The sequence below is a fragment of the Onychostoma macrolepis genome, chromosome 19, assembly GCF_012432095.1.
Source record: "Onychostoma macrolepis isolate SWU-2019 chromosome 19, ASM1243209v1, whole genome shotgun sequence".
NCBI lineage: Eukaryota > Metazoa > Chordata > Actinopteri > Cypriniformes > Cyprinidae > Onychostoma > Onychostoma macrolepis.
The window spans coordinates 318,182-390,270 of record NC_081173.1 but is presented as its reverse complement, the minus strand read 5'-3'; the positions used below and the strand labels follow the sequence as shown (position 1 = coordinate 390,270).

Here is a 72,089-nt window from a genome sequence, read left to right as displayed (position 1 = left end):
TGAGTGTGTGTGAGAGAGTGTGTGTGAGACAGTGTGAGAGTGTGTGTGCGAGAGAGTGTGTGAGTGTGTGTGTGAGAGTGTGAGAGTGTGTGTGTGAGAGAGTGTGAGAGTGTGTGAGTGAGAGTGTGTGAGTGAGAGAGTGTGAGTGTGTGTGAGAGTGTGTGTGAGTGTGTGCGAGAGAGTGTGTGTGTGTGTGTGTGTGTGTGCGAGAGAGTGAGTGTGTGAGTGAGTGAGTGAGAGTGTGTGAGTGTGTGTGAGAGTGTGTGTGAGTGTGTGCGAGAGAGTGTGTGTGTGTGAGAGAGAGAGTGTGAGTGTGTGAGTGAGAGAGTGTGTGAGTGAGAGAGTGTGTGTGTGAGAGTGTGTGTGTGAGAGAGTGTGAGTGTGTGAGTGAGTGAGAGTGTGTGTGAGAGTGTGTGAGAGTGAGTGTGTGAGTGAGAGAGTGTGAGAGTGTGAGAGTGTGAGAGTGTGTGTGAGTGAGAGTGTGTGAGTGAGAGAGTGTGTGAGTGAGAGAGTGTGTGAGTGAGAGTGTGTGAGTGTGAGAGAGTGTGTGAGTGAGAGAGTGTGTGAGTGAGAGAGTGTGTGAGTGAGAGAGTGTGTGAGTGAGAGAGTGTGAGTGAGAGAGTGTGTGTGTGCGAGAGAGTGAGTGTGTGTGTGAGTGAGAGAGTGTGTGAGTGAGTGAGAGAGTGTGTGAGTGAGAGAGAGAGTGTGAGTGAGAGAGTGTGTGAGTGAGAGAGTGTGTGAGTGAGAGAGTGTGAGTGAGAGAGTGTGAGTGTGTGCGTGTGTGAGAGTGAGTGTGTGTGTGAGTGTGTGTGAGAGTGTGTGTGTGTGACACACTTGCCTCTTCTTATGTGTATGTGCACACATCTTTGTACCTCACCGCTCATAACTTGGACCGAAAGATGAATGTGTAGAAAGTGAGCATATCTCCAAAAACCTTGTTGAGCTGCAGGTTTAATGACTGCATTTTTTATTTTTTTATAGAAATTATGTTCTGATTATTGTTGAGCTGCAGGTTTAGGCTCACTAGTGACTGCACTTAATTTAATTAACAAGAATTCAATTATTTATTTTAATTATTTAGCCTGACATGTTTACTGTTCCAAAATGTTGTCTGTCTCCCCTGAGTGAACAGTAAACGAAACGCGTCTGTGCCATTCAAAGACACGCAGGATTCATATTTAAATGGTATTTTTGCAGCTTAATATTTACAGATACTGGTCCATATCACAATTTGATTCAAGTGTAATGACCTAATTTTGATTTATTCATCCAAACTTTGACAAATTCCGTGACATTCCACGTTATACAGTTCTGTTTTTACGGTTTTCTTGGAAATCATAAAGCCCTGATTATAATGGGTTATTTTGTCGCGTCCGGTGTAGACACGTGTTTTTTTTAATGGTTTATGTTATAGCCCTGCTTGTTTTTAATGTTTTTATGAAATATCTTTATTGATCTATTACTGCCGTGCGAGCAGTTAAAGCTTGGTGAGCCGCACAACGAGTAACGCTGCTTTAAACACAGGTGTTGACTGAAACACAGCAGACTTTGATTATACGCATTTATGGTGTAATTAATTTACATGTCAATCCATGTTCACTTTTTTCAGCTTATATTTATATGAACTTACATGCTTCACTACTTGAAGTAGTCCAGGCTCAGGTAACATGAATGCACCAATTCATCAAAATGCAATTATTGGTGTAATCGCAGAAATCCTACCTTGACGGACATGTTGTGTATATCCAGACAGAAGGAGATGCGCTGGTGGAAGGCCAGCTGAGGCTCTCGAGTGCTGTAGATGTCCATGGTCTCTTTAGACTGGACGTAACCTTTCTCGTGGTTTATACTGGCCTCAATCACACCGTCACGGATGGCCTGGACAGACAGAGACGGTCACATGCTTGACCTCATTACTGATGAAGCCCATCAGATGACCGAGCGAGCCTCACCTTGGCCACGATGAACTCTGCGTCTTCAGGGCTGTCCAGCTGCAGCTTCTGTGCGATGTCGGCCAGAGAGATGCGCGAGTACGACAGGCTGATCATCCTCACCCCTGCGCGGGACACACATACTCGTTAAAATCATTATAACGCTTGCAGTGAGATTCATTCATATGCACTGAACAGCTTGTGAGTGAAATTAAGCCATTCATATTCCTTCTCACCACTATTTATTTATTTTCTATATTACTACTAAACGTCCTGTTCAACATCAGGGATCCAGACTAACACCGTCCTAACTACACGCGACGCAACAAGCAAGTTGTGCATCCACACCACTGATCTATATAATAATAATATATATAATTCTCTATTATAGATCAGGGGTCCACAGCAGACGTGACAGAATCAATCAAATATCACAGCCAATCAGAGGCGTGTGTGGGCGGAGCCTCTCTGGAAGCACTCTGCACTCACAACGAAAGACATATAATCTACTTTATAAATATTAAACCTTTTTAACATTATTAAAACTGCCTGATAACATCTCTGTTATAGAATACACTCGTTGGATCGCAGTGAGTTCACAGCTTCAGGACCAGTGAGGATGGGGCCGGGGCCGGTAAAAGATAAAGACCTAAGCTAATAACAGAGCTTAATTTGGCCTGATAACACTGAAGTAACATCTGCAGAGTTCACACCGGTGTTAATCAGCTAAATTAAAACATTCTGCAATATTTGGTGAGACTGAGTTGAGACTCGTCGTCTCTTGGGATTTTCTGAGGGCAACCAAGCCAGTGACTGAGTATTACAGCAGAACAGAGTCATTTCTTTATCCCAGAACACACATTTGAAGACCGATTATACCGTCTGTACTTTAAGGTAAGAGTCAGATTTATTCATTTATTTGGACTACACTCTTAGTAAAATATTTTACTTCAGTAAACACTTTAACGATCACACGCACTAGACTTTGAACATGCAAAAGCGTCCGAGTCGAGTCTGCACTACAGCAGAAGGATTCAGCTTATTGTTCAGCTGCTTATTGTCAGTAAGACGCCATGAATGAAGGTGAAGAGGAGCAGAACTCACCGGTTTTGATGACGTTGTGTCTCAGACGGATGATCAGCGTGTAGGTGCCGTCTGCCTGGAACTTCTCGCCAAACTGATCCAGCGCCTGGTTAAACTTGGCCAGATTTCCAGTTCTCACCGCTAGACAGAGCAGAGACCACAGTTACTACGAGGACGGAGTTAAGAGTAACGTCACACTGCACTGAACTCAGAGCAAACACCAACAGCACGTTCAGAATTGGAAATATAACTACTTTTAAGACAAACGGGAAATAGTTTTCTTGTATGTAAAATGTAGCTCCAACATGTTTCTAGCGAGTCTTGATTAGCAGCTTCAGGTGTGTTTAATTAGGGCTGGAGCTAAACTCTGCAGGACAGGACCTTCTCAACACAGACGTCTTTGGCTGCTGCGTCCGGCACGTTTTCCCACTGTAACAACGACTCATAAAGACGATCGATCCGACATGACCTGAACTACAGCCGCTCCTCCCGCACCACTGAACCAACACACAAACCACTGCAGAGGACGCCTTCGGCTGAGCTGCTTTACAGCAGAAATGGATTTTCTCACGGCGTGTGTGAGTGCGGAGGTGTTTGTGGGGCGGAGTTACCCTGGGTCAGCAGGAAGTAGGGCATGAGGGACCTCTTGAGAGACGGCTGGCGGAACTGCAGGCGGTCAGGGATCTCCCCCAGCAGCAGCTCCACCACGATCAGCAGCTTATGCACCTGACGGACACAGACGACACTCAGACACAGCCCGACACCAGCAGCCAGCGCACACAGAGCCTCACTCACCGTCTGCTTGAAGCCCACGGCCGTGTGCTGAGGAGCCTTACGCAGGGCGTTCGTCAGAGTCCTCCTCGCCTCCGAATACTCCAGCTGGATGGCCTTGATCCGCCCTGACCATGAGAAAATCACATCGTGATAGCAAAGCACAGTGTGAGCTGGGATACGATCGTTAGTGTTAAACTAATGTATTCTAAACTCAATCGCGTCGTAACAATAGTTACTAGTTATGTTACATCATTCCTGCAAATTTGCATCTGTCCAGACCACGTGACACAGCTACAATACGCCACACAATCAATCACAGCCAATCAGAAGAGCGCTCCGGTGAAGACCTTTACACATTCAGGACGCGAGCGACGTCACAGAAGCAGAACTGTGTCTTCAGGACACGGAGCAATACAATACACATGATGAAATTAATATTATAACATTTATTATTAATATATATATATTTGACATTCCTGCCAAATTCAAGCGCTGTACAGACTAACATCTGAGAGCAGACCAGGAGAAGATCAGTTAATCAGAACATTACTATTGTTTTGCATAAATAAGTGCAGTTAATAATATTATGTTCATTTCTTGTTTATTTCATGTTTATACAGATTTGACAGTAAAGCTCTGAGCTTGAGATGGGAAACTTACAAAAAGCTCACTTTTATTAACAACAGTAACGTGCAAAATCTAATAATAATATTAAAATCTAATAACATAATATTTGATATAGAAAAAGTATATATTCTATTCTTATTAAATGCACTATTATTCTTCTGTATGAAACTGACTAACAACTTCAGTGATTATGTGAAATTTAGTCACAAATTGAAGAAAGGTTTGTTTTTCATACTTCATGCACACAAGAAAAAAAAAAGTGTACAACTCTGACAAAATCTGATTTCTTGATTTGATATTTTATCATTTCAAAATAATAAGGAAAAGCTAGAAATGAATGACGAGTATAGTCTACATGCACATGTGGCACATGACTATAATAAGTGCTCCTCTGCTGCCTTCTACAGGGTATAATTGTGATTTGATATATTTTTTGATTGTACATAACTGTTTAGCACAAAATATATTTTGGTCATCCTATTAAAAATAACATTCAAATTGGATCATTTTAGAGCTTTAAAGTGCTGGAAATAGTTGTGTGAAATACTTGTAAGTCATTGGAAAGTGCTTGAATTTCTCTCTCAAAAGGTTGCACAAACCCTGAAAGGAATAACGTAACGCCTTCGGCTCTTTCTGCCTCAACACTACGGGTGCGGTTAGTATTAATACCTCTGCGTTTCTGACGTACGTTCTGCTCATAACACCGAATTCTGCAGCATTTGAAAGCACCTCAGTAGCACTGACGAGTTGAACGACGCGGTCTGGAGCCAAATGCCAGTTCATTTGAAGCCAGATGTGCCGGAAGTACCGACTCGGTAGCATTAGACAGCACCGCCGAGTCTGTCCCGCTCACGCAGGGCTCGTCACTCACCGGTGTAGTACAGATAGCGCGCCCACTCGTTGTTGTTGGCCAGCTCAGGGAAGACGGACTTGGACACCAGTTTCTCGGCCTGGTCGTACAGGTTGTACTGCAGGTAGTTGCGCAGCAGCAGGTTGAGCAGCGTGGCCTGGCCGTCGGCGTCGTGGCGGAGCGTAGCCGTCCTCAGACGCGTGTGCAGGAAGCTGGGGTCGTGAGAGAGGAGAGGACAGGAGCGTGAGCAGCGCCGCGCAGCCGAACCGACAGGCAACCTACCGTCACAGCCTCACCTGCGCACCACGTCCAGCTGGCTCAGGAACTCGTACACGCGCGAGTGGTAGTAATAACACTTGGCAGCCACTAGGTCCAGAGCCCGGCGGTTCTGAGAGCCGATCTTCTGCAGCAGATCATCAGACACTTTCTGGGCCTGAGCAGGACACAGGGTTACAGCTGAAAACACTGCTTGGACAATCACTTCATCGGTCAAGTATTAATCTCACTGAATGTTATTATCTGTGCTGGACTACAGTGAAATGAGCTGGATTTTTATTTGATTAATATTTCCTATTCATTTTATGTACACATGCATGGTTAAGAATAACTAATAAAGCAAAGACAAAGCCCTCATTATCATTGACCAGAGGAGCGGTAAGCGCAGTCTGCTGACCTCGGTGTAGCGTTTGTTGTTGGTGAGGTAGACCACCATCAGCAGCTGCAGGTAGGCCTCCACCTCCGGGATGAGCGGCGCGGCCGCAGCTTTCCCGATGCGAGGCCTGAACAGCACGTCTCCTTCACTCTCCACCGGCTGAAGCACAAACACACGAGTTACTGTAACGCACTGGGACTCGGGTTAGGGCTGCGACACACAGAGGAACTGGTAGAGCAGCATCTCTAACAAGACTCGCCCGCACCGGCAGGAATATTTACAGTCTATAGCACTCTATTTGATTTGCGTGTACAGCCCAACTTCTGATTTCAAAACCAGTCGGAAACTGCAGACATGTACGCTGCGGAGCAGAAAGGTGTGTGTCTGGTACCTCGTCCAGGAAGCCGAGCAGGAACTCTTTGCTGGCAGCGTTGGACGTGTAGTATCCGGACACGGCTTTGTGCAGCACATTGGGATTGAGCCGGCGGCTGGTGGAGGGCAGAGCTCGCAGGGCGCGGAGGACGAAGCGCGGCTCCTTCCCCTGCACGGCCTTCTCGATCTGCTTCACGTGCTCCTTGATATCTGCATCAAAACATCCACACGCCAAGATCAGGAGGAAGCATGAGTGCTCGGATTATCACACTGGACTCTCTCTCACATTCAGAGCAAATAATGTGTGTTTCACTCCTTGCCAGCTAATATTCTATCAGTTAGATTTCCCAGAACAGTATCTGCACAACGCCCCGTCAGCTGATGCAGGACACGTGACGGCACCCAGCCTCGGCACGCAGAACAAACCTCTCTCTCCAGCGCGTCTGGAGTCTGTATGTCATCTACGTCAACTCATTTTAAAGGGATCATCTGATACAAAATTCACTTTTACGTGGTTTTTGAGCATAAATGTGACCCTGGAGCACAAAACCAGTCTTAAGTCGCTGGGGTATATTTGTAGCAATAGCCAAAACTACACTATATGGGTCAAAATTATCCATTTTTCTTTTATCCCAAAAAAAAAAAAAAAAAAGGATATTAAGTAAAGATCATGTTTCATGAAGATATTTTGTAAATTTCCTACCAGAAATATATCAAAACTTCATTTCTGATTAGTAATATGCATTGCTAAGAACTTCATTTGAACAACTTTAAAGGTGATTTTCTCAATATTTTTTATTTTTTGCACCCTCAGATTTTCAATAATAATCCGATCCTAAGAAACCATACATCAATGGAAAGATTATTTGTTCCACTGATGTATAAATCTCAATTTTGAAAAATTTCATCACAAATACAAGTTTAATTCTAAATGGTGGCAAATATAATTCCGTTAGTTTTCATTCTGTCCGTGCATTATGACTCTCCACGTGGATTTCTTCACTACTATTATTATTATTAAAGTAATATTGTATTTTCTACTTGCTTTCCATTGCATTATTAACGTGACGGCTTAAATGTACGTTGTATAATGTGTCCTGGGAAATAAATATTAAACAAGAGATGACTGTGATTCATGACTTTATTCCTATTATATCAGGTTACGTGGAGTTTAATACGCTTCAACCGGACTCAGTTAGAGTTGTTTGATGTATTCCTGGATAGAATGCTGTCATTCTGAAGTAATTTATCATGACGTGGTGATTCGAGGGAAATGACTGAGTAAACGGAGATAATACGCTCAAATGTACCGGAGATCGAAGACTATATCAAACCCAGCTATGTTGAGTGTATTATCTCACGAGCCAGCGGTCTGAGAGGCACATGACCGACAAACAAGTACAATGTGACTTCTTTGTAGATTATATAACAACAATTATAAACAGAAAACAGACAACACAGAAAGGTAAGAAGCATTATTTGAGAAAAGAGCACAGTAACATAACAGGCGCAGGCCTGTAACAGAGCTAACTGTACCCTGCGCTGACGTAATGTCTGATTTCAGTGAAGGAGGCTAATTGTTTGGACGCCGGAGCAGATGTAGATAAGAATGTCTCCTACGCGATTGAGGTGTTTTGTTGTTGGATGTAATAATGAACATAGCAGTCGTCATTTACTCCCGTCATCTGAGCCGCTGAAGACGCAGAGGATTAGGTTTGTTTTTAAAGGGATCTGCCTCAATGCGTTTATGTTCACGCGAATCATTCGTGATCCAGCTTCACCTCCAGAAGAAGTGAGTATCAGGTTTTTTTTTATGAATCTTCGCAAATCGCCTTTCCTAATAATGTGCTAGATAGCAAGTTCAGCGGCTAAAGTAAGCAATATCATGAGAACTGCGTCACCCAACGGAAGAGAGGGGCGGGGTCAGCAGAGCTCATTAGCATTTAAAGGGCCATGCACCGAAAGGGCTTGCTGCCAACAGAGCTGTTTTTGACAGGGTAAAAGGGTGTTGTTTTACACTACCATTGAGAAACTTTAACCAAAGTATGTTATAGACTTCTCATTAAGACCCTAAAGAATCATATCAACTTGTGGAAAACGGGCATCCGATGACCCCTTTAACAGCATTTCTGACCTGCCGTCCACTGCCAGGCTAAATGTGTAACTGCTCTGTACTACACTAGCGATTACTGTAACTAGCTCTGAACCAGGTCAGTTCACCTTCTGGATCTGGACGCTTCAGGACAGCAACGGTCCGGTAATAAACGGGCAGACTACAGAGAGGTCAGAGCGGTTTGACCGGTAAACACCGGCGCTGCGTCTGCTCGTGTCGTGACTGATATATATGATGATATATATGTGTGTATGTGAGTGTTGTCCAGACCGTCGAGCGTCAGCTGGTCCAGCTCTCGCGGCGCGCGCTGGTCCTCCTCCTTCATCTCCACATCCTGCGGCTCCGCGCCGCTCTTCTCTTTCTCCGCGCGGGGCTTCTCGCGTCTCTTAGCCGTCGCTTCTTTCATGGCGCCGCTCAGATGCTGGAGCTCGATCCCGTCACGCCACAATCACGCATGTAAATAAGAAGTTGCTGGAGCTCTTGAATTCACGCCGAAGATGACTGGCAATTCTGACGGGCCGCAGTGCATTCTGGGACGCTGGCGTTCTTCCTCGCGCGGTTTCCGTGTGGAGCTGAGGCGCGCGAGGAGAGTGCTGCCACCTAGCGCTCAGCGTCACTACAGCGCGCCGCTTCAGTCTGAGCTGAACAGCACGCCTTTATCTCCGTTTAACACACACACACACACACACACACTCCTCTCTGCCGCGCTGTCAAAGCATGTAACGAACACGTGCATGTGGTGATGTACTGGATACTAAATATTAAGTTCTTCATTTAAAGCTTCAGAGCTCCTATCGTCCACATCAGTGTTCAAATGTCCATGACTTTTCTTTTCTTTTTCTTTTGTTTTATTTCAGTTTTTAAAACAAAGAACATACAAGGCCAATAACATATAAATTACACCAAAACAAATACAATAATAAACGAACACAATAAAAAAATAAAATAAGCAATAAGAAAATCACATGGCCATAAACAAGTACAAATAATGACAAATTATTCAAAGAGTAGATTTAAGGCTTTAAAATACATTTACATTTACATTTAGTCATGTTGCAGACGCTTTTATCCAAAGCAACTTACAATTGGGGAACACATAAAGCGATTCATCTTGAAGAGGCAGTCAGACAGACGAAGTGCTCGTAACACCGAGTCTCAGGCATTGTTTAAATAAGTACAAGCTAGCAAGGGAAGGAATAAATAAAGAGAAAGAGATGAGTTTTCAGCTGTTGCTTGAAGATTGGCAGGGATCCCGCGCTCCGGATCGGGTGGGAAGATCATTCCAGCAGCCAGGAGCGGTGAAGGAGAATGTTCTGGAGAGTGATTGTGAGCCTCTCTGTGATGGTACCACGAGGTGTCGCTCACTAGCAGATCTCAGACTTCTGGAGGGGATGTAGATTCTTAATAGTGAGTGCATGTAGGCGGGTGCTGAGCCTGTGGTTGTTCTATGAGCAAGCATCAGTGTCTTGAACTTGATGCGAGCTGCGACCGGGAGCCAGTGCAGGAGATAAAGAGAGGTGTAACATGGGCTCTTTTGGGTTCCTTGAAGACCAGTCGTGCCGCCGCATTCTGAATCATTTGTAGAGGTTTGACTGTGTTTGATGGAAGTCCAGCCAGAAGAGCATTGCAGTAGTCCAGCCTAGAAATGACAAGGGCCTGGACAAGAAGTTGTGCAGCATGCTCCGTCAGAAAGGGCCTGATCTTTCTGATGTTGTGTAGTGCAAACCTGCAAGATCGAGCAGTCTTTGCAATGTGCTCTTTGAAGGTCAGCTGGTCATCAAAGATTACACCAAGATTTCTGACCGAAGTTGATGGGGTAATTGTTGATGAACCTAACTGGATCGTGATGTCATGCTGTAGAGTTGGAGCGGCAGGAAAGACAAGAAGCTCAGTCTTTGCCAGGTTGAGCTGCAGGTGATGTTCTTTCATCCATGCCGAGATGTCCGCCAGGCAACCTGAGATCTTCGCAGCTACCGTTGGATCATCTGGTTGAAAGGAGAGATAGAGCTGTGTGTCATCAGCGTAGCAATGGTATGAGAATCCATGTGCCTGTATGATGGGACCCAGTGATGTAGTGTATGTGGAGAAGAGGAGGGTCCAAGAACCGATCCCTGAGGAACCCCAGTGACCAGTGTATGTGCTTTGGATACCTCCCTCCCAGGCCACCCTGAAAGACCTACCAGTGAGATAGGATTCAAACCAGCGAAGTGGAATGCCAGTGATGCCCAGTGATGAGAGAGTGGAGAGGAGTATCTGATGATTGACAGTGTCAAACGCGGCAGATAGATCCAGCAGAATGAGGACTGATGATTTGGAAAGGGCTTTTGCAATTCGCAGGGCTTCAGTGACCGAGAGAAGCGCAGTCTCAGTTGAATGGCCACTCCTGAAACCTGACTGTTTAGCGTCCGGTTTGTTGTTCTGTGAAAGAAACAATGAGACCTGGTTGAAGACAACTCGTTCAAGTGTTTTTGCTATGAATGGAAGGAGAGAGACAGGTCTATAGTTTTCTATAAGAGAAGTGTTTAATGTAGGTTTTTTGAGCAGTGGGGTTACCCGAGCCTGCTTGAACGCAGTGGGGAAGATGCCTGTGAGGAGCGATGTGTTGATGATGTCTGGAGCGCTGTTGATCTTGTTGTGGAAATGTGAGGATTTGGCAGTGTGGACATCAGCAGAGACTGATACCTACTCAGGTCCGACGGATCGTTTGATTTGAAAATAATGAAAATAATACTTTTTTTTTCCAGCTTTGTTATTTCTTGTTTCTTTTAACGTATACAGGTAGTGACCTATTTCTATTTTAAAATGAGTAAAATTAGTTTTGTTCACTGCACATTTACATTTGTGAACAAAGAATATCTCATATATAATGAGTCAACAATATACTCATAAAAAAACAAAAGATCCCGTTCATTGAGTTGCAATTCAATATTCCTACTTCGTTGAACAAAAAATACCAAATCACACAAAAATGATTTTGCATAAATACAATCATAAAATAAATGGATAGAAAACACACTTCAAGTCAATGTCTTCACAGAATTTTGCAACGGCCTGTTTTACAGGATAAATACGATGATCAATCTTAAATGATACGTCTCTAATTTTATTTGTGATGCAAAAACGTTTCAGGATCTTAAAGGTGATCTCCAGAAACCAGCGGCTAAAGCAACTCTGGAAACCTGGCAAATCATTCTAATACAGTTATTATTACATTTTTTTCTTTTATATTTATACCTTCCAATTTAAATCTACATTTGTTTTTTTGTCTGTATCATTTCCTAATAATTTCCTAAACTCTGAGGATTAATTACCATCATATACTCATCGACAGGTATATTACAACTTTTCTAAAACCTTTAAATAAGTAATCACATGACTATTACTATTTAATCATTACTATTATGAAACCAACAAAACATTGTTTATAAACCAATTAACTAAAAAAAGAGATTTATTTTGGTTTGTAATAGTTATTTATTATTAAAATTAAGCATTTGTGAGGGGAAAAATTGTGTTGCATTAAGTTGCATCAAAACATTTTACACAAATATATATATAATACACATCATTTACATTTACATTTACATTTATGCATTTGGCAGACGCTTTTATCCAAAGCGACTTACATTGCATTCAAGTTACAGTTTTTACATTTTATCAGCTCTTGTTTAACCGTCTCATCATGTTTAACCGCATGTAATAATAATAAGATAATCCGATGTTCATCTTTAAGAATAGCTCTGAGAGGGTCTAATTTCAGTTTCCATGCTGTGGATGCTATTTCTGCTTCTACAAGAGGCTTTTAATCAGTTTGTAAAACGGATGGATGAAGTTAAACTGAACATCACATTCAGGCGGCGCTGCGGCAGAGCGCGCGTCCTCCGGGACAGCAGGCGGCGCTGCGGCAGAGCGCGCGTCCTCCGGGACAGCAGGCGGCGCTGCGGCAGAGCGCGCGTCCTCCGGGACAGCAGGCGGCGCTGCGGCAGAGCGCGCGTCCTCCGGGACAGCAGGCGGCGCTGCAGCGGCGGGCCGCAGCGGAACACGGCGAATGGAGGGAAATTTATTTTGGATGACAACGGAGTGCCGTGATAAACAGCGTTGTTCAGGATGAGCAATAATAATAAATAATGAGCATCGGCGCGGGTTTGGAGGCTTCGCTGCTGGACGCGCTCAGTGACGCAGACGCCAGGTAACTCACCTCAGTTATGTTTCTGAGCATTAATATGATCTCTGCTGTCTGTCGGATATCATCTGCGGAGATGAACTCTGACAAACTACTGCTGCTGTTGATTCAGGTACTGCAGCTAAAGTACGACGTTCAACACAATCACTTCAGCCAAGATTTACAATGTGTTCTGTCCGTTTTTATACATTTTAAATAATAAGTTATAAATATGAAAGCTTAATATACGACCCTGCAGCACAGAAGCAGTCATAAGCAGCACAGGTATATTTATAGCAATAGCCAACAATACATTGTATGGGTCAAAATTATACATTTCTCTTTTATGCCAAAAATATTAAGTAAAGATCACGTTCCATGAAGATATTTTGTAAATTTCCTACCGTAAATATATCAAAACTTGATATAGTAATATGCATTGCTAAGAACCTCATTTGAACAACTTTAAAGGAGATTTTCTCAATATTTAGATTTTTTTGCTCCCTCAGATTCCAGATTTTCAAATAGTTGTATCTCAGACAAATATTGTCCAACAAACCATACATCAATGAAAGATTATTTATTCAGCTTTCATGTACGCAAACTGAATAGATTTATTCAGTATTTCATGTATAAATGTCAATTTTAAAACATTGACCCTTATGACTGGTTTTGTGGTCCGTGTATGTATGATACGAGGATAATCTGTCGTTGTTCTGCAGGTGTGTGGAGTCTCTGCTGCGCCGCGGTGCGAAGCCCAACAGGATCGTGCGGGACGGAGTGGCAGCGGTGCATTTAGCTGCAGGTAAAGAGTCTGAGAAAGGACTGCGCTGCCTCAAACTCATCCTGCAGCACGGAGCGGATCCCAACCTCAGGTCAGTGACACCACTGCCTCACGGACATCACCTGGTTGGTCATTCAGATGTTTACTGGGACAGTGTCTCCTAGGGCTGCACAGTAAATCGCATGCAAATGTGACGTGCATGTCGTCAGTGAAGCCGGTTCTGTGATCAGCAGTGAATCTCCATCAGCTGCTTTCAGACGGAGCAGCGTTCACCGACAAGCTGCGCAAAACATCCGTCATGATCGATTTATCCTGCAGCCCTAGTGCTTCCTACACACACGTGCTCATGAACTTTCTTTCCAGGGTCTCTACAAATCATCTAATAAAATAACTCTCATCAATATTTCAAGTCTGTTTAATCATTTGGTAATTAGCAGTGTAATAAAAGTAGCTCTAGTAACCCATCATCGAGTACGGCTCGTGTCTCCGCTCCACACTCTTCGGATGCGAGGGAAGAAAATGAGGACGGAGGAATTGAAGGAAAGTTATTAATTGGATATTAGAATAGTGTTGATCACTCAAGCGTCATCAGCTGCGCTCAAGGGATCTGCCCTTGTGTTGTTGAAGTTTTGGCATTTAACAATATAAAATTAATAGTGAATATTATGAGTTAAAGATGCCCTGGTGAAATATGTGAAATGTATGGTTTATTTTAAATTGTTTTTTTTCAATTCAGTTCAAGTTTATTTGTATAACTCTTTTAACGATACAAATCGTTGCAAAGCAGCTTTACAGGAAATTAAGTTTCTTCAATATATTTATATATTGTAGAAACGTAATATATTTAACTTATGGCAAAATTAGGTAATTGTGTATATTGTCTGAGGGGTTGTTATCTCAGATCTTTTTAAGGGTTGGATCCAGACCGAAGCTGTAATTCCTAGTTTCCTCTGGATGTTAATCCCGTGGCACAAACAGACATAATTAGCGTAGCTGCTGTTCTATTCAAGCATAAATGATTTGTTCAACCCAAGCTAAAGAATAATAATGATGTGCATTTGAGCAGATATAACTGCAGTACAGGATTATATGATGCATTATGTGAATGCTTGGCTGAAGAGATGAGTCTTTAATCTGGATTTAAACAGAGAGAGTGTGTCTGAACCCTGAATGTTATCAGGAAGGCTATTCCAGAGTTTGGGAGCCGAATGTGAAAAAGCTCTACCTCCTTCAGTGGACTTTGCTGTCCTGGGAGCCACCAAGAGTCCAGAGTTTTGTGATCTTAGGGAGCGTGATGGATTGTAGCGTGGTAGAAGACTAGTTAGGTACGCAGGAGCTGAACCAGGCCTTATAGACGAGTAATAATATTTTGTAACTGATCCGGAACTTAAACACTTCCACAAAGGATACACCAGTGTTACCATGTTTGAAATATAACATGCTATACATAGGCAGAATAAAAAAAATCTAAGATTACGAGATTAATGTCGAAATACTACGAGAATAAAGTCGAAATTTTTTGAGAATTTAAATGGTAGCCTGTAAATGAGGACATAATATTTAACATCTTCCATTCATTATTTGTAGCACGCCAGCAACCAGTAATCACGACAATTGTGTGCTTTGTTGCTTTTACACACAGCTCAGCCAGTTTTATAACGAAATACAAATTATAAATGTGTTTTTGCTCTTTATTTCAAGCTTAAAGCAAGATATAAAGTGAAGGAACATCATAAAGCATGAAAAAAAAAAAAAAGTTTAGCCTAATTTATAATGAAAATAATGTCTTGTCGTTGGTTATTGTAATCGGAAAGATGATTGACTCACATGCCGCTTGACAAACACATTGTTGCAATATAGCCTACATATTGTTTGTTTTTCGCTATAAAACTGAGAGATTTTGAAAACTGAGATTTGTAATATCTCCCGGTGCTCCCAATCCGGCCAAATAGAATAGCCTATCTCAAAATATTATAACTATAATCTTTATTCTCAAAACATTTAGACTTTAATCTCGTAATCTTAGATTTTAAAAAAAAATGTAACGAGGCACTAAAACGCCATCGTACAGAACTGTAATTTTTCACAAAAAACAAAGAAAACGTTTTTAACAAACTTGTTGCAACATTTTAGAAAAATCAAGATTGAATATATTTGGTCAAAATCCCATGTTATAAAAGATGAAGTGCCAGAATGGTCTGACCGTAGCGTTGTAAAATGATGCTACACAAAACCTGAACTGAACAGAAACAGCAGACGGGCTGAATGAGACGCAGATGCACTCTCTGGCAATCGCGCTGCGCTTATAAATACCACATTAATATGCATTATATGGAGATCAGATGAAAAGAAAATACCATCTAAACTTTGCTGAAGACAGTTAGATCCTCTCAGAGATTCAGATAATCACACAGTTCAGTATTTAAGATTTTCTTCCAATATTTCACGCATCATGAAAAGTGAGTTTGCTCTGCCTGCTACAGTATTTTCTCCTCTTTGTGCTCGTCTTCAGTGTCTCGGGCCTCTGTTAAAGGTATACTTCACCCAAAAATGAAAACTATGTCATTAATGACTCCCCCTCATGTCGTTCAAAACATGTAAGACCTTCGTTCATCTTCAGAACACAAAAAAATACCCAAGATTGCTTGAACACAGGCAAACCTGTCGCATGTTTATTGTCTTCAAGTTAAAATTTCTCTAGCTATAGCGATAACCAGATACCTTTCTCCATATTATGGATTTCCTGGTGCGTCGTCAGTGTTAAAGGGTTAGTTCACCCCAAAATGAAAATTAGTCCATGTTTTACTCGCCCTCAAGGAATCCTAGGTGTATATGACTTTCTTCTTTCAGACGAATCCAGTCGGAGTTGTATTAAAAACTGTCCTTGCTCTTTCAAGCTTGATGATAACATGGGCGGGTGTTTTTGTTCAACAGTCCAAAAGTAGTCAAATGATATAGCTCATCATTTTCCATGTGTATGATATAGCTTTCATTCTTCAGGTCAATCATATACTGAATGGATTTATGAAAAAAATCTGTTTGAATAACTTTGTCACGGTATCCTTTCAGATTTTAAAATTGCCACAGTCGTTGCATGCTTTGCATGTGCTGCACTATATTTGTACCATTTTGTTCATTTATTGTTTATTTATTAGAATTTGGTAAGTGAGATCTCTGATTTTTAGTGCTAAAAAACCCAAAAAAGTAGTGCTTAAAGTCCTTGAAAGTGTTTCTCTGTTACTCTGATGTTTTGTTGTTGTTGTTTTAGGACCACTGATGATCTGACTCCTTTACATATTGCTGCATCTTGGGGGTGTTTTCAGAATCTCAGATTACTCTTAAGGAACGGCGGAAACCCAAACCTCACGGATCAAGTAAAACATTCATCGCATTACCATCTCCAGTACTGACCTGCTGTAATGATCTGTATTTAAGACTGTGTTTTATATCAAGTTGGGAACCTTAAAAATTGTAAATCGTTAACTGCTTTGTTTCTAGGATGGGAATAAACCATCTGATCTGGCAGAGCAGGAGGAGAACAGTAAATGTGCAAGTCTTCTTCAAGAGTACGAATCCCATACTTCCAAAGAGGAGCAAGACATGCCCAAATTCCAGTATTGTAAGAATTTTTATTGTTATTATTTGGGTTAATTATCAGGCCTCATGCTCTAACAGAAGTGTGCCGTTAAAGTCAAAGATAATAGAGTGTTTTATCCATCATTTGCGGAAGGAGAACTAATTATACTACCATAATATTGTCTTCCTTTTTTCCAGCAATCCTCTCTGGACAGTCCATGAGTGACAGTTCGTTCAGTCCAGAAACCTCAGTGCTCATTCCCCCTGGAGCAGAGCCATTGAGCAGCACACGTCTGTCCTCTTTTTCCAGCACTTGTAGAGTCAGTGGAAAACCTTTGAACCGAGAGAGTCAGGCCTTCTGGCTCTCAGATGTGTCAGATCTCCAGTCACGTGATTCTCATGTTTGGAATAAAGATGAAGTGTGTAAGGAATTACCGATGCTGTCTAGCACTTGTCTCTCTGCTGTGGACAATAAGAACAATCCAGGGATAGTGTCGACATATCAGCTTCAAGCCGCAGATAGTGACTGTGATGTTTCTCAGAATATCCCTGTTTTGTCTCAACGGGAAAACCGGAAGAGTGTCACCTTCAAGGGAAGTATTGATTATTTGCCTGTTATCAGCCCAGATGATCATCAGCAGTTCTTTCTCGATCAGTCGAGTGATCTTACATTGGATCTTTCTCAGTACTCAGATTTCCTGGACACTAAGCGTATGGCAACTGTGTTACAGAATCAGGGAATCGATGTCACGTGTCCTGATGATGTATTCATTTTTTCCAAAGAAGTCGACACAATGGTGGATGAATTTGATAAGACTGTTGTGGGGCCTGTACAGCTTGAAGATGATGATGATGATGATGAATTTAAGAGCATCATTCAGCCCCACATCAGCAGTGGATCCAGCGAGTACAACAGCTGTGGCAGTGACCCATACCAGAGCCCCAGCACTAAAAACAGTGGAAGTCCACCTTTGACCGAACCCTGTGCCCACAGATCAGATTTGACTGTAGAGCAGTGTGGCTTCAGTGTTAGAAATCAAAGCCTTACTTCTGTTGATGATGGAAACAGACAGCTAAGAGAAGAACTCGGGAGTCATATTGAACAATTGAGTTTATCCACAACTGGCCGAAATGCTGGTAAGGTCGAGGTGACCAATACCAAAACTGATTATATTCCAAGTCCATTTGTCACTGGGAGAACAAGGTCCAGATTGAGTCGTCATTCGGAGAGAATGAGCCAAAAATTGGCTCCCTTTCAAACCAGCTCTTGCCTCTTTGAACAGTCGCTGCCCACCGCTACCCGTTTGCGCCGCAACACGGTTAAGTCGCCTTATGCTACGTCAAAGCACAGTCTTGATGAAGACGAAATGGACAATGTTGACTCACAGTTGAGCTCTCTCAAGTTATCTGTTAGCTCAGATGGTCAAAGCCAAGCTGACACACTAATCTTATCCGACAGCATGGCTGACACGATGTTAATTCCTGAAAGGATTGTTGAATCACAGTTGGTAACGAGTGTGAGTGAGGCTGGTAATAAGGTAACCACACCTGAACGCTTGACTGATATGCAAGAAGTGAAGAAAACCGCAACAGGAACGCCACAGATCTTCCCTACTGCTGTAGGAGACAAAGAGTCCAATGTTATGTGTGGACCTTCCTCTCAAGGGTCTTTGCCATTTCAGGAAGATAACTCAGAATCTGCCTCCAGCTTGATGTATGAATCCCCAAAAGTGCAGAAGAATCCAGGGCGCTCTGGATGTACTCCTCGGTATAGCATGAACCGACTGTCAGGGCGCTCGCGACAGGCACTGGCAAGCCTTTCTTGCACATCTGCTGGACAGCCCTTAACTACTGATACGGTTGAGCCTGTGGAATACCTTTATACTGACTCCGAAGAGGGGCATGAGCTCATTGAGACTCATGTTCCCCCAACGGCCAATACCTCCTTCAGCTCGAGCATAAGCACCAGTAACTCTGAAGACACGCTGCTGTATGATTGGCGCTCCCTTCAGCTCGGCTCTACAAGTCCAGACCGCAGTACAGAAAGCTATTGTCCCAAACAGGAGATTGATGTTGGAGTAAGTGGCCTGACTGACAAGGACCTCAGAAGCAAGTTAATTGAAATGGGCGAAGATCCAGGACCCATAAACAGTCAAACCCGCCCACTGTACATACAGAAGTTAAAGAGATCCCTTCAGAATCCGCCACACAGCCAGAAATCAGTCGCAGTGAGCCCCAGTGGTATGTATGCCAAAACAAAGCATTAGTGAATTACATAAAGCCAAGGCACTCAGTAGGAGGCCATGTGGTCCATTAGCTTTTATGTGGAGGCCCCCAGCATGCCTAGTTACAAATGTGTAGTTATATAATTGGCCTTCAAAAGCCACATGAGTAAATAATTTTAAATTTTGTGTATGGCTAGTTGCCATTCTCATTGACAACATGAACATTAACTATTTATCATGGAAATTAATGTCAGAGGGGCCTAATATTTTGTAACCGATTGAAAGGTTCCTCTGTAATAAGAGTAGAAGATCAGTGATGGCATACTAATGTCATGCTTCCTTGTGTTTAAAGAGCAATTATTTCTTTCTCGGCTGCAGGTTACAGCCCAGAACTCGAAAATGTGCTTCACAGATTCGTACTTCCTAACTGTCAAGCAGATGAGCTCTCTCTGTGTGAGCAGTTTGATAAGCCAGATCAGAATAAGAGATGGCGTGAGGGTTTCATTAAATCCAGCTTTAACTACCTGCTGCTTGACCCACGGTACATGGTTTCTCTCACATTGTGTTGCCTTTATTTGGACAATGACGGTTTCTTTTATTGTTTACTAACATTTTTCTTCCCTACTGCTGCTTTATAGAGTGACGAAGAATCTGCCATATCGAAGTCAGTCCATGAATCCTAAAGAATGTTTTCAGACGTTCATCAGTGCTGTTTTCTATGTTGGAAAGGGCAAGCGTTCTAGACCTTACAGTCACCTCTATGAAGCTCTGGAGTATTTCAAAGGAGATAAGACCTCCAAGGTTAGATGTGTTTTTATTTGATTATTCTTTTTGATATTAGAGGGATTTGCATTTTGTTTTAAAGATCTACCCTACTATTCCAAAGTTTGAAATTCATCCTTCTGTTCATCAGTGTTGTATTTTATTCATGAAAACAATAATATTGTGAATTATTTTTGTTATTAATGTTTGATAGAACTTTTTTCTATTTTAGACAGCCATTAATATTTACTAGGGATAGGTATTGTCTCTCATGATACGATACGTGTCATGATGGATATCCGCAACGTTGCATCTCTCTCCCTCTCCAGGAAGCATATATGTAATCTATAGCTATTTATAGAAATGTATAATACATACTGTTGTTGATTTGCCTCATTTTATTCTCAATATGTGTGTTGGCCTGAGATGCAGGATATTTTTTTACTGTTGTTATTTGTTAAAGGGTTAGTTCACTCAAAAATGAAAATTCTGTCATTAGTTACTCACCCTCGTGTCGTTCCAAACCAGTTAAGACCTTCGTTCATCTTCTGAACACAAATCAAGATATTAGTTAACATCTTCCGCCATTTTGGAGAGTCTCCACTGAACGCAAACAACGTAATCAGCACGGTTTACCTTCAGTAGACCGCGCGCTCATGCTGAACATAAACAATGCTGATTATGTTGTTTACGTTTAGTGGAGACTCCAAAATGACGGAAGACTTGTTGTTGAATAAATTGTTGAATAAATATCTCGTAGCGTTGTAAAATTACGGTTGAACCCCTGATGTCACATGCTACGTGTCTGGACCTGGGAACATTGCAGTTGCATTGCTGTCTACGGAGGGTCAGAGAGCTCTCAGATACTATCTTAATTTGTGTTCTGAAGATGAACGAAGGTCTTACGGGTTTGGAACGACATGAGGGTGAGTAATTCATGACAGAATTAAAATTTTTTGGTGAACTAACCCTTTAAAGTCCCCCTGTAGTGAAAATCAAGTTTTTTATGTCGTTTATTTGTCTGTGTGGTGTTTTTAATATGCTTTTATACAAACCATGTGCCAATTAATCAACACCATTGCTGAGTGTTTTCATGGGGAGGCCAGAGCAAAACGTGAGCATTTTGAATATGGTTGAAATAGGAAATATTGGCTAATAATAAGCAGTCAAGCAACAAACCCGCTCCACGTCCGCCGCGCAGGCAGTGTGTCCCAGGCGTAAGGCTTCGGTTGAAAACGGCAGGTGTTAGGCATGCAGAGGAATTTTAAATTTGAGCGAGTGTGCAGCGATTTCACCGGAGCGGGATGAAATAGTAGGTGAGCGGAATTGAGCGGAGCAGTCTGGTGCGACGGGGAGCGAACACTCACCTCAGCTCCGCTCGCATGCTCTGATGTGTAGAGGATATAGAGCAGGGGGCTCAACACACACCCCTTTGGGGTGCTGAGACTGAGAGCTGTGGAAATGTGGGAGCCTGTTCTACTGTTTACTGGCAACTAAACATCACGGAAGGGTATTCTGTTTGTTAGTATATAAATATACCAGCTGTTGTCATCAAGTTTAACTGAAAATTTCATACCAGTATCTTTCCTCTTAACCAGTATTACCTTGGCATACCGTGGCAAGCTTAGTGTACAACAGAAGTGAGCAGACCTCTGTGCAGTGTCACCTACCGTATTGACCCGAATATAAGACGACCCTGATTACAAGAAGACCCCCCTTTTTGGTGTACTTTGAAAAACAAATCTTGTTTTTTTCTCTCTCTCTCGCTCTCTGTAAAAAATTATTTTGCATATTTCTCCTATTTTAATTTTTGTTTTGAAAGTATAGTAAATACTGGTAAAATGTACCAACAATGACATTGAAAAATATACTCTTTTTGATATACCATTGAAATAGCAGGTAGCCCATCTGAATTATATAACATTTAGGCTATCCATCTCATAGTAGTCTACCAAAATGTTATTATCAGTAGAAGTGAAATCTTATTGTAGTCTTCAAATCTGGGTACTGTGTTATGTTTTAAAATCACTTGCAGAGGAAGTTTGGTCCCATCAGACTAACATGACAGTCACGATCATGCTGCTGTAGGATTTCCTTTTTCTTTTGTTTTCACTCGCAATCTTTACAACACGCATTACATTATGTATTTTTACAATACAGATTGTGTCAAAACACTTAACAGCATCAAATTGGAGGATAGAGTGTCAGTAATGTATAATGATAAGATTAAACACTCAATTTTCAGTTAAAGGCATTTCATTATTGAATTCAGAGATGTCATTGTCTAGCTCAGTTTAGTTTAAATAGTATCTGTGCAATCAAATCGGCGATAATCGCTAGAAATTAAGTGTCCCCAACTGAGCAAGCCAGAGGCGACAGCGGCAAGGAACCAAAACTCCCTCCGAGACAGAATGGAGAAAAAAACCTTGAGAGAAACCAGACTCAGTCGGGGGGGCCAGTTCTCCTCTGACCAGACCAAACCCGCAGTTCAAAAGTTTATATTTTAATTTTGTTGCAAGTTCTAACAATAATAGTATTATGTAGTTAGGTATTTTATTATATTTTAGTTATTTTGTTATATTTTTTAGTTTTATTGTATTTAGTCGAGGTCTTCACTGGGGATATATCTGGGGGTCATCTGGGTGTCCTGGTCTCCGCTGACGATCAGGGCTGTAGACATCATCTCTTGGTGCTGATCCACCATCTGATCGGATACGGACTGAGAAACAGACAAATATTGACATGTTGAAAGTTTTCCCCCCTTTCCGTCAGTTTATGCATTCCCGGACATGTCATGCATTCACATGGCACTTTGTATGACATTTCATCTTTGTTTTTGTTTCGTGTGAGCGTATGTTAGTTGGCCTTCCAGGTTGAGATGCTGCGCTGGCCAAACAGAGCAAACGGGCGGCGATCAGTTTTGACGTCACTTGACTGTGCTGCGCCGGCGCAGAGCATCCGGAGGCCGGTGAATCCATTGTTTGTCATTAATAGGGGATTCTGTGTATGGCAATATGTCGAAATTAAGTGTTAACTGGATTAATTGATGAAGATTATATTTATTTAAGGATTATATGTGGAGTGTGAGATTTGTTGTTGTTGAATGATGGGGGTATAATTATGGAAAGTATATGAAGTACTTTAGTTTTAACCTATGATATTTACCTGTCAATGGGATGGTCCTAGAATGGGGAGGAGCCTGCCTTATAAAAGACATCACTTAAACACATCACTTCTTTACCAAGTCGTAGCGAGAGTGCAACAGCGGTGCCTCAAGCGAACCCCTTAACCTTGTATATTGTGGATACATGTTACATATATATATATATACACACACACACACACACACACACACATATATATATATATATATATATATATATATATATATATATATATATATATATATATATATATATATATATATATATATATATATATAAATAAATAAATAATATTAGTGCCCTCCAAAAGTATTGGAGCAGTGAAGACAAAATTGCTCTGTTGGCTGTGGAGTCAAGACATTTGCAAATATGATGAAAAGATGAATATGAGACAAAACTACAGAATGTCACATTTTATTATTAGCCGTTTCAACACGTACATGTTTTACCAAATAAAAAGAACAGCACTTTTAGAGTTCATCTCACTCGTTGATGTGAGCATAAGTATTGGGACAGTTGAACATAAGGCAGATATAAAAGATTAAAAGCTATTGTTTAGTTGCAGATCTCTTGCGCTCAATCCCAGCAGTGAGTCTGTGACCCGTAGACATCACCAGACTCTTGCTCTCATGCTTTCAGATACTTTCCCAGCCTTTAATGAAGCCAGTTCCAACTGTTGCTTGTTTTGGGGAGTTTCTGCCTTTACTCTCCTCTTCAGCTGCTGAAGTTCATGTTCAATCGGATGTAAATCTGGAGATTGACTCAGGCAATCTTACATTTACATTTATGCATTTAGCAGACGCTTTTATCCAAAGCGACTTACATTGCATTCAAGTTACAGTTTTTACATTTTATCAGCTCTTGCTTTCCCTGGGAATCGAACCCATGATCTTGGCGTTGCTAGCGCCATGCTCTACTATTTGAGCTACAGGAAAGTCTCCAATCTAAGACTTTCCATTTCTCTGCTCTTATAAACTCCTCGACTGAACTGGCAGGTGTTTTGGGTCATTGTCCTGATGCAATATGAAGCACTTCCCAATGAATCTGGTGGCATTTTCTTGAATATTGGTAGGCAAGATGGTTTTGTACCCTTCCAAATTCATTCTGCTGCTGTCATCATACATTAAGCGATCAGTAAAGTTGAGAGGTCTGCTTCAGAGACGGCCATGACACCACCTCCACCATGCTTTACAGACGAGGCCGTGTGCTTGGGATCATTGCAGTTCTGTTTTTGAACCTTCGATAAAGGTTCATCTGTGTCTCATCGGTCCATAAACACAGTTCCAAAACTCTTCTGGCTCAGCTTTGTGCTTTGTTGCAAACTCTAATCTTGCCTTTCTATTTCTGGAGCCGGTCAGAGGCTTGCATCTTGCTGTGTAGCTTCTGTAATTCTGTGTCAGAGTCTCCTGAGGACAGTAGATCGTCAGAGCATCACCCAGCTTTCTGGAGGTTACAGAACTTAGACACGTCTTTTAGGGTTCATTTTCACAGCTTTTATGATTTGTCTGTCATCAGCTGCTGTTGTTTTCTCAGCCGATCAGGTAGTTGTTGGTTGCTGGCGTCGCTGGTGGTCTCCAAACTCTTGATTTCTTCATGCTCTGTTTTTGCTGGAGCTATAATTGACTTCCTCTTTTCTTTTAGCATCCAAATTGCTTGCTTTTCTCTCAAAGTCAGCTCCCTCGTCTTCATCCTGGTTTGTGTGCGTCATCATCGAATGCAAGATTCAGAATGCAGAAGTAATGGATATAACTGATACGACACGTTCCCTGCTTTTAATATCTGAAGAATTAATGCAACGGGACACAGCTGATCACTTAGAAAGACCCGTGAGGCAACTGTCCCAATACTTATCTCACATCAGATCGAGGGATGAACTCTCAAAGTGCTGCACTTCTTAGCTGTTAAAACATCTGTGTGTTGAATCACCCAATAATAAAATGTGACATTCTGTAGTTGTCTCATATTCATCTTTTAATCATATTTGTAAATGTTTTGACTCCTCGGCCAACAGAGCAATTTTGTCTTTACTGTTCCAATACTTTTGGAGGGCACTGTATATATATATATATATATATATATATATATATATATATTTTTGTACTTGAGGAGCGGAGAAGAGTGTCACAGTCTAGCATTTGTTGTCAAGTCACAGCCAAATAGCTTGTGTGAAGCGCTGACAGAAAACTGTATGACCTGCAAGTTTAGTCTAGTTTTAGTCAATGAAAACTTAGTCACATATTTGTCATGCTATATACTGCCCTACAAAGGCAAAAGACCTTAACTCGCTTGAGTGTGAAACTGAGAAAAATGTTAAATATTTTTAGGTAGGACACTGTATATTTAGTAATGAAAGTTATCTACATAAAAAAATTGTGAGCTCAAACTTGATTTTTACCCCTATTTTGAAGTTATTGTACTCTGCCTTTGCATTGTCTGCAAAAAGTGAGAAGTCACACCTGTATAAAATCTAGCGATCATAGGCTATTACATATAGTAATGCGACTGTATTTATTGTTTTTTTTTTATCATAACAAGCAGACAAAAAGTTAAACGTGGGTGGATACCGTTTTGCGACCATTTTTATTTGCAAAGCTCCGTAACGTAAAATGATGCTAGACATAACTGATAATGACTTGAATGAAAATAGCCTAAAAGAATGACTTGTGAATTGATGTGAACGCCACCAACAGGAATAATGCTCAGAATGTTTGTGGATTAAACATCTCAGACGACGTCCATGGATGGATTTTTTTTTTTAAAAACATTTTTAACAAGAAGGTACTGATTTTATGATTGATTGTGCTACACATGCTATGCTGTCACGGCATTCGAGTCCACACGCGTCCAACTAGAAGTGACAGCCTGGTGAATAATAAAGGAAAAAATAATAAAAAAATCTTTAAAGATTATTTATGATTATGTATTGCTGCCAAAGTATCTAGTCTTTACAGCGCTTTGTTGTTTGGAGCGGTTGTCAATGAACATTTTTCGTCATAGTTTTCGTTAACGAAATTAACACTAGTGTGCATACCTGAGTAGACACTGCAAACAGCACGAGACCGTATACATTTTACATGGATCAGGGCACAGTAATGGGAGAAAAGGCACAGTTGTGTGGAGTTTTTTTTTTTTTGTTTGTTTTTATTCTATCTGTGCGCTTGAGCCATGTTTTCAAAGCTTGTCTTCAGAGATTGATTAATTAAAATGGATGCATGTCTGTGAGTGTATTTGTCAGGCCAGTCACATGAAGTTTAGGACTCTAATGGCTTTAGGGTAGAAACTGTCACCCGATCTGTCCATAGGGCCCAAATGCTTCTGTACCTTCTGCCAGCCGATAGGAGCGTGAAGAGTTGGTGGGAGGGGTTGGAGGCGTAAATGTCATTGATGGAGGGAGAGAGACCCTGATGATGTTTAACCTTTTACTGCGGGCAGGAGTGGGGGGGTCAAAGAAATGTAGCGCAGATCCCGACATCCCGCAGTCCATAAATGAGTTAGGCTACATATACAGGAGTTTACACTGTTTGTTTTTTTATTTTGTTTGGTCGTGCACCGATTACATTACTTGCCCACCACATCACCCAACCCCCCCCCCCCCCAACTGTTATTTTGCTTTTAAATGGAAATCATTTAGTTCAGCTGGAAAATGTTACACAAACTGAACGTGTCTTGCCAAGTCTGCATGACAAAACTAAATTATGCCACCCCAAATTAGCGTAATGACCATATCTTAAATATCAAAACTCAAAATGTCATTTCCATCCCTAAAATACATATTTTACAGTCACTGTTATGCACATTGATCATAAACACAGCTAAAAGGCTTCCTAACAGGGACCATCCTTCACATAATTTAACATAAGAGCAAAGTTTTATCATATGTAGAATGCAAAATGTTTCAGTACAGGCATTTGTCAAATGTTAATTTATGCAATATTTCAAACATTTAACCCACAGAGGAAAATCAATCCATGACAACAGTTTAAAAGAGGTCCACTTCCATGGAAAAAAAAAAAAAGGACTTGATAACCCTACATCCAACAGGAGCCGCAGGAGTCAGATTTGACTGATCACGAGTCGAGAGTAAGGAGCGATGACTGACGGCGCATGCTGGATGATCTGTTGCTCAGCAGGTCCTGAGCTCAGTGACACACATCTGATCTTGTAAGATGTGCTCCCTTTACACAGAGTGTGCGTGATTACGAAAGTGAAAGTGGGCATCAAGCGCTCACTCAAAAGCGATTTAAATACCCCATGTATTCATAGCAGCTCCCTGAAGCGTGACAATGATATGCAATATTAATGTTTGTGGGAGTGGACACAAATCATGGGAGCGGGACACACATTGCGGTTGCAGGAGCGGGTGGTAATGGTCAGAAATTCAGCCGGAGCAGGATTAAAGGGATCCTCTTTTACAAAGTCTTGATTTAGTTTTGAGGGTGTACTAGAACATGCTCTCATGATTGGTTGTTCGAAAAACGCATCATTTTTCACACAATTTACATTATTACAATACCTCTCTCCCCAGCCTGGCACAAATGGCTGGATTAGTTCCGGGTTTGACGAATGAACTTTCTCAGTTGGTTGCACGAGCACATGATTTGGTCACAATTTTTATTTTTTATTTTTTTGCTACAGCATGGGATTAATCAGTGCATGCTGATGAACTTTTATCATAGTTTATAGTTATATGGAAACAAAAGTGGTTAACATTCAACCTGTTCTTTTTCTTCAGTATTTGTGATATGAATTTTGTCAAAGGGAGTTCCACTTTTGCTATGTTACAAGCCGGTCTTCAGATGCTTTCGTTTTCTTGTGGTCACATTTTACAAGAAAAGATATTTGTCTGTTTTGCTTACATGCATCTATAAATATTTCACTTTTTAAGACTAAAACAAAAGATGGATTCTTTGTTATTCTTAATTAAAAAGCACAACAACAATAAAACAGTAAGATACAATGACAAACTAGCTTACAAAACGTTTATTACCAAAAACAAATAAGATGGAGGCATGGCATACACCACATGCTGTATTATATACCGACTAATAAATTACAGAATGTTTAGCAAACATGGAGGAATCAAATACAAAAATAAATAAAAGAGAGCCTCCAGAGCATAACGGGAGGTAAACAGCAAAGATGACAAGCTTTTCAAAATGAAAACAAAAAGAAAAGTAAAACTAAACTTGCTGTCGGTGACAGTGCTTGCATATTTCTTTTGGTTGTTTGTCCCCCCCCCCCCCACACAAAAATACCAACATGTTCACCTTCTCTGGTTTAAGAAGCGAACTTATACTTTTGCTTGAAAACCATCCATCGTTTCCTCAATATTCACGTCAGTTTTGCTTCGCGCTCCTGCTGACGAGTGTAAATCATGCTCTTCACACAAGTGCTGCGCAGTTCAAAGTAATGTGGTTTTGTTATGCTTTCAGTTCCATTCGGTGCTTGATGTTTCTTATGCAATCGAAATGGCAGAGCTTATGAGCTGAACAATGCGGTGGTCGCGCCAGTGCGACCGCACACAAAATTTAGGCGCACAGGCAGAAGCCCTCATATTTACATATATAATTATTCAGGTGCATGTGTAATAACTGCGTTAAAATGCCCAGCGAGTTAGAAAACATCGGTTGCAAGGAAGTTCATAAGGCACGGGGTGGAAAAAAAACAGCGTTTCTTCGACGTGGTGAAAACTTGACGCTACAGCAGCACTTCTTCGTCGTCGTCTCGTCTGATGCACTCAACCAAGCATTCTAACCACGACCTCACCCCTCCCCACCCCCCAACCATTCGAATTTCCGTAGGCGGGATTTATTTTAATGATATTCTAATGGGCCGCTTTGTGACATCACAAAACCCGGAAAACAACGTTGTAGTTCTTGAAAAGGTATTTAAAAAAACAAAAACGAAATATCACCCTTTGGAGTGGACTTTGAGATTTGTAACTTTGTAGATCTTTATTATGTCCAAACTAGTGGTGTCAAAATTAGCACGTTAACACAGGCGATTCATTTTTTCAGTTTAACGCGTTAAAAATATTTTACGCAATTAACGCAGGGGCGGGGCCTAGGGTTGACCACCCCTCTCACAACTGCTGCTTCTGTCACTTTTTCTCTTGTCAAGAAGTGCATTTATTCAGTCGTAGAATGTCTTTACGGCCACATCAAACGGGAGATGTTTCAGACGCGCTCCACTTCACTCCAGCGGCAGGCGCGAGTCAAACGAGCACGGATAACGGTACTGTGTTCGTAGCGCGTGATCTTTGCACAAAGGCAAATTTTATAGAGAAATCAGTATTGGTATCAGTGATACTGGCCTTCAAAAAAAGATGCCATTAAAGGAACACTCCACTTTTTTTGGAAATAGGCTCATTCTCCAACTCCCCCAGAGTTAATAAGTTGAGTTTTACCGTTTTTGAATCCATTCAGCCGATCTCCGGGTCTGGCGATAGCACTTTTAGCATAGCTTAGCATAGATAATTGAATCCTATTAGACCAGTAGCATCACGTTCAAAAATGACCAAAGAGTTTCGATTAGTTTTCTTATTTAAAACTTGACTCTTCTGTAGTTACATCGTGTACGAAGACCGGCGGAAAATGAAAAGTTGCGATTTTCTAGTCCGATTTTGCTAGGAACTATACTCTCATTCCGGCGTAATAATCAAGGAACTTTGCTGCCGTACCATGGCGCAGCAGGCGCAGTGATACGCGCGCCTGAAAGCAGTCCCCAGCCAGGTACCTGGTTATAATATAGCTGGGGACTACTTTCAGGCGCTGCGTATCACTGCGCCTGCTGCCGCAGCAAAGTTCCTTGATTATTACCGGAATGAGAGTATAGTTCCTAATCATATCGACCTAGAAAATCGCAACTTTTCATTTCCGCCGGTCTTAGTACACGATATAACTACAGAAGAGTCAAGTTTTAAATAGGAAAACTATCGAAACTCTTTGGTCATTTTTGAACGTGATGCTACTGGTCTAATAGGATTCAATGATCTATGCTAAGCTATGCTAAAAGTGCTATCACCAGACCCGGAGATCGGCTGAATGGATTCAAAAACAGTAAAACTCAACTTATTAACTCTGGGGGAGTTGGAGAATGAGCCTATTTCCAAAAACAGTGGAGTGTTCCTTTAAACAAATATTAAAAAATATACTGTCTTTGTTGTTTGTACATTAATTTGATGATCGAATGTGAAATTATTGCAATATAAATGTATAGTTAAAAACTTTAATGTTAGGTGGGATTAATCGTGATTAATTTCAGAAAAATTTGCGATTTAATTAGTTAATATATTTTTTTAATCGATTGACAGCACTAGTGCAAACATACACACTACGTAACTACTCAATGGTCATTAAACAGTCCATGCTTCCAAAATACTGATGTCCATATGTTTTATTTTTCTAATATGGAACACCGTGAAAACTACATACAAACAAAACAAAGAAAACATTTTTTTGTTTTACACACAATTCGAAGGACATCAACACAAATAAGGAAATATACAGACATTAACACTCTTACCGTGTTGGCCTGATAACCAGCAGTAGAATTTAAAAAATTTGAAAATAATAAAATATTGAATTTATATTTGAAGCACTCTGTTAAACTGCTTGATTCATACTTTTCCAATGTTTTTATGAACTTTTTGAATTGTGAGAATTTCTGTAGAATGAACTTTCAGTGAAGGGACAGAAGGTTTTATTGAAATATTTTAATTTGTGTTTTAAAGATGAACAAAAGTCGTATGGGTTTGGAACGGCATGAGAATCATCCAGTGGAGTTTTTGAGCTGGTGCTTAGAAAACAATCTACTCAAAAGATTCATTTGATCGTTATTGCGAGCGAGTCGTCTTCACTTCTAAATAACAAAAGACCTGCATATTTTCCTGAAACGTAGTGGAGTAAAGAATAAAATCCTTGCATCTCACTGTCATTTTTAGTACCACTGTCGCTCATGCTTCTTAATATGTTGATGTAAATAATAAATGCAGTCATGGTATTTTTCTCTTTATGTCTTCAGAAACTCTGCTCAAAAGTGCAGCACATCCTGCAGGTCTGGAATGCTGGGCACGGAGTGATATCCCTGCACTGTTTCCAAAATGTCATTGCTGTGGAAGCCTACACACGTGAGGCCTGTATGGTGGATGCCATCGGTACAGAGACGCTCAGCTGGGCTGCTTGGATAGTTATACATATTTTTTGCAGCACAAATTTCCATCTTAATGTCTGTTCACCTGTTGATCTTTTAATAGGGCTGAAGATGCTCACAAACCAGAAAAGAGGAGACTACTATGGTGTGGTGTCAACTTGGCCTGTGCGGAGAAAACGGGAGTTAGGGGTTCACCTGTTGTACAGGGCGATGCAGATCTTTTTGGCTGAAGGAGAACGACAGCTCCGACCTGCCGACATCAGATGAGCCACAGACGCTGTGGCATTGCAGAAACCATTCAGAAATTACACTTTTGTTTACTATTCCAAAAACATTAACGTTGATATAGTAATATCAATAAATATCAACGCATTATAATCAGGTACTGCGCAACTGCAGTGAAAAAAAAAAAAGCATTACCGTACTAGTAAAAAGAAATCAGCTGTTCAGTTTCTAAATTTTATGTACCTTTTTAATCCTTGTTGCTTATTGTATTGATGCCCTGTTTTAATGAGCTACATGCAATGTACATGATGATGTAGTGGTAGATTTTTTTAATGCATATGTAGTTACATTACATAAATCATTTTCACAGTTTTTATTTTAATCTTTATTCATTTTATGAAATTAAGTAGATATAAAGTGACATTTACAATTTGTTTGCTGTCTTTTTTTTTAGCTTCATGCGAGTTGTACAATAGAGCTGGATAAAAGCTAGGCTAATTACGCTAGTTGTTTATACTTAGAAAGAAATCCTTGCATAAATAAAAAGTTAGATAAAATGTTTGAGTTTGATTATTTTAATGGAAGACCAAATAAAGGATAAAAGTAAAAACACCAAATGAGGAATGTTATGTCCTGCTATGTGTTTTTAAATTAGTTATATGTGTATGTATGTGTGTATATATATATATATATATATATATATATATATATATATATATATATACACACTGAACAAAATTATAAACGCAGCATTTTTGTTTTTGCCCCATTTTTCATGAGCTGAACTCAAAGTTCTAAGACTTTTTCTATGTACACAAAATACCTATTTCTCTCAAATATTGTTCACAAATCTGTCTAAATCTGTGTTAGTGAGCACTTCTTTGCCGAGGATGGGAGACCTGAGAAAACTAGGTTGCTGCTGGAAGAGGTGCTAGTGAGGCCAGCAGGGGGCGCTCACCCTGTGTTCTGTGTGGGTCCTAGTGCCCCAGTATAGTGATGGGGACACTATACTGTAAAAAGCACCGTCCTTCGGATGAGATGTTAAACCGAGGTCCTGACTCTCTGTGGTCATTTAAAATCCCAGGATGTCTTTAGAAAAGAGTAGAGGTGTGACCTCGGCATCCTGACCAAATTTGCCCATTAGCCTCTGACCATCATGGCCTCCTAACAATCCCCATCTGCTGATTGGCTTCATCACTCTGTCTCCTCTCCACCAGTAAGCTGGTGTGTGGTGGGCGTTCTGGCGCACTATGGCTGCCGTTGCATCATCCAGGTGGATGCTGCACACTGGTGGTGGATACAGATTGTGTCAAAGCACTTAACAGCATCAAATTGGAGGATAGAGTGTCAGTAATGTATAATGATAAGATTAAACACTCAATTTTCAGTGAAAGGCATTTCATTATTGAATTCAGAGATGTCATTGTCTAGCTCAGTTTAGTTTAAATAGTATCTGTGCAATCAAATCGACGATAATCGCTAGAATTATAAGAGACCAGCGACTCCGTGAACCCTTTCCCTTCCTCCTTGGACTTTGATGAATGTAACAGAACCTTATAAAAATGGCCTCCACAAGATGACAACAGTCTGGCCATAGGGCAGGTGAAACTGTGGACCCCAACACACATCGTTTCAGGCTGTCCACTCCAGGGGTGAAAACAGACTCCTTGTTTGGAGACCTGAACCTCCCCATGGTCAGTCTGTCCTGGAGTCTGGCAGCAAAATTCACTCGCTGCTTGTCATATTCAAGCAGGTTCTGCCACAGGCACACAATGTCATCAACCTGAAGAAGAATACAGTATAGAGACACAGATGAGTTAAAGGGTCATTTAACATATATAGTCCAGTCACACTGTGTTTTGAATAATTGTTCTTTTTGTGACAGTTTAGCTGCTGTCTGCTGAGGGTTAATCCTGTATTTGTCCTCAGCTCTACCAAATATTCAGCTAGTCTGTCCACCCGGTCCATTCCTGGAATGTTTTGTTCATCCACAGCCTAAAACAGTATAATTTGAGAGGATTAGTAAGAGAAAACTGATTAGTAAAATTCCATCTTAATTGCAGCATTAATCAACACTTATGGAAAGATTATACTGTGAAGTTTACATACCAAAATCTCCTCAGGCTCCTGAGTAGTGCAACCTGGTGCACACTGGACTGTGGATGAAGCAGGGGCAGAGGATGAAGCTTGGGAGGACGAGAGGCCTGAATTGTGGGTGGATTCCAGTCAGCTTCATCTTCAAGGAGGAAACCCAGTGTAGGATCCTCACTGCGGCCCTCTTCAAATCCTTCATCCTACTCATCTAGATTTACTGGTCCGTCTGCTCAGAGTCAGCATCCGCTGACTGAAGTGGTTGCCCTGTCTGACTCAACAGATAGTCCACTCCAATTAGCTCCCCTAAAAACAGATTGAAGTTTAGTAAACAATTAGTTCTTTCATTAGCAGAAAACACTGTGCTGTACAATAGAGCACATACATACAATCTCATACACTGTGAGAGTCTTACCAGTGTATTTTGCAGAAGGTTGAAGGTGGGCACAAGCTTATCTCCAAAAATATCCAGGCTGTTGGTGTTGATGCTTTGCACCACCTGCTCTGCATACAGTAGGTGAGAAGAGGGGAGGGTTTCGAGGTGACCTTGTCTTGGTTCCACCTGAGATACAACTGAAAGTTCAGTGTGTTAGCACTGGTTCCTGTAAAGAAGTGAACAATGAAACACATGAAAGTGAGATAAGAATATTTCTTGAGTTTTTTCAGAATATATAATATAATATGAAAAAATAGTTTTTCAGAAAATATAAAGAGACATTATATTGTGTTGCATTTGTGCTATACAGCAATAACAAATAGCCACAAACCGGGAATGAACCTGTTCAGGTGGTAGTGGAAAGACTCAAGGCAGGTAAAGCCCCTAGCACTAAGGACTATCCCTCCCTTGGTGGTGGTGCCTGTCTCAGTGTAGAGAACCACACCTGGCGGATCCTGGATGCACTTAACATGCCTTTTCTGAACTCGCCAGATGTGCTCCATGTTATGTGGGAGTTTTCTAACTTGTGTTTTGTTGCAGTTACCCAGTAGCTCACCTGCAATAAACAGGCTAATTGATGTCACCTGAAAGGAGCTATTTAAAACTCCAGGACATGCTCTTACTCTCTCTCTCTCTTTGATTCTGCAGCCAGCTTGGCAGTAGCTGGGCTTGCTTTGTGACAGTCCCTTCTTCTTTTCTCTTTTGATTATTTAATAAACCTTATTTTATTAGGTAAACCTGTTTTGTGTCCTTGATGTTGCTTCCCCAGAGCCAGGGTTGTAACACTCCATCCTCACTGTGTCCAGCAGAGGAACGCCCATCAGATCTCTCCCCTTCTGCCCCATCAGCTCCCGCAGAAGCCTGTCAATGTGGCAAGTTGTGGACTCCACACCACGGGTCCTCCGACGACAATAGAGTGCCAGCTCTTTTTTTTGTAATGCAAACAAAGCAACATCATGTGGGTTCCACTCAAAAACGCATGCCAAGAGACGTGACATGAAGACTGGGCAGAGAGGATGAGCATCAGTGGTGCAGCCCACTGCCAGCCGACGCATGAAGTGCCAGATGTCTAGCCTGATATTGAGGTCAGGCCATCCTCCAAACCTGGTCTGTAGCTTGCTCTGCCCCTTCTCTACGCAACAGCCAGAGTCCACATACAGCAGCACTGGTGGAGCCATGGCCGCCTGGCGGTACCTGTTAATCAGGCCAGAGACCATGGCGTCCAGTCCTCCCCCTTTCTGAGCCGTCAGGACGCTTATGAGAATTTGGCCTCTCTGATTTTCAACAGAGGTCACTGAGTCAGAGGTCCCCTGGCTGTGCCTGCCAACTCTCTTGTGATCTATAGGCAACAAAATGAAAAATATTACTAAAGCATAACACAAATCATTTTCAAAGTTCAAAGTAATGTGTTTTGTTGAGTACATTTTTAAAATGGTCCCAAACATGGAGGTTATGCTGGCCTTTATGTGGTCCAGGCGGCTGATAATGTCCCTCCCGTAGACAGACAGCAGCCACTTGCTAGTAGGGACATCCAGGGGCTCTGGAGGCTTCTGACACACAACAGGTACGAGGCTAGGGTGGTTGGGAAAACCAGCACTCTCCTGCATATAGTGTGCCAAGCAGTCAAGTCACTGCTCACCGTGGTTCTCCCTCAGCTGTTTCATAAGTCTGGTGGGACTTGTAAGCCCAGTGTCCGCTCCCTAAGCATGCGTATGACACGAATGCAGAGGTGGGTAGTAACGAGTTACATTTACTTGAGTACATTTTTTGGGTAACTAATACTTTGAGTATATTTAAAAATGGGTACTTTTACTTCGTTACTGTGGGCGACGCTCCTCTCGTTACTTTATCTTAATGCAATACAAGTTAAAAATCCTTCAATTTATTCCAAGCGCTCCGTCTACTTTTTTCTGGACAATGAGCGATGCCCGTTCGCGAATGATTCATTCTTTTGAGTCAATTCTGTTCGAAGGCTTGATCAGACCAGTTGGCAAACCAGTGAATCGGTTCTGAAGCGGGTCTGAAGCGGGTCTCACTCAGAGTTGTTACATCAGGAGCGTTGAAGACGTGGCTCTGGATCTACAGTCAGCTGAAAGCAAAGGCTATGGTTTGCTATGAAGATCTTTATTAGATGAACACCGCGTGTGCTGTCGGTTCCACAGGTATAGATTTGATTACAGTACACGATACCACTATGACATTACAGTTTGTTGTACATGTACTTACACATTAAATACAATGTATAATTTATTCATTAAATAAGCTGTGACAGAGTATGAAATAAACACCCGCCAAACCTGCGTTAGTTCCAGGAGGAATACCTTGCCTAGACACAATTAATATTGATATTTTCACAATATTTACACTTGCAGAAATAAAGGCTTAGTTGTTTACATTTTGCAGAACAGATGGAAGAAGAGCATTTGTTTGGTCATGTTCAGATGTTCTGTAGCGGTCACGTGAGGAGCTTTCACTCTTCTCCGTGTCAGAGGTTATATACATTTATACATTTATAATAATTTAATTTATTTCAGTGATGCAAATCAGAATTTTTATCAGTTGTTACTTCAGTTTTCAGAGTCTTATGATCCTTCAGAAATCATTCAAATATATTGATTTATTACCAGTGTTGTTGAAAGAAAAAACAGCATATGCTGGTAAGGTATGTTTTGAAGCAGGGGATGCTGGTTTGAGCTGGTCATGTGCTGGTTTAAGATGGTCGGACCAGTTTAAGACCAGCACATGACCAGCTTAAATCAGCTCAAACCAGCATCCCCTGCTTCAAAACATACCTTACCAGCATATGCTGTTTTTTTCAACAGGGAACAGTTTTGCTGCTTAATATTTTTTGGAACCTGTGACATTTTGTTTGGGATTCTTTTATGAATAGAACGCTAAAAAAGAACAGCATTGATAAATCAGGTTGATAAAAATTCAGATTTGCATCACTGAAATAAATTACATTAAAAAAAAACATTAAAAGTATTTTGAACGGCAGTGTGTGTGTGTGTGTGTGTGTGTGTATATATATATATATATATATATATATATATGTATATGTGACCCTGGACCACAAAACCAGTCATAAGTGTCAATTTAAAAAAAAAAAAATTTAAATACTGAGAAAATTGCCTTTAAAGTTGTCCAAATAAAGTTCTCAGCAATGCATATTACTAATCAAAAATTAAGTTTTAATATATTTACGGTAATAAATTTACAAAATATCTTCATGGAACATGATCTTTACTTAATATCCTAATGATTTTTGGCATAAAAGAAAAAATTATAATTTTGACCCATACAGTGTATTTTTGGCTATTGCTACAAATATACCCCAGCGACTTAAGACTGGTTTTGTGGTCCAGGGTCACATATGTGTATGTGTGTATATATATATATATATATATATATATATATATATATATATATATATATATATATATATATATATAATATACAGTAGGTACGGAAAGTATTCAGACCCCCTTAAATTTTTCACTCTTTGCAGCCATTTGCTAAAATCATTTAAGTTCTTTTTTTTTTTTCTCATTAATGTACACACAGCACCCCATATTGACAGAAAAACACAGAATTGTTGACATTTTTGCAGATTTATTAAAAAAGAAAAACTGAAATATCACATGGTCCTAAGTATTCAGACCCTTTGCTCAGTATTTAGTAGAAGCACCCTTTTGATCTAATACAGCCATGAGTGTTTTTGGGAAAGATGCAACAAGTTTTTCACACCTGGATTTGGGGATCCTCTGCCATTCCTCCTTGCAGATCCTCTCCAGTTCTGTCAGGTTGGATGGTAAACGTTGGTGGACAGCTATTTTTAGGTCTCTCCAGAGATGCTCGATTGGGTTTAAGTCAGGGCTCTGGCTGGACCATTCAAGAACAGTCACGGAGTTGTTGTGAAGCCACTCCTTCGTTATTTTAGCTGTGTGCTTAGGGTCATTGTCTTGTTGGAAGGTAAACCTTCGGCCCAGTCTGAGGTCCTGAGCACTCTGGAGAAGGTTTTCGTCCAGGATATCCCTGTACTTGGCCGCATTCATCTTTCCCTCGATTGCAACCAGTCGTCCTGTCCCTGCAGCTGAAAAACACCCCACAGCATGATGCTGCCACCACCATGCTTCACTGTTGGGACTGTATTGGACAGGTGATGAGCAGTGCCTGGTTTTCCACACATACCGCTTAGAATTAAGCCCAAAAAGTTCTATCTTGGTCTCATCAGACCAGAGAATCTTATTCAGGTGTTTTTTAGCAAACTCCATGCGGGCTTTCATGTGTCTTGCACTGAGGAGAGGCTTCCGTCGGGCCACTCTGCCATAAAGCCCCGACTGGTGGAGGGCTGCAGTGATGGTTGACTTTCTACAACTTTCTCCCATCTCCCGACTGCATCTCTGGAGCTCAGCCACAGTGATCTTTGGGTTCTTCTTTACCTCTCTCACCAAGGCTCTTCTCCCCCGATAGCTCAGTTTGGCCGGACGGCCAGCTCTAGGAAGGGTTCTGGTCGTCCCAAAACGTCTTCCATTTAAGGATTATGGAGGCCACTGTGCTCTTAGGAACCTTAAGTGCAGCAGAAGTGTTTTTGTAACCTTGGCCAGATCTGTGCCTTGCCACAATTCTGTCTCTGAGCTCTTCAGGCAGTTCCTTTGACCTCATGATTCTCATTTGCTCTGACATGCACTGCGAGCTGTAAGGTCTTATATAGACAGGTGTGTGGCTTTCCTAATCAAGTCCAATCAGTATAATCAAACACAGCTGGACTCAAATGAAGGTGTAGAACCATCTCAAGGATGATCAGAAGAAATGGACAGCACCTGAGTTCAGTATATCAGTGGGTCTGAATACTTAGGACCATGTGATATTTCAGTTTTTCTTTTTTAATAAATCTGCAAAAATGTCAACAATTCTGTGTTTTTCTGTCAATATGGGGTGCTGTGTGCACATTGAGGGAAAAAAATGAACTTAAATGATTTTAGCAAATGGCTGCAATATAACAAAGAGTGAAAAATTTAAGGGGGTCTGAATACTTTCCGTACCCACTGTAAGCATAAGCCTTTAGATAAAATTACTTCACTGAAATGTTAAATTAAGAGCTTTACAAGGTTTGTTAACGTTCGTTAACTAGAATAGTTAACATGAACTAACTATGGACAGTACTACTTATACAGCATTTATAAATCATTTAAAGTCAGCGGTTCCCAATCCCAATTGTATGTTTATTAACTAACATTAATAAAGATTAGTACATGTAAAAATAAGTTTGCCAGTTCATGTCAGCTAATGCATAATCAAGGTTAACAAAAGAGACCTTATTGTATTTTATTTTTTAATTCCAGATTGGATGAACCAAAAGGCATTGCTGTGGGGAATATGTACAGAAATGCAACAGAAGCTAAAGTGTTCCTTCATTACATCTCTGAGACTGAGAGAAGAAAAATAAAAGAGAGGTTGAAAGCTGCAAAATTCATTGCACTTATGACTGATGGTTCAACAGACAGCTCTGTAAGTGAGGAGGAGATGGTCTATGTTAGAACCTGTGTGGCAGGCAGTGTGGAGTCGAACTTTATAGGAATAAAGGCAGTGGAGAAGGCAGATGCAGAAAACATTACATATGCTGTCAAGGAGGTCATGGGGACACTTAGTGAAGACTGGGAGAAGAAACTGGTGGCGATAACCACAGATGGTGCGGCTGTAATGACTGGATCAAAAAACGTTGTCGGTCGTCTAAAAAAAGAAAAAACATACGTTGTGGAAGTCCACTGTATGGCACATCGACTAGAACTCAGTTTCAAAGATGCAATGAAAGGTGTTAGTCTTTTCCAGAGAGCTGAGGAACTTCTGATAGGTCTATACACTTTTTATCACGTCAGTCCACAAAACCGTGCAAAACTCATCAACAGCTTCAACGAGCTGGCACAGTTACAAATGACCTGCTTCTATCATCTGATCGTGGTTGTATCTCTTTATTAGTTCTACTGGATCTTAGCGCTGCGTTCGACACTATCGACCACAACATTCTTTTGAATAGACTAGAAAACTTTGTTGGCATTAGTGGAAGCGCCTTAGCATGGTTCAAATCATACTTATCTGACCGCCATCAGTTCATAGCAGTGAATGAAGAGGTATCATATCGATCACAAGTGCAGTATGGAGTACCTCAAGGCTCAGTACTAGGGCCGTTACTTTTCACGCTTTACATGTTACCCTTGGGAGATATTATCAGGAGACATGGTGTTAGCTTTCACTGTTATGCTGATGACACTCAGCTCTATATTTCTTCGTGGCCCGGTGAAACACACCAAATTGAGAAACTAACGGAATGCATAGTCGATATAAAAAATTGAATGACGAGTAATTTTTTACTGCTAAAAACCCCACCTAAAAACCCCACATGTAATAACCTAGAACATTATCTAACACTTGACGGCTGCTCTGTCAATTCTTCTTCATCAGTCAGGAACCTAGGTGTGCTGTTTGATAGCAATCTTTCCTTTGAAAGCCATGTTTCTAGCATCTGTAAAACTGCGTTTTTTCATCTCAAAAACATAAATTGCGACCAATGCTCTCAACGTCAAATGCAGAAATGTTAATTCATGTGTTTATGACCTCAAGGTTAGACTATTGTAATGCTTTATTGGGTGGTTGTTCTGCACGCTTGATCAACAAACTACAGTTAGTCCAAAATGCAGCAGCTAGAGTCCTTACTAGAACCAGGAAATATGACCATATTAGCCCGGTTCTGTCAACACTGCACTGGCTCCCTATCAAGCATCGGATAGATTTTAAAATCTTGTTAATTACTTATAAAGCCCTGAATGGTTTAGCTACTCAGTACTTGAGCGAGCTCTTATCACATTATAGTCCTCCACGGCCGCTGCGTTCTCAAAACTCTGGCCGTTTGATAATACCTAGAATATCAAAATCGACTGCGGGCGGCAGATCCTTTTCCTATTTAGCTCCCAAACTCTGGAACAATCTACCTAACACTGTTCGGGAGGCAGACACACTCTTGTCAGTTTAAATCTAGATTAAAGACCCATCTCTTTAGCCTGGCTTACACATAACACATTAATACGCTTCTATTATTCAAATATGTTAAAGGATTGTTAGGCTGCATTAATTAGATCAACCGGAACCGGGAACACTCCCCATAACACACGATGTACTCGTTACATCGTAAATAGAATGGCATCTACGCTAATATTTGTCTGTTTCTTTCCTATTCTGTTTCTCAGTCCGTATCCAATCAGATGGTGGATCAGCACCAAGAGATGATGTCTACAGCCCTGATCGTCAGCGGAGACCAGGACACCCAGATGACCCCCAGAGACATATCCCCAGTGAAGACCAAATAAATACAATAAAACTAAAATATAACATATAACTAAAAATATAATAAAATACCTAACTACATAATACTATTATTGTTAGAAATTGCAACAAAATAAAGAATAGAAATATAAACTTTTGAACTGCGGGTTTGGTCTGGTCAGAGGAGGACTGACCCCCGACTGAGTCTGGTTTCTCCCAAGGTTTTTCTCCATTCTGTCTCGGAGGGAGTTTTGGTTCCTTGCCGCTGTCGCCTCTGGCTTGCTCAGTTGGGGACACTTCATTTCTAGCGATTATCGCTGATTTGATTGCACAGATACTATTTAAACTAAACTGAGCTAGACAATGACATCTCTGAATTCAATAATGAAATGCCTTTGACTGAAAATTGAGTGTTTAATCTTATCATTATACATTACTGACACTCTATCCTCTAATTTGATGCTGTTAAGTGCTTTGACACAATCTGTATTGTTAAAAGCGCTATATAAATAAAGGTGACTTGACTGACTCCCCTCATATAGAATAGGTGGCACAAGATGGTTGGCCCAACTCCTACGTGCCTTAGACCACTTTTTTAGAGGATACCCTGCTATAATCCAACACCTACAGCAGGTGGGCCTCTCAAATAAAATGCTGATTTTCTTAAGTTAAGCTACAGACTGAAACATTTTATGGTTGAATGATTAATGAAATGCCGTAACTGCAAGTCATAATTTGCTTACCCAGACTGACTAACTCTACTATGATTAACCTATGTATGTTTTTGTGCAGTTTTAGATGACATCCCCTGGTGGCCAAGGAATCCGTGAAGTACAGAAAAGCAAGGCCAAGAAATTAAGCAACACTGCCAAAGATGCTGCGGTGCTTAGATTTTGTGGATTTCTGTTTGACACCATGACCCATCTCAGTAGCTTGTCTGACTCTCTGCAGAGGTCCACTATTACCATTGCAGAGGCCTACAGCTGTCTGTGCTCCACACAAGCAGTGTTGCTTAAGTATAAAACCAGGTATGCCCCTTAATCTATCTAATACAGTATCTTTATATGTTAAAAGATAACATATAAAGATAGATATAACACATCAAATAAGCAAGTAAAGTTTTGCATTATTATTTAGAGAAGGATCAATGATGAAGGCCACAAGCTCCAGCATGTTCAAAGGCATATCCTTGATTGAGGGTGAAGGTGAAAACAGGCTCATCTCGTCTCTTGAGATGGTGATTGACAGGCTTCTTGAGAGTATTGAAGATGTAAGCACAGGTGTTCTGATGGCTACAAAACTGACCAACTTCAATAATTGGCCAGAGTCGAGAGAGGATGTAGCAGGATTGTTCTCAGATCAGGCTCAGTGCACAGGACAGAATTAGGACTAGATAGGTCTGTGAACATTTACTGTGTGTATTCATATCTCTGATGCATGACCCTATTATTTATTTCAGATTTTGGAGATGCAGAAATTGAGTGTTTGGTTGACCACTTTTCCCCAGTCCTTTCATCCCCTGAAGTTATTCCAGACCAGTGGACCATGCTGAAAGCAAAGCTGTATCTTGAGCCCCAGCAGCTGAAAACCTGGGTGAACATAAATCAAGTTCACGGAACAACCTGCCCTGACATTCTCGAGCTTATGGATCTAGTCCTGACTATCCCTGCACCAACTGCTGAGTGTGAGAGGGGATTTAATGTAATGAAACAGGTAAAATCAGACTGGCGGTCTAGCCTAAAACCAGAGACCCTATCTGACCTTCTAATTGTGCATCTTTCGTCTCCAAGCATTTCTGAGTATGATCCCAGGCCTGCTGTCGAACTATGGCATACTGACTGCATCAGAAGTCGAAGGCCAAATTTTCTGGACAACACAGAGCAGTGCAGTAGAAACAGATCAAACACAGACACATCTGAGGATGAGGGGTAATGGGAATGTGTGTGAAAAAGAGAGTAGGCCGATTTGATTGTCTGGCTTTCAGTCAGTGAAATGAATGAATTAATTATTCAAAGAAACTGAATAAATCAGTTAATAAATCAGTAAATCAGCTTGTTTTGTTGTTTTCTCTTGAAAGTAAAGCAAGGACAAATTAAAAACATTTTAAATATGTCTAGTCATTGTAGTAGTAATAACTGCCTGTTTTTGCAAAAAAGAGTTTGATGGCCGGTAAAAAAAAGAATTTGGCCGGTCATTGGCAGGCAGGGCTGGACTGGGACAAAAAATCGGCCCTGGCATTTTTTGGTCCTGGTGGCCCACCACCATATATCATATATATATATATATATATATATATATACACTACCATTCAAAAGTTTTTGAACAGTAAGATTTGTCATTATTTTTTTTTTTGAAAGAAGTCTCTTCTGCTCACCAAGTCTGCATTTATTTGATCCAAAATACAGCAAAAGCAGTAATATTGTGAAATATTTTTACTATTTAAAATAACTTTCTATTTGAATATATTTTAAAATGTAATTTATTCCTGTGATCAAAGATGAATTTTCAGCATCATTACTCCAGTCACATGATCGTTCAGAAATCAATCTAATATTCTGATTTGCTGCTCAAAAATACATTTATTATTATTATTATTATCTTGAAAACAGCTGAGTATAATGTTTTTTAAGGTTTCTTTGATGAATAGAAAGTTCAGAAGAACAGCATTTGTCTGAAATAGAAATCTTTTGTAAGATTATAAATGTCTTTATCATCATTTTTGATCAATTTAAAGCATCCTTGCTAAATAAAAGTATTAAGTTCCATAATTTCTTTCCCAAAAAACAAAACAAAAATGATACTGACTCCAATCGTTTGAATAGTGTATTAATGTTACAAAAGCTTTTTTTTTAATTTCAGATAAATGCTTATCTTTGGATCTTTCTATTCATCAAAGAAACCATTAATAATAATAAATATTTCTTGAGCAGCAAATCAGTATATTAGAATGATTTCTGAAGATCATGTGACACTGAAGACTGCAGTAATGATGCTGAAAATACATCTTTGATCACAGAAATAAATTACATTTTACAATATATTCAAATAGAAAGCAGTTATTTTAAATAGTAAAAATATTTCACAATATTACTGCTTTTGCTGTATTTTGGATAAAATAAATGCAGGCTTGGTGAGCAGAAGGGAATTCTTTAAAAAAAACATTAAAAATCTTACTGTTCGATATCTTTTGACTGGTAGAGTAGATATGTATCATTGCATCCAGTTGTTTTGGATAATAAAAAAACGTCAGGTCTGACAATATCGTGTCTATTCTAATTTAAATCTAGATTTATTCGCATTGGCCCATAGAAACCTCTATGAACACACTTGACATGACAAACTGTTTTGTAAAGAAGAGGACATGCTACACCATGGTGAACATGCCCCCGTCCCGACTATTTTGAGACCTGTAGCAGGCATCAAATGAGCTCATTTTGTGCATAAGTGTCAAATTTCTGAGTTTAAACATTTATGTTATCTATGTTCTATTGTGAATAAAGTATTGGCTCACGTGATTTGAAATTCTTTTAGTTTTCATTTTATTCAAATTTAAAAAACGTCCCAACATTTCCACAATTCGGGTTATATATATATGTATGTGCGTGTGTAAACAAGAAGCTTAATAATGTCAACAAACGTAGATTGTGTGGGCCTGATCATTTTATGCATCCTAAGTTATGTCACTCATCCTCATCAGTGTTTAAAAAAATGCTATCTGTATGCTAAAACATGTTAGAAATGGGCTAGCAATATGTGAATTCATGCTACCAACTGGCTAAAACATAATAGAAAGAAGTTGGTGACCTGCTAAAACATGCTGGCAATGTGTTAAAACATGCTGCTAATGGCTAAAACATCTTATCAACATGCATTAAATCATGTTAGCAACACGGTAGGCAAAATGTGTTAAATCATGATAACAGCAGGCTATAATATGTTAACATCCACGTCTGTTTTGGTTTTCTTTAGGTCAGTGACATTGTGGCGCTGTGGCAGAACCTGTCTGAGTTCGACAAACAGCAGTCGAGCTCCACAGCTTCACCTGCGCAGCGGCCTGATCACTGCCGCCTCATGGATGCCATTCTACTCAGGCTTTGTAAGATCCACAGGGGTCCAGGTGAGGAGGAGACAGCATGGTGCCTAATTTTACAGGATTACAGCAAGATACGGGAGCTGATCCTGGCTAATGCTAACCTGCAGCTGGTGAATGTGAGTCAAAGCAGTCTGATGCAGTGGCGTAACCAAACCTGCACTGCCACAGAAAAACAAGCTACGCTGAAGAGGCCACCAGTAGATATAGCCAAATTTCCAGCTGCCAGACCCAAGCTAGCAAGACAAACGCAGCCTGTGAGGAATTTGGTGACCTTCGACCCTTGCCCAGCCTCGACCCTCACTGTGGTCACGATCCCACAGCACTTTGTTCCTCCAACCCCGGCCACACTCTTGTTCGTCCCCTCAACTGCTCACATCCTCCCATATTCGAGCACCCCTGGTTATCAGCGTCCCACCGCCCCGCGTGCCTACAAAAGGAAGGTAGAAGCCAACACCTGCAAGAAGTGCGGGGCATTCAGGACGGCTGCGACTGGACACAGTCAGTTTAGAGGCACTATCTACTGCCCCGCCACAGAAACCCTGTCCAAAGAGCAGTGGCTGGAGAAAAGGAGAGGAAAGTAGATTCACAGTGTGTTTTTTGTGTTTATCCTTTGCAGTGTATACTGTTTGTGTGTGTGGTTTTATTACAGCCAGCGACTGGCTAATTTGAATTAAAAAATCATTTTGTAGTTCACAGAGCAGCCTTTTAAAATTATTTTATTGTTTTTTTTTTAGGTAATATCTATGTTCTACTATTACAGTTACATTTATTAATTTAGCATTATTTATGGCACATTACGTACATTTAAAACCAAAAATAATGACAATATATTGTGAAATACATCATTATATAATATGCTTAATGAGTAATAACTTCAGAAGCAACAATCTTTTAGTAGACTAGCAAGCAGTTATTTATCAGACACTTCAACATGTCAACCTGTTCACAAGTTAAATGATAAACAGGATTTATTTGAGTTATCACATGCTAAAAATGTGCTATCAAAACATGCTATCAGTGTTAAACATGTTAACGTTGTAAAACATGCTAGCAATGTGCTAAAACAGGATAGAAACATGCTGACAATGTCACACGTTAAAATATGCAACACTCAGCAACATATTAAAATATGCTAAAGCATGCTAACAAAACCTAAGAACATGCAAGCAACATGTTAACAACGTCTAACAACCCCAGCAGAGGACGCTTAGGGTTTTATTTTTTTAATTAATTAAAAAAAAAAAAATGTGTGTGTGTAGTTTTTGGCAGATTGATAAGGTCTAATGGGGTCTGAAGTTGTCTAATATGGTCTGACTTGACTTCTCTGACAAAAATAGATTTTAAAAGTTTTAAGGCTTTACTCAATCAATATTTTTTGTCAAGTCAGCATCAAACCTTGCCATCAAACTTTAACTCATCTAGTTTGTTCTATTATCTGTGTTAGTCTGCGCTGCCATCTAGTGGACATTCTACAAAGCCATCATAGCTGCTATAACACACTGAATAAATTCAAGACAGACATACAATATAACCGTTTCTTAATAGCAATGGGTCACATCTGTTACTAACACCCGTCTCATCACTTTTCTTTGTTTATAATGCGTACCCTCACATGAACTGCTTCAGCTTTAAAGGGCTGTTGCCATCTGTTAACCGAAAGGTTGGTGGTTCGAGCCCACCCAGGGACGGACAGCTTTTGGATTTCAGTCAGAATGATTGCTGGAACAATGGTAACATAAAGTAACCAAGTACAGTTGTGATCCTGTGTTTGTTGTTTACAAGACAATAAATGCCCCTTCTTATTTGATTTAATTTAATTTATTTAATTATTATTATAATTTTTTTTAAAAAAAAAGCATTTTATCTTGGCAAACTTAAATTACCTTTTTACTTGGCTTTTCAAGTCTTAAGGCTTTTCAGGCTTTTACAAGTCTACTTTAATAAAGTATTGCAATATAAGCACATCAGGTTTGATTACAATTTTAACTAGAAGCTAAAGTTCGAATACAAACTTTGATGTTGGCTTGGCAAAGTCCGTCTGGGCAGCCTTGGGGCAAAAGAGCCAGAGTACTTGTGTGTCCGGCGTTCTTGAGCTGCCCCACTGCAAAAAAACGTACAACAGTTATAGTTTTCATAATATCTTTCTATGGACCCTTGCTATTTTCTATTCTAATACAAAAAGCCTACTAGGCTATTACGACAGCTTGGAGAGAGTTGGCTAGCTGGATGCGAAATAAGTCATGGCTTTTATTGTTTTCCCTGTTTGCTATTTCAAAGTCCTGTCACCGAAGCGTTGTGGGCAATGACACAGAAGGTGACTGAAACAATGCGGTTTAACTCAAGGCGATCTTCGGGGTCCAAGCACAATGGTTTGTGTAGATCAATGATACTCAAATCTGACTCGGGAGATCCACTTTCCTGCAGAGTTTAGCTCCAACCCTGATCAAACTCACCTGTCTGTGATTTTCTAATGATCCTGAAGACACTGATTAGCATGTTCAGGTGTGTTTGATCAGGGTTACAGCTAAACTCTGCAGGAAAGTGGATCTCGCGAGCCAGATTTGAGTATGCCTGGTGTAGATGATGCAGTTACACAATGGACATGTCTCTTTTCAAGTAAATTATGAGTCCTTATGTGAGTACTATTATATGCACAATATGAAAATAGATAACTAATATAGTGTCCCTTGGATGTACATTCAGTTATGTGTGATAATTTTAATGGTATTGACAACATGTTTCTCAAGTTAAGATAAAATGTAATGGTATTTAGGAGATTACAGTTTTTGCATACTTACTATATTGGGCTTTATTAAAGGCTATGAAAATATAATGAATTTATATGCATTTTTTTATTTAGTCACTTAAATGAAACATTTTCAAACTCTTTGAACAGATCTTGAAGGATTTGCTATCCTGTGGCTCCCTCGTGTGGACAACATTAGCATTATGGCCTTCATCTCAGAACAACATTAAGATGAAATGGGCTACAAATGTAAGATTGAATGATTATAAATGTTTAATGATTAGTTTACTGATAATATACACACATTAAAATCGAATTTACTGATTCTGTATCTTATTACATGCTTTAAGAGTTTAATTTTCGACTTACATTTTTAAGCAGTGATGACTGATTATTATGTGACTTTTTTTTTTTAACAATTATTATCTATAAACAATATAATGATGAAAAAAGTACAACACATTGTTTTCACAATATCTTGTATAGATACTTGTTATTTTGTATTGTAATGAAGGTTTTTATGACAACAAAAATTGTCATTACTAAAAATTAAACATTAATTTCATTCATATTGTTTTTCAATAGGTCAAGCACCTTTTCATAAATATGGCTATTTGCCATAGGATCCACATTTCCACAAGTAAAAGTCAAGTACTTCTGGCTTTTTAAGCAGCTTGTATGAACCCTAATATTTGTTATAGACCCCTGTAATTTTTTATTCTAACAAACAAGTTTTATTATACAATAAAACAAAAAAATATAACAAAATAACAAAAATATAATAAAATACCTAACTACATAATACTATTATTCTTAGAAATCGCAACAAAATAAAGAATAGAAATATAAACTTTTGAACTGCGGGTTTCGTCTGGTCAGAGGAGAACTGACCCCCGACTGAGTCTGGTTTCTCCAAGGTTTTTTTCTCCATTCTGTCTCGGAGGGAGTTTTGGTTCCTTGCCGCTGTCGCCTCTGGCTTGCTCAGTTGGGGACACTTCATTTCTAGCGATTATCGTCGATTTGATTGCACAGATACTATTTAAACTAAACTGAGCTAGACAATGACATCTCTGAATTCAATAATGAAATGCCTTTGACTGAAAATTGAGTGTTTAATCTTATCATTATACATTACTGACACTCTATCCTCTAATTTGATACTGTTAAGTGCTTTGACACAATCTGTATTGTTTAAAGCGCTATATAAATAAAGGTGACTTGACTTGACTTGACTATTATGATTAAAAAAAAAAAGTAGATATCAGTTAAACTGCGCGATAAACAATTCGCAAACAACAGTATAACAGAGCAGGTTTTAGCTTTGTAGATGGTTTAAATGCAGAAATGGAAGAATCCTAAAATAACATTGCATAGTTTTCATTAAATATTGATTCTTGTTAGAGCAATAAATAAATAGATAAATAAATACATACATAGATACATACATAAATTCATTCGTTTGTCTTGGCTTCTTTTATTTATGGTTTTTTTGGATTAACATTGAAGACAGAAAGCAGCTGGTAAATGCGGTCACTTTAATGTTCACATCCATCCACCTCCGATTTATTTCTCAACAGTTTATGTTCACGTGAGACATAAACGAATGTTTTCGATTATATTCGCCAAGCTATCATGTATTTTAATCTTGTCTGTGCTTGTCCAAGAGAAGTCTTTCTTATTGAGAGAAGCTGAATGCAGTCCGGAGCACGAGTGTCCGAGCTGCGACGTCTTGCTCTGCAGTAAACAAACAATATCTCACAAGCATTCATAAGCACTCATTTAATTATGTTCATCTATATGTACTGTGTTCCATTGGTGGAATGTTTTGATTTATAAGGCTGTAAAACATATACAAATGATGCAGTTTATTGTATGTATTTCTCCTTTCAAACGCGGAGGGCAGCTGCGCATGTCAGTAAAACATTAAAAAAACAGCTCACATGCACTCAATTTAGCTTTGCACTATGCTCTTCTACATGTATTATGTTCAGTCGCTGGTGTGTCATAACTTAAAAAGCTGAAATACGTGCAAATAAAAAGCTGGGGAACAATAGTCTGTTTTGGTGTGGAGAGAAGGAAAAAGAAGGGGAAGAAGGAAAGAGAGGGAAAAGAGAAAGAAAAATTAGAAAAAAATAGGGACACATTTCACATTTCTATATGATTTTGTGAGATTGATGTTCATATTTCAGAGAAAATTGCCTTTTTATCTATTTCAAAAGGGCAAATCACTGATCTGAATGACACCGGTTCGAGTCCCAGCTCAGACAAGGTCATCCAGTAGTCTACAAAGAAGGCTGATTGTGAATGAAAATAAATCACTTGTCACCCAGATTAATTTCTGTATGATTTGATAATTATATTTTATTGGAAACCACATAAAATGTATGCTTTCCTTTCAACTTTGTCAACATAGAGAAATCTAGAGAAAAGCATCAAAAAGTCAAATCAAATTGCCCAACTAAAGCAAACACTTCTCACCATAATGGTGACATCAAACCAAACTATTACTTTCAAACAGACATCAACATCTAAACCTCTGTTAATCCCAACAAGAACATTTGTAAATGTATGGCAGAAATAAAGTCAATCTGTTTTATAAGTGAAGCTGGTAATGCTGTTTTTGGAGTTATTTACTCTGTCAAGTCAAGTCAATTCACCTTTATTTATATAGCGCTTTTAACAATACAGATTGTGTCAAAGCACTTAACAGTATCAAATTAGAGGATAGAGTGTCAGTAATGTATAATGATAAGATTAAACACTCAATTTTCAGTTAAAGGCATTTCATTATTGAGTTCAGAGATGTCATTGTCTAGCTCAGTTTAGTTTAAATATTATCTGCGCAATCAAATCGGCGATAATCGCTAGAAATTAAGTGTCCCCAACTGAGCAAGCCAGAGGCGACAGCGGCAAGGAACCAAAACTCCCTCTGTGACAGAATGGAGAAAAAAACCTTGGAGAAACCAGACTCAGTCGGGGGGCCAGTTCTCCTCTGACCAGACGAAACCCGCAGTTCAAAAGTTTATATTTCTATTTTAATTTTGTTGCAATTTCTAACAATAATAGTATTATGTAGTTAGGTATTTTATTATATTTTAGTTATTTTGTTATATTTTTTTTTTGTTTTATTGTATTTAATCGAGGTCTTCACTGGGGATATGTCTCTGGGGGTCATCTGGGTGTCCTGGTCTCCGCTGACGATCAGGGCTGCAGACATCATCTCTTGGTGCTGATCCACCATCTGACCGGATACGGACTGAGAAACAGAATAGGAAAGATCTAGATTTAAACTGACAGAGTGTGTCTGCCTCCCGAACAGTGTTAGGTAGATTGTTCCAGAGTTTGGGTGCTAAATAGGAAAAGGATCTTCTGCCTGCAGTCGATTTTGATATTCTAGGTATTATCAAACGGCCAAAGTTTTGAGAACGCAGCGGACGTGGAGGACTATAATGCGATAAGAGCTCGCTCAAGTACTGAGGAGCTAAACCATTCAGGGCTTTATAAGTAATTAACAAGATTTTAAAATCTATCCGATGTTTGATAGGGAGCCAGTGCAGTGTTGACAGAACCGGGCTAATATGGTCATATTTCCTGGTTCTAGTAAGAACTCTAGCTGCTGCATTTTGGACCAACTGTAGTTTGTTGATCAAGCGTGCAGAACAACCACCCAATAAAGCATTACAATAGTCCACAGCGTTGATAGCATTGGTCGCAATTTAGATATGCTTTTGAGATGAAAAAAATGCAGTTTTACAGATGCTAGAAACATGGCTTTCAAATGAAAGATTGCTATCAAACAGCACACCTAGGTTCCTGACTGATGAAGAAGAACTGACAGAGCAGCCGTCAAGTGTTAGATAATGTTCTAGGTTATTACATGTGGGGTTTTTAGGTCCGATAATTAACACACCTCTGTTTTTTCAGAATTTAGCAGTAAAAAATTACTCGTCATCCAGTTTTTTATATCGACTATGCATTCCGTTAGTTTCTCAATTTGGTGTGTTTCACCGGGCCGTGAAGAAATATAGAGCTGAGTATCATCAGCATAACAGTGAAAGCTAACACCATGTCTCCTGATAATATCTCCCAAGGGTAACATGTAAAGCGTGAAAAGTAATGGCCCTAGTACTGAGCCTTGAGGTACTCCATACTGCACTTGTGATCTATATGATACCTCTTCATTCACTGCTACGAACTGATGGCGGTCAGATAAGTATGATTTGAACCATGCTAAGGCGCTTCCGCTAATGCCAACAAAGTTTTGTAGTCTATTCAAAAGAATGTTGTGGTCGATAGTGTCGAACGCAGCGCTAAGATCTAGTAGAACTAATAAAGAGATACAACTAGGCCTGTCGCGATAAGTCGATATATGGAAATGAGCGCGATCATTTTTGGTGCTGCGATATATTGCGACTGATCATTTTTTTATAATTAAAAATAATGATTATATTATTTTTTTTACATAAAAATGAATATCACCAACATTTTAGTCGATCGCGCTGCCTCTGTCATCTCGTCTGCCAACCTAATCTCACAGAATTCCGTGTAATGTTCACGGACTTAATTAACCCCGAATCTGTGGTGGCATCACGGAATCGCCGAAAATTCTGTGATGTGCTCACAGAAGGCATCAGCCGTGGTCCATGCACGGATTCACTGGTTCAACACCAGCGCTGCATCGGACCACGTAAAAAGAGTGACTTTCACTGGAATACCTGACCCCACCCCTACCCTAAACCTACCCAGTTCTGAACAATAATGATGACGATAAATTTCCCAGTATCGCGTCGGCATATTGATGCTAAGGGTTTCCTATTTAAAGTGTTGAACCAGTGGATCCATGTGTGGAGCACGGCTGATGCCTGTCACTGACTTACATTGGTATCACTTCTGTGAGCCCATCACGGATTTTTTTCTGTGAGCCCATCACAGAATTTTCGGCGATTCCGTGATGCCACCACAGATTCGGAGGTTAATTAAGTCCATGAACTGTGGCGGAGGCGGGGCTTAGGCAGCGTCTCCCCCACACACACGCACACAGAGCGGACAGCGACAGGTGAAGAAGGCGTGAACCCACTGCGTTATAAAATGTTTCGTGACAACTACAGCCAGTTAGGAAGAACAAGTCCCAATGGACTTGGTTTCAAAGCCGCAATCTTCAGCTCCGGTGTGGGAACATTTTGGCTTTAAGCCGAATGAGAGAGGAGAGCCAATTAACGTGAATAAGTCGGTATTTGTTTTATTTATTTAGCATATTTTTTTTTTCACATTCCGGTTCCAATGTCTAAATATTCTTAAGAATAAAATGTTCTTTGAAAGAGTGTACTTGCATTATTATGCTATTATATTGTCATACTGTAATTATATAATTAGTGAAATAAAACGACAATAATATCGTTTAATCGCAATTAATTTTGGTGCAATATATCGCACAACAAAAAGTAGTTATCGTGACAGCCCTAGATACAACCACGATCAGATGATAGAAGCATGTCATTTGTAACTCTAATGAGAGCAGTCTCAGTACTATGATACGATCTAAATCCTGACTGGAATTCCTCACAGATATCATTTTTCTCTAGGAAGGAATATAATTGTGAGGATACTACCTTTTCTAGTATCTTTGACAGAAAAGGGAGATTAGAGATCGGTCTGTAGTTAACTAGATCTTTGGGGTCAAGTTGTGGTTTTTTAATGAGAGGCTTAATAACAGCCAATTTGAAGGTTTTGGGGACATATCCTAATGACAATGATGAATTAATAATAGCCAAAAGACGATCTATGACTTCTAGAAGCAGCTCTTTTAGTAGTTTAGATGGGATCGGGTCTAACATACATGTTGTTGGTTTAGATGATTTAACAAGTTTATACAATTCTTCCTCTCCTACAGTAGAGAATGAATGGAATTGTTCCTCAGGGGATCTATAGTGCGCTATCTGATGCGATACTGTAGCTGACGGCTGCATGGTTACAATTTTATCTCTGATAGTATCGATCTTGGAAGTGAAGTAGTTCATAAAGTCATTACTGCTATGCTCTTGGGAAATGCCAACACCTGTTGATGCTTGATTTTTCGTTAATTTAGTTACTGTATTGAATAAATACCGAGGGTTATGTTTGTTTTCTTCTAGAAGAGACGAAAAGAAAAAGTAATCAGATCTAGCAGTTTTTAATGCTTTTCTGTAGGATAGGGTACTTTCCCGCCAAGCTAAACGAAATACCTCTAATTTAGTTTTCCTCCAGCTGCGCTCCATTTTCCGGGCTGCTCTCTTTAGGGCGCGAGTGTGCTCATTATGCCACGGTGTTGGACTCTTATCCTTAATCTTCCTTAAACGTAAAGGAGCAACCGCATCTAAAGTGCTAGAAAAGAGAGAGTCCATAGTTTCAGTTACATCATCAAGTTGTTCTGAGCTATTGGATATGCTGAGGAACTGAGATAAGTCAGGAAGATTATTTATAACGCAGTCTTTTGTGGTAGAGGTAATGGTTCTACCATATTTGTAACAAGAAGTTGGCTTTACAGCTTTAGCTATATGGAATATACAGGAGACTAGATAATGATCTGAGATATCATCGCTCTGCTGCCAAATTTCAACGCCACTGACATCAATTCCATGTGACAGTATTAAATCTAGAGTATGATTTCGACAATGAGTAGGTCCTGACACGTGTTGTTTAACACCAATAGAGTTTAGAATGTCTATAAATGCTGATCCCAACGAATCTCTTTCATTATCAACATGGATATTAAAATCACCAACGATTAGGACTTTATCTGCAGTCAGCACTAACTCCGATAGAAGATCAGAAAATTCTTTAATAAAGTCTGTATGGTGCCCTGGTGGCCTGTATACAGTAGCCAGTACAAACATCACAGGATTTATCATTAACACTTGTTTCTTTGGATAACGTTATATGAAGCACCATTACTTCGAACGAATTATACTTGAAACCCGACCTCTGAGAGATACTGAAAATATTGCTATAAACTGTAGCAACACCTCCCCCTTTACCTTTTGGACGCGGTTCATGTTTGTAACAGTAATCTTGGGGTGTAGACTCGTTTAAAGTAATGTAATCATCTTGTTTTAGCCAGGTTTCTGTCAAACAAAGCATATCTAGTTTATGGTCAGTGAACATATCATTTACAAAAAGTGCTTTTGAAGAAAGGGATCTAATATTCAGTAAGCCAAGCTTTATCATGTGTTTATCTGTATTATATCGTTTTTTTATTTGTTGAACATCAATTAAATAGTTACTATTACTTTGGTTTGGATGTTTTCTGTATTTTCTAGTTCGGGGAACAGACACAGTCTCTATAGTGTGATATCTAGGTGAAGGAGTCTCTATGTGCTGAGAATTAACTGACTTCTGTGATGTGAGGCGGCTAGCAGACGGTCGGTTTAGCCAGTCTGTCTGCTTCCTGACCTGGGCTCCAGTTAGTCAAGTACAAACTCTAAGACTATGTGCCATATTTCTAGAGAGAAGAGCAGCACCACCCCAGTAGGGATGAACACCATCTCTTTTCAACAGGTCAGGTCTGCCCCAAAAATTCAAAAAATTTACGGATCCGCGACTGCTTCCACTGGCCGGGGTTAGAAGCCGAAGTGAAGCGGTTCTGCCAAGCCTGCCCGACCTGCCAAGTGACGTCACCCAGGACGCCTCCCCCCAGCCTGCTGATACTGCTGCCCATCATCGAGGTGCCCTTCGAGCGCATCGGGATGGACCTTGTGCGGCCGTTGCCTAAGTCTGCCCGGGGACATGAACACATCCTGGTGATTGTCAACTATGCCACCCGGTATCCAGAGGCAGTCCCCCTCCGAAAAGCCACCGCCAAGGCCATCGCCTAGGAACTCTTCCTGCTCTCCAGCTGAGTCGGCATCCCAGTGGAGATCCTGACCGATCAGGGTACCCCCTTTATGTCCCGGCTAATGGCTGACCTCTACCTGTTGTTGCGGGTGAAGCAATTGAGGACCACCGTCTACCATTCCCAGACCGACGGACTGGTCGAACGCTTCAACCAGACTCTGAAGCAGATGCTGAGATGAGTGGTCGCGGAGGACAAGCGCGACTGGGACCTCATGATCCCCTATGTCCTTTTCGGGATCCGCAAAGTTCCCCAGGCCTCCACTGGCTTCACCTCCTTCGAGCTCCTCTTTGACCAGCAACCCCGTGGCCTCCTGGATGTGGCGAAGGAGGCCTGGGAACAATAGCCGGCAGCCCATCGCTCGGGGGTCAAGCACGTAAAGCAGATGAGGGAAAGGATCGACCGGGTCATGCCGTTAGTCTGGGAACACTTGCAAAAGGCGCAGCAGGCTCAACAGCACCACTACAACCGGGCAACCCAACCACGGGAGTTCCAGGCCGGAGATCGAGTCATGGTCCTAGTCCCCAATGCTGCTTGCAAGTTCTTGGCCACCTGGCAGGGACCCTACACGGTGCTGGAGAAGATTGAGCCAGTTACTTACCACGTGCGCCAGCCAGGACGGAGAAGAGCGGAGCAGCTCTACCACATCAACCTCCTGAAGAAGTGGGTTGGGACTAGAGATTAGCTCGCAGCCCTCGCCACCTCTGGTGGTGGACGTCAACCCCCATCTCTCGGCTGCCCAGAAGGGGGAGCTGCAGCACCTGATCGGTCAGTTCTCTGATGTGTTCTCGTCTCTCCCCGGGCGGACCAGCGTCCTGCAGCACGACATCCGGACGCCTCCGGGCCGTGGGGAGGAGTGTGACGAGCGTCCTGAAGCTTCATCATCGTCGCCCTGGAAACAAACGAGAAACACCTGTCCGTCCTCATCACAGGCTGATCGGTCACAGCTGCAGCTCATCACGCGGCGGCTACATAAGCCACGCAAGCCCTGCCACAAGGGAGACACTTCTCCATGAGACTGAGCATTAACGCACCCTCTCATTTCTCCCACAGACAGCAGCGTGTGACCGACCAGCCCCTCACAGGAGCACATCATGGATTCACTGCACTGGGAAGAAGGAAGAGAGCACTCACCGCCCCGGAGCACCCACATAGACTTTTCCCTTGTTGCACTACCCTCCTTGACAATAAATCCACCCTTCGGGGCCAATTTATTAAGCTATCCTTGTCGTGTGATTCAGATAGATAAATTTAGATAAAAATGGGGCAAATAATTACAAAATGATATAGTCTTAATTTAAGCAAATTAATTTAAAAATAAAAATGTCTTTTCCAAGAGTAAAGAAGACCTGAGGATGTCACAAATAGAGAACTTTGCTATTTCTATCTTTTAAAGATTCATTCAAATCAGCTCAGCAAGACATGGAGATTTTTTGTTTGTTTGTTTACTTGCTTTAAGTTGAGTTGAAGGCTGCTCGTTCCCTGTATGGTTGCTTGAGGGAATCCCGAGATTGTTGATTGGCTGCTGGTGGGGTCCTTTCGTGACACGTTCTGGGGAAACCCTTCCTCGATTGGTTGACTTCCTGGTGATGCAAGAGTGGTAATGCTTTGGAGTTCTTGCGTGGCTTCAGGCTTTGAAAGTTTCTTTGGCCAGAAGTTTGAAGGAGTGTTGAAGTCTTAGATGATCAGCTTGATGTTAAGTCTGCGAGTGCTTTGTGTACTGATGAGTGCCACTAGGGGGCACTAATGATTTGAGTAATGCAAGTTATGTGTGCAAGAAAATAACGATGCGGATAGCACGTGAAGCTGAGTGCCTGTGTCTGTGATCTGTAAAAGATAAATGAAACATGGTACCAGGATAAAATCGATAAAAAGTTTACAAAATGAGTGTAAATAGCATCCGACAGCCAAACGAGCTGAATTTGAGTAGAAATGTCCACGCTAACTGGAAATCCTTCAAGCAGAGCTTCGAGCTGTACCTGTTAGCGACGGGGCTAGAGAGGGATAATGACCGCCAGAAGATTGTGCTGCTTCTCACCGTGGCGGGCCGATCTGCGATAGATGTCTTCAACACGTTCCAGTTCTCTGAGGAAGAGCAAGATAAGTACGATGTCATCATGGCAAAGTTTGAGGACTATTGTACACCAAAGAAAAATGAAACATATGAACGCTATGTTTTTCGTAATCGCATGCAGAAAGAAGGAGAGACTATTGAACAATACGTTACAGATTTACATCTGAAAAGCCAATCGTGCAACTTTGAGAGTTTGTCTGATTCGATGATCAGGGATCAAATAGTCATCCTGGACAAGAAACTAAGAAGACAGTTACTCGGGGAAACGGAGTTGACTTTGGATAAGGAAATTCGCATCTGCCAAGCATCAGAGAGAGCAAACGTACAACTTAAATCCTTCGACGCAGAAAGTGAGCCTGCAGCAGCAATGGATGTCGTCCGTGAACACACAAAGAAAACAGGCAAAGAAAAACACTACAAACCATGGCAAAAGGAATGTAATCGATGTGGTTCCAATCATGCACCACAGAAATGCCAGGCTTATGGTAAAGACTGTCGCAAGTGCAGTGGAAAAAATCATTTTGTTGCTTCACTAAAAAAAAAAAAAGTTTGAGTTGTAGAAAGAGTCAAGGACACCAGCGACAGCAATGATGAGGACGAGCAGTTCTTTGTGGATGCTGTGGTGGAGGAAGCGAGCACCAAGGACGAGTGGATAGCTCATCTAGATGTCAACGGAGTGACTATACCCTTTAAAATGGACAAGAGAATTCAACAGACTGAGAAAAAAGCCAAAAGTGCATGACAGGAAAATAAGCATACGAACTTACAATGATGAACCGATTCCCACAAAGGGGGTGTGTAGGATCACACTGACAGCAAAAACAGGACAGTCTGTGAATGTGATGTGTGTACTCGTCGAGAGTAATAGACAGCCTATACTTGGGCTGAAGGCTTGTGAAAATTTGGGGCTCATAAAGAGAGTGCATGTGATTAACAGTAAAGCAGTTACACAGAGTGACGCAGCTGAGAAACAGGATGAGATAGTAACGAGTGTTAACAAGATAGTTAAACAGTACCAAGATGTGTTTGAAGGTGTGGGTTGTCTACCAGGCAAACACAAGATACAACTGAAAGAAAATCCCCAACCAGTCACAGACCACAGACCTCTTATTGCGATTTCAACAAAGGCCCTGGGTGATGCACCACCACGCATCCAGCATCTTCTGTTGTGCTTACAGAAGTACCATTTGACGTTTGAGTTTACTCCAGGTAAATTACTGGTAGTGGCCAATGCTCTTAGCAGAGCCAGCCTGTGTCACACTGGTAAAAGCAGTATGGAAAATGTGTTGTGAGCCAGATACCTGTCAAGACAAAAGTGGGTTGAGTTTGCAGACGCAACAGTGACAACATGTTACAGGAAGTAATTAGTCAAATCAACTCACCTGAAGACGAAACGCCGCCAAGACCATATCATATTTTAGAAATGAACTTTGTCATTGACGGAGTTCTTCTTAAAGGAAGGAGGATCATAGTTCCTAGTACAAAGAGACAACAAATGACTGAGCTCATCCATGAAGGCCATATGGGTATTGAGAAATGTAAACGCCGTGCTCGAGAAGTGGTGTACTGGCCCTATATGAATAAAGACATTGAGACAAAAGTACAACGCTGTGAGATTTGTCAACAACACAGATACAAACAGCAGAAAGAGCTACTCTTACCTCATTATAAACCATGTGATCCGTGGAGGAAAATCGGAGCTGATTTGTTCCAACTGAACGGGAAAGATTACCTGGTTGTAATGGATTACTATTCCAACTATCCAGAGTTTGCATTATTGACAGACACCTCAGCAAAGCAGGTAATCTTACACTTGAAAACAATATTTGCAAGACATGGAATCCCGGTCACTGTAGTCAGTGACAACGGACCTCAATTCAGTGGATTGACATTCTGTAACGAGGCTGACGAGACGTGAGACATTCGGATCCAAGTGCAAGCTTTTATTGATAGGCATGGTCATAAATACAGGCAGGGTCGAGCAATGGCAAACAGGTATGGCAGGGACAAGACAAAGAGTAATCCTAGGGCAAGCAAAGGTCGATGATCGGCGAACAGTATCCAGTGAGCAAGGCAGAGAGAATAATCCAGGGAAAACGGGCTAGAAATCAAACACGGGAAAACACAATCCAAGACAGGCAGGGGAAACTAGGAAAACGAACAAGGGCTCTGAGAGTTGCTACAGCTAGGGGAGCGGTAAACGCAAACAATACTCAGCAGTGAGGCAGAGAAAGTCCAAGGCTTATAAAGCGTGTGTGATCAGTGCAATCAGCAGTGTGATCAGTGCAATCAGCTGTGTGTGCAATCAGTGCAATGGGTGATGGGAAAGTGAGTCCAGTGTGATGTGTGCTACCGTAGTGTAGTGCAACAGTCAATGTGGTGAGCGAGTGACCTCTGGTGGTGGGTGAACGGAAGTTCATAGGCCGGATTCGTGACACATTCAAAGAGTTTGCAAGGCAGTATGGATTCGAATACGTAACGTCAAATCCATATTACCCACAGTCAAATGGGTTACCCGAAAAGGCGGTGCAGATTGTGAAACATCTGCTGAAGAAAGCAGCTGAAGCAAGAGAAGATCCTCACCTTGCAATCTTGAACTACAGGTCAACACCTTTAGAAGGTGGGAAGTCTCCTGCAGAACTACTGATGGGTAGGAAGCTGAGGACAAAGCTACCGTCAGCAGAACATCTGCTACAAAACAAAGACCAGCTTGCACCTAGGAAATGCAGCTCTAACGTTGCATACAATAAAACGCAAGACCTTTACGCCCACTGGAATGTAAAGATTTGGTGAGAGTAAGATGTGATGGAAAATGGGGACCTAAAGCAAAGGTTCTGAAAGAGATCATGCCTAGATCATATGAAGTACTCACTGAGTATGGTAATACTCTTCGCAGAAACAGGAGGGATTTGTTAAAAATTCCTAAAACAGAATTCAACGAGGATGTCGGACTCAATGTGGCTCCAACAGAACAGAATAAAGAGAGTACCCCAAAGAAATCTCCTACAAACACCACACTGCCATTATCTTTAAATACAGGAAAGGATGAGAGGCCAAGGAGATTAATTGTTAAGCCAAAAAGGCTTATTGAGGAGTGCTGAAGTGTTAAATGTATAAGCAGACTAACCAAAAAGGAAACTGAAAGAAAACAAATAATTGAAGAAGGAAACACATTGTTAAATAGTTAAGAGGTTAAGAATGTTAGAGAGAAAAAAAAAAAAAGGAAGATGTACTGATGAGTGCCACTAGGGGGCACTAATGGTTTGAGTAATGCAAGTTATGTGTGCAAGAAAATAAAGATGCGGATAGCACGTGAAGCTGAGTGCCTGGGTCTGTGATCTGTAAAAGATAAATTAAACACTTTGCAGCGCGATCAGTGGAAGCAAAGCCAAAGTTTTCAAGCAGCGAGCCTCAGTTTTCCCAGCAGCGAGCAAAGCTGGGGTGTCTGTTTTATCGGACTGATTTCAGTCCATCCCATTCACTGTTTGATCCAATCACATTGATTCTGTAGGGCGGAGCCCCGCACGGCCTCATTCCATGCATATATTATCTGCTAATAAATATGTCACATGGAGGAAATATCCTAGCAGATTTCTATAAAGTGTTGTAATCATGCCTTATGATGCTAAAAGTCAACATTCATTCTCCCCACATAACTGCTATAAAAAATAAGCTTTAATTCAATATCAAACATAACGTATTTGTCATACCGAATACCTACACTAATTTTACCTACTAAACGGGTTAAGGCATAGATTAAAATATCCTAAATCCTAATAACCACAGCAAGCTAAAAAGGCATAAAATACCACATTAATATATATTGTCTCTTGAGTATATTGCTTTAATAGCAGCAGTTTTTACTGATTGTCCTTTTGGCAAAGTCCATAAGAGTTTGGGTGTTCTTTGCACAAGAAGAGAAAAAAAGAGCGCATTCCTTTGGAAGGCGGGAGAACAAAGATGAGGTCTGGAGGTCATTAGGAGTGTCACGTTGTGTAGCTCTGGTGACTTTCTTAGCTCAGACGGGGCAATAAGTCAATCGTTTGTGTTTATCAGAAGCGTAGTTTATGGTAAGCGGGGTCACAGTAATCGCGAGTGCCCTGATTCTGGAACCTCTCCAAATAAGCAGTTCTTTGTTCTTAAATCCGTGCAGATGTAGCGCAGTCATTTCATCCTCAAACTTATCGTTCTTACGAGTCTCCCGAGGTGATAAGGAGGGTATGGCAGGACGCTAGTCAGAGAATTTGGCGTTGTGCTGGTCATTTGTCAACTTTACGACTCGGCGTGGAGGGGGAAACTCCGTGGAATGTGCTGAGTTGAGACTATATGTGTGTGTTCTTTTCGACCAGGTTCTACAATATATAAACATGTAAAATAATAAAAAGTCCCTGAGTGGGCTCGAAACACCAACTTAATAAATAATAATAATAATAATAGAGTAATAATACTGGTAAACACACAAAAGTAGAAACATTATAAAACTACATAAATATTAAAAAAGCATGTTAAAATATATAAACATGTAAAATAATAAAAAGTCCCTGAGTGGGCTTGAAACACCAACTTAATAATAAATAATAATATATTAATTATACTATTTATAAAACTCTATAAATATTAGCAAAGAGTATTTAAAAAATAAACATATAAACATGGAAAATTATATAAAAAACAAATCTCACCAACTTAATAATATTAAATATATAAACGTATAATAATAAGGTGGGCTCGAAACACTAACTGTTACGCTCAGGTCCAGGAAAGGCACACGAAGACGAAGATAATCTCTCTAATATTTAATAGTAATCCAAAATGATGAAGAGGCTCACAACAGCAGTAACATAAACAATAACAGACCCTGCACTGAACAAAGGAGTGAGCTTAAATGATGAACTAATGAGGGCAACACAGGTGCAGAAGGTTAACTGATAAAGAACTAAACAATACCTAATGAACTAAACTAGGACAGGAACAAAACCAAATGAGGGCAAACAGAAAAAGGAAACACAAAAGACAAAACTCAAGTCCATGATCGTAAAGTTCCATAGGCCTTTGATGAATAGAAATGGACTAATGAGTCTCTGAACAAAGGGGAGGGGGGGAGGTCAGTATCAAAAGTCAAAGTCGTTATCTTCTGCGGCCACCAGCTCCCGTAAGAACTGCAGTGCATCTCATCCCCCTGGAAAATAAAAACTTAGCAGCCATGAAAACTTTAAAAAGTTTAAAAAGCATCAACAATCATAGTACAAGCACAGACAATTTTAAAAACTTGGAAGCCATTAAAAGTTTAAAAGCATATATGGACAACCATAGACGTGTAAAACCGTTCAAAAATTAATCTCAAACATTAAATATACTCTAAAGATAATATCTAACAAAAACACTTTGCCAAAAACAGTTAAAGAAACATTTCATCCCATAGATCCGATCGGATATGAAAAAATTACAAATTAAACTAGAACAAACGGGCGTCTAAATTATATATCGCTTTAAATTGTATCAAACAAATGACCATGAAAAATCCTAAAATAACAACTAGACCAAGTAATAAGACGGGCCGCTACTCTCTGGAACATCGGCCTACGTAACAAATCGTGTATTCGTTCATCAGTATTTATTGAATAAATGCGTGTCTGTTTCACCCATAATTTTACTCAAATAGTCTAATAACAGGCTTTTTAAAGGAAATAAATAGAAACTTACCTATGTCCATTTCCCCAGAAGCGTTGCAAGAATTCCCCCAAAAAAACTAAAGAGGTCCAGGGATCTCCTTTAAAAAAAAAAATGTCTTTGTCCGTTCTTAAAACATTCACGGTATTTAAAGGATCTGTGCTGAAAATGTATTGCTCCCTGGTTAACATCTGTTATATTCATTATAAGAAAAGCTATACGTTAATTGTATAGTTTTGGTAATATTTAAACATAAATGGTATGGAGAGTAATTTAAACGCAAAATTTCGTGATATATAACTCATTGTAATATGTTAATATATCGTTTTGATAGCTGGATCTGCATAAAACAAAAATTTCGTGAGAGATGTTATTTTAAGCGCGACCAGCAGGGGCCGCTCAAGCACCGCTATATAACGTATTAAAAAACATCTGCTAGAACGTTATACGACTGGAGTCAGATCGTCTCGCCGAAGATAAACACCCATACATATGGCATGTTTGTGTGCATCCGTTTAAAAACTTTTTCTCAGAGTCTAAACACAACTACTAAAACGATTTAAACACGGGGGGTGTCTGAAATGATCGCCGTGACTAAATTCCGAATTTCCTAATGACTAGTGCATGTGAAAAACTGTTTACATAAACAGAGTCTGAATGTCTGTGAAAATAAACAGGACATCGTGTCTAATTAGAAAAAATTTATTTCGGCGCGGCTACCAGAACCAGACCAGAACTGTTATTTAAACGAGCTTCTTAAAATAAAACCTAAAATTATGCAATCGGTTCCATCTCTAAACACGACCAAACTTGCCGGTACAGTCAGGCGCAATATACATAGCCAACATTAAATTCGTAGCATAAAGGGTTGATTAGTTGTCATTTTAGATAAATAATTAAAAAAGTTTTGAAGCCCTTCCGAGCCTGGGATAAGATAAGCGATCAAAACGAATGTCTAATCACGTTGCATCGACACTAACCATCGCTCCACTATAAAACTGCTGAAATGTTACAACTTTTAGTTTAAAAACATTCAATGTTGAAGCTACGAGAAACTTTTAAACAAACGTTTGATGTGAAATAAGTTAATATATAAGGACTTTCGACGTATTAGGGAAACATTAAAGTATAGAAATAAATCAAATGTTTGCAAAAACTTTCTCACTCGCAGCGGTCAGAAATGGCATGAGCGTCACACACACACACACACACACAGAGGCAGACAGACACGCAGACAGACAGGGTCGTGCTCACTCTACAGAGAGGAATACATAATTAAAGTTTAAACTAAACATAATTTTTGTAATCAGTTCATTTGAGGCCGACTGATATACCACGAAGACGTGATTCTCCATGAAGAATGTAAGACCATTTTATTTATTTTTTTATCCCTTCTCATTATTAGTCATGTTGCCTATTTTATTTCAATTCTTTTTATACAACCAACAGAATATTTGTGTGAGCATGGGCTTGTGTCTTAAAACGGTCCTGTTAAAATTGTTTATTTATTCTGCTTTTACCCTTAAATTCAATATCTTTTTCTCAAGGACCCCAGAGATATATATATAGAGAGAGAGAGAGAAAGAACATGAGGGTGGAGACAGAGAACTTTTTACAACTAAACACAATTTTTTTGTAAACTTCTCTTTCGAAGAATGGGGTTCCTTGCGAGAGGAGGAAATCTTTTTCTCTTGAAAAAATGTAAGAGGGTTTTAATTTATTTCCAATTCATTATTAGGAGTGTTATTTAATTACATTTTATAAAACCAACAGAATATATGTTTGTCTTAAAACTGACCTGTTAAAATTTATTCCGTTCATCCTTTTACATACATCTCCCATAGAGAGAGAAAGAGTCCATAATACACCAGGCCTCGGAATGCAACCGGATACCGCTGCCACGTGGTCCACAGATGGGCAAACCCCCACCGGATCAGCATAAAATCTTCAAAACAATACTTGACAGCTCATTTATGGTTTTACACTTGTACAAACAACATATCTCATCCCCGGATGACGTAGGAATTTCACGCATTCCAATCCTCACATCTGGAACGCATTAACGGGGTCAAGGGGTCAACACGACGTGGGGGCTCGCTATGTGGGTGGGCCATGTGGGGGAGGGGGAAAGGTCAAAGCAATAAATCTTTTTGTCATTTGCTGCCGGATATAGACTACTAGGGCTGCTCAGAACACCACAGGCCCGGCGGACAACTTGTCTGTATGCTGTCAATATTGATTGTCTTATACCAATGGCATCAAAAAGTGTGACTTACAGGTAGTTGTGACCTACCTAAATATAGGCAACTTGTAATTGAAAAAAACGTTATTCAGATGAATGAATGAATGAGGCATTTATATAGCGTTTTATTGTGTATTGCAATACACCCAAAGTGCTTTACAATTATGTGGGGGGTCTCTCCTCAACCACCACCAGTGTGCAGCATCCACTTGGATGATGCGACGGCAGCCACAGGACAACGGCGCCAGTGTGCTCACCACACACCAACTACAGGTGGAGATGGTTTTCAAATCTTTAATATACTATGTATTTATACATACAAGTATTTAGCTCAGAGTAATAAATGATCCCTAAACACACTCACGTCTGCTGGCCTGGAGAGGTCTATACTAACCCTATGCATCCAACTCCCTGCAGCACTGACTTTCCTCAGCTGTGACCATTTACCACACAAACACTTAATGAAACAAAAACGTGTTTATCTCTCTCTCTCTCCTGCGGTGAAGAGACACCGTAACTTATAGTATATCACATATGTATCACACAGATTTTAAGAGCAAGTGAGCGCACCGGTGCCTGTCCTGCAGCGAGCGTGCTATTCAGCTTCCACTCTCCACACAAACACTTCAATAGCGCACATTTCTCTAGGTTAACATCATATTGAGCGGCCATGTAAAGTTGCTACTACATACATCTTTCAGATGAAAAGCCATATTTGATGTCGATGAACGATAGGTGAGTGTTTGAATGTCCTGCCCGAGTACTGTATTACCACATAGACCAGCCGTTAACAATCTGTCCGTCACGGACTGCGCCATTCACTTGACCAGCCACACCAAAGCAAACAGGAGGAGAGCATAAAGAGACAGGGCAACTAGAATTGAGTTCAGAATTAAAATATACAGTTTATAGTTTATTTATATAAAAGGTATATTTGTGTATAAAGTTGGGTATCATTACTATTCCCAGTCCCGCCCACTCCCACTGACATTTTTTCCTGTCCCGTCCCAATCACGTGATTCGTAGCGATTTTGTTTCCCATCCCACGGGATTCCCGTGACCCATGGGATTCCCGAAAAAATGTCAGCCTCTAGTCTGTAGTTACGCCACTGACCCGTGATATAAGATTTTGTCCATATTGTTAATCTAAGTCATTCATCACACACACTATCAACAGGCACGTCATGTAGGCTACACTTCTTGTATTTTGTTTGGGCACCACAAGGTGTCACTGTGGCCTCAAAGCTTACCCTTCGCCTACTCTGGCTTGATTGCTATTCCTGAGGTAAAACACGCCCTCCTCATTACCCTACGGACATAGAAATGTAGAAATAAATAAATGTGGAAATAAATATGTAAATAAATACATAAATTTGAAAATAAATAAAAGTGGAAATAAATAAATGTGGAAAAAAATGTAAAAAATAAATAAGGAAATCAAATTATAAATTATTATTATTATTATTATTATTATTTATTTTTTTTACTTTTCTTTGTACATTTATTTGTATATTTATATTTGCTTTTTTACATTTCTTTGTACATTTATTTATTTATTTCTAATTATGGCCTGCCATACGTTCATCCCACACTATCAACAGGCATGTAGGCTACACTTCTTGTACTTCGTTTGGGCACCACAAGGTGTCAACTGTGGCCTCAAAGCTTACCCCTCAACTACTCAGAAAGAATCAGAATCAGAAAGAGCTTTATTGCCAAGTGTGTTTACACACACAAGGAATTTGTCTTGGTGTTAGGAGCTTCCAGTACAGAAAGTCAAGTCAAGTCAAGTCACCTTTATTTATATAGCGCTTTTACAATACAGATTGTGTCAAAGCACTTAACAGTATCAAATTGGAGGATAGAGTGTCAGTAATGTATAATGATAAGATTAAACACTCAATTTTCAGTTAAAGGCATTTCATTATTGAATTCAGAGATGTCATTGTCTAGCTCAGTTTAGTTTAAATAGTATCTGTGCAATCAAATCGGCGATAATCGCTAGAAATTAAGTGTCCCCAACTGAGCAAGCCAGAGGCGACAGCGGCAAGGAACCAAAACTCCCTCTGAGACATAATGGAGAAAAAAACCTTGGGAGAAACCAGGCTCAGTCGGGGGGCCAGTTCTCCTCTGACCAGACGAAACCCGCAGTTCAAAAGTTTCTATTTCTATTTTAATTTTGTTGCAATTTCTAACAATAGTAGTATTATGTAGTTAGGTATTTTATTATATTTTAGTTATTTTGTTATTTTTGGTTGATATATCTGGGGATATATCTCTGGGGGTCATCCGGGCGTCCTGGTCTCCGCCCGACGATCAGGGCCGCAGGCGTCACCTCGGCGCCGACCCACCATCTGATCGGACACGGACCGAGAAACAGACTAGGAAAAAACAGACAAACATTAGCGCAGATGCCATTCAACTTACGATGTAACGAGTACATCGTGTGTTATGGGGAGTGTTCCCGGTTCGGTTGATCTAATTAATGCAGCCTAACAATCCTTTAGCAGTTTGAATAATAGAAGCGTATTAATGTGTTATGTGTAAGCCAGGCTAAAGAGATGGGTCTTTAATCTAGATTTAAACTGACAGAGTGTGTCTGCCTCCCGAACAGTGTTAGGTAGACTGTTCCAGAGTTTGGGTGCTAAATAGGAAAAGGATCTGCCGCCCATGATCGATTTTGATATTCTAGGTATTATCAAGCGGCCAGAGTTTTGAGAACGCAGCGGACGTGGAGGACTATAATGCGATAAGAGCTCGCTCAAGTACTGAGGAGCTAAACCATTCAGGGCTTTATAAGTAATTAACAAGATTTTAAAATCTATCCGATGCTTGATAGGGAGCCAGTGCAGTGTTGACAGAACCGGGCTAATATGGTCATATTTCCTGGTTCTAGTAAGGACTCTAGCTGCTGCATTTTGGACCAACTGTAGTTTGTTGATCAAGCGTGCAGAACAACCACCCAATAAAGCATTACAATAGTCTAACCTTGAGGTCATAAACGCATGAATTAACATTTCTGCATTTGACGTTGAGAGCATTGGTCGCAATTTAGATATGCTTTTGAGATGAAAAATGCAGTTTACAGATGCTAGAAACATGGCTTTCAAATGACAGATTGCTATCGAACAGCACACCTAGGTTCCTGACTGATGAAGAAGAATTGACAGAGCAGCCGTCAAGTGTTAGATAATGTTCTAGGTTACATGTGGGGTTTTAGGTCCGATAATTAACACCTCTGTTTTTCAGAATTTAGCAGTAAAAATTACTCGTCATCCAGTTTTTATATCGACTATGCATTCCGTTAGTTTCTCAATTTGGTGTGTTTCACCGGCCGCGAAGAAATATAGAGCTGAGTATCATCAGCATAACAGTGAAAGCTAACACCATGTCTCCTGATAATATCTCCCAAGGGTAACATATAGGCGTGAAAAGTAACGGCCCTAGTACTGAGCCTTGAGGTACTCCATACTGCACTTGTGATCGATATGATACCTCTTCATTCACTGCTACGAACTGATGGCGGTCAGATAAGTACGATTTGAACCATGCTAAGGCACTTCCACTAATGCCAACAAAGTTTTGTAGTCTATTCAAAAGAATGTCGTGGTCGATAGTGTCGAGCATGGCGCTAAGATCCAGTAGAACTAATAAAGAGATACAACCACAATCAGATGATAGAAGCAGGTCATTTGTAACTCTAATGAGAGCAGTCTCAGTACTATGATACGATCTAAATCCTGACTGGAATTCCTCACAGATATCATTTTCTCTAGGAAGGAATATAATTGTGAGGATACTACCTTTTCTAGTATCTTTGACAGAAAAGGAGATTTGAGATCGGTCTGTAATTAACTAGATCTTTGGGGTCAAGTTGTGGTTTTTAATGAGAGGCTTAATAACAGCCAATTTGAAGGTTTTGGGGACATATCCTAATGACAATGATGAATTAATAATAGCCAAAAGAGGATCTATGACTTCTGGAAGTAGCTCTTTTAGTAGTTTAGATGGAATCGGGTCTAACATACATGATGTTGGTTTAGATGATTTAACAAGTTTATACAATTCTTCCTCTCCTACAGTAGAGAATGAGTGGAATTGTTCCTCAGGGGGTCTATTGTGCGCTATCTGATGCGATACTGTAGTTGACGGCTGCAGGGATACAATTTTATCTCTGATAGTATCGATCTTGGAAGTGAAGTAATTCATAAAGTCATTACTGCTATGCTCTTGGGAAATGCCAACACCTGTTGATGCTTGATTTTTCGTTAATTTAGTTACTGTATTGAATAAATATCGGGGGTTATGTTTGTTTTCTTCTAGAAGAGACGAAAAGTAATCAGATCTAGCAGTTTTTAATGCTTTTCTGTAGGATAGGGTACTTTCCCGCCAAGCTAAACGAAATACCTCTAATTTAGTTTTCCTCCAGCTGCGCTCCATTTTCCGGGCTGCTCTCTTTAGGGCGAGTGTGCTCATTATACCACGGTGTTGGACTCTTATCCTTAATCTTCCTTAAGCGTAAAGGAGCAACCGCATCTAAAGTGCTAGAAAAGAGAGTCCATAGTTCCTGTTACATCATCAAGTTGTTCTGAGCTATTGGATATGCTGAGGAACTGAGATAAGTCAGGAAGATTATTTATAAAGCAGTCTTTTGTGGTAGAGGTAATGGTTCTACCATATTTGTAACAAGAAGTTGGCTTTACAGCTTTAGCTATATGGAATATACAGGAGACTAGATAATGATCTGAGATATCATCGCTCTGCTGCAAAATTTCAACGCCACTGACATCAATTCCATGTGACAGTATTAAATCTAGAGTATGATTTCGACAATGAGTAGGTCCTGACACGTGTTGTTTAACACCAATTGAGTTTAGAATGTCTATAAATGCTGATCCTAACGAATCTCTGTCATTATCAACATGGATATTAAAATCACCAACGATTAGGACTTTATCTGCAGTCAGCACTAACTCTGATAGAAGATCAGAAAATTCTTTAATAAAGTCTGTATGGTGCCCTGGTGGCCTGTATACAGTAGCCAGTACAAACATCACAGGGGATTTATCATTAACACTTGTTTCTTTGGATAACGTTATATGAAGCACCATTACTTGAGCGAATTATACTTGAAACCCAACCTCTGAGAGATACTGAAAATATTTATATAAATTGTAGCAACACCTCCCCCTTTACCTTTTGGATGCGGTTCATGTTTGTAACAGTAATCTTGGGGTGTAGACTCGTTTAAAGTAATGTAATCATCTTGTTTTAGCCAGGTTTCTGTCAGACAAAGCACATCTAGTTTATGGTCAGTGAACATATCATTTACAAAAAGTGCTTTTGAAGAAAGGGATCTAATATTTAATAAGCCAAGCTTTATCATGTGTTTATCTGTATTATATCGTTTTTATTTGTTGAACATCAATTAAATTGTTACTATTACTTTGGTTTGGATGTTTTCTGTATTTTCTAGTTCGGGAACAGACACAGTCTCTATAGTGTGATATCTAGGTGAAAAAGTTTCTATGTGCTGAGAGTTAACTGACTTTGGTGGCGTGAGGCGGCTAGCAGGCGGTCGGTTTAGCCAGTCTGTCTGCTTCCTGACCTGGGCTCCAGTTAGTCAAGTACAAACTCTAAGACTATGTGCCATATTTCTAGAGAGAAGAGCGGCACCACCCCAAGAGGATGAACACCATCTCTTTTCAACAGGTCAGGTCTGCCCCAAAAATTCTTCCAATTGTCTATAAAGCCTATGTTATTTTGCGGGCACCACTTAGACATCCAGCCATTAAGTGACGACAGTCTGCTATGAATCTCATCACCACGGTAAGCAGGAGCGGACCAGAGCATATTACAGTGTCTGACATCGTACTTGCAAGTTCACACACCTCTTTAACATTATTTTGGTGATCTCCGACTGGCGGTCGAACATCATTAAGCGCCGGCGTGGATAACAATCTTACTGAATTTACGTTTAGCATTAGTCAGCACTTTTAAATTTGCCAAGATGTCAGGCGCTCTGGCTCCCGGTAAACAATGGACTATGGTGGCTGGTGTCTCTATTTTCACGTTCCGTACAATAGAATCGCCAATAAC

The 72,089-nt window shown here is 40.3% G+C and overlaps 2 protein-coding genes across 3 annotated transcripts in view; one reads left to right on the top strand and one right to left on the bottom strand.

Annotated features, from left to right (window-relative positions):
* Window positions 1–9,027, bottom strand: part of psmd3 (proteasome 26S subunit, non-ATPase 3) — an 11,572-nt gene extending 2,545 nt beyond the window's left edge. The window contains exons 1-10 of the mRNA XM_058754022.1: window positions 8,673–9,027; window positions 6,309–6,499; window positions 5,939–6,076; window positions 5,562–5,698; window positions 5,287–5,477; window positions 3,810–3,913; window positions 3,626–3,740; window positions 3,036–3,155; window positions 1,953–2,056; window positions 1,723–1,878 (exon numbers count right to left, since the gene is read on the bottom strand). Of these exons, the coding sequence (XP_058610005.1) occupies window positions 1,723–1,878; window positions 1,953–2,056; window positions 3,036–3,155; window positions 3,626–3,740; window positions 3,810–3,913; window positions 5,287–5,477; window positions 5,562–5,698; window positions 5,939–6,076; window positions 6,309–6,499; window positions 8,673–8,808 (1,392 nt within the window). The 5' untranslated portion in view covers window positions 8,809–9,027. The remainder of the gene's footprint in view (window positions 1–1,722; window positions 1,879–1,952; window positions 2,057–3,035; window positions 3,156–3,625; window positions 3,741–3,809; window positions 3,914–5,286; window positions 5,478–5,561; window positions 5,699–5,938; window positions 6,077–6,308; window positions 6,500–8,672) is intronic.
* A 3,397-nt stretch (window positions 9,028–12,424) lies between these two features.
* Window positions 12,425–32,059, top strand: ankle1 (ankyrin repeat and LEM domain containing 1). Of its 2 annotated transcripts, XM_058754255.1 has the most exons (9): window positions 12,425–12,591; window positions 13,287–13,439; window positions 16,617–16,722; window positions 16,847–16,967; window positions 17,123–19,165; window positions 19,528–19,690; window positions 19,788–19,950; window positions 31,098–31,230; window positions 31,330–32,059. In XM_058754255.1, exons 1-9 carry the CDS (start codon window positions 12,530–12,532, stop codon window positions 31,491–31,493), a joined length of 3,108 nt encoding a protein of 1,035 aa, XP_058610238.1. In that variant the 5' UTR covers window positions 12,425–12,529; the 3' UTR covers window positions 31,494–32,059. The 2 variants fall into 2 exon arrangements, with proteins under 2 accessions (XP_058610238.1, XP_058610239.1); XM_058754256.1 differs by lacking the exons at window positions 12,425–12,591; window positions 13,287–13,439 and having other exon boundaries at window positions 16,629–16,764.
* The last annotated feature ends 40,030 nt before the right edge of the window (window positions 32,060–72,089 follow it).

Bases quoted from the DNA above. Each gene is read 5' to 3' on its own strand.
- ankle1 (XM_058754255.1), top strand. From the start codon at position 12,530: ATGAGCATCGGCGCGGGTTTGGAGGCTTCGCTGCTGGACGCGCTCAGT. The intron at 13,440-16,616 runs GTCAGTGACACC...TTGTTGTTTTAG, and splicing joins GGAGCGGATCCCAACCTCAG to GACCACTGATGATCTGACTC. The intron at 19,166-19,527 runs GTATGTATGCCA...TCTCGGCTGCAG, and splicing joins AGTCGCAGTGAGCCCCAGTG to GTTACAGCCCAGAACTCGAA.